The sequence below is a fragment of the Cannabis sativa genome, chromosome 4 (assembly GCF_029168945.1).
Source record: "Cannabis sativa cultivar Pink pepper isolate KNU-18-1 chromosome 4, ASM2916894v1, whole genome shotgun sequence".
Lineage (NCBI taxonomy): Eukaryota > Viridiplantae > Streptophyta > Magnoliopsida > Rosales > Cannabaceae > Cannabis > Cannabis sativa.
The window spans coordinates 18,727,059-18,799,147 of NC_083604.1; the positions used below are offsets into that span (position 1 = coordinate 18,727,059).

The 72,089-nt window shown below is 32.0% G+C and overlaps 3 protein-coding genes and 1 non-coding gene across 5 annotated transcripts in view; 2 read left to right on the forward strand and 2 right to left on the reverse strand.

Moving 5' to 3' along the window:
- Window positions 1-27,134: 27,134 nt before the first annotated feature.
- LOC133036840 (uncharacterized) lies at window positions 27,135-28,130 on the forward strand. Its single transcript, XM_061113601.1, has one exon. The coding sequence runs from the start codon at window positions 27,135-27,137 to the stop codon at window positions 28,128-28,130; it is 996 nt and encodes a 331-aa protein (XP_060969584.1).
- On the reverse strand, window positions 27,522-27,628 carry LOC133037538 (small nucleolar RNA R71). Its single transcript, XR_009687625.1, has one exon. It is a non-coding gene; the product is annotated as a small nucleolar RNA R71 (small nucleolar RNA).
- A 9,582-nt stretch (window positions 28,131-37,712) lies between the features above and the next one.
- On the reverse strand, window positions 37,713-39,189 carry LOC133036708 (uclacyanin 1-like). Its single transcript, XM_061113402.1, has 3 exons — window positions 38,925-39,189; window positions 38,645-38,838; window positions 37,713-38,421 (listed from the first exon to the last, which is right to left on the reverse strand). Exons 2-3 carry the CDS (start codon window positions 38,823-38,825, stop codon window positions 38,102-38,104), a joined length of 501 nt encoding a protein of 166 aa, XP_060969385.1. The 5' UTR covers window positions 38,826-38,838; window positions 38,925-39,189; the 3' UTR covers window positions 37,713-38,101.
- A 29,512-nt stretch (window positions 39,190-68,701) lies between these two features.
- LOC115714744 (kinase-interacting family protein) overlaps window positions 68,702-72,089 on the forward strand; it is a 5,133-nt gene continuing 1,745 nt past the window's right edge. The window contains exons 1-2 of one of the 2 annotated variants that reach the window (XM_030643500.2): window positions 68,702-68,846; window positions 69,609-69,730. In XM_030643500.2, the coding sequence (XP_030499360.2) occupies window positions 69,613-69,730 (118 nt within the window). In that variant the 5' untranslated portion in view covers window positions 68,702-68,846; window positions 69,609-69,612. Of the gene's footprint in view, window positions 68,847-69,594; window positions 69,731-72,089 lie in introns of both variants that reach the window. The other variant, XM_030643501.2, reaches the window with a different exon arrangement.

Here is a 72,089-nt window from a genome sequence, read left to right on the forward strand (position 1 = left end):
TGGGGACTTATGCCAGTCATGTCCTCCTGGCACCACTCAAAAACGTCAATGGCACCCTTCAATGTCTTTATTATTTTTTCCTTCTCCTCTGGGTCCAGGCTCTTTCCTAGCCGAAGTACTTTGGTGGAGTCGAGGTCACACACTGATATCTCCTCGACGTCCTCCATTGGTTCTACAATTTTTTCGGACCCCACGCGGGGATCCAACTCGTCTTTTTCAGCCATTTCTGGCTCAATAGTTTCTCGGACCATCATCACGGGTAGGTGGGTGGCAACATTATAGCATTGCCTCGCCTCCCCTTGATTTCCTCTCACCGTCCCTATCCCAGCTTCCTGGGTTGGGAACTTCAGGCACAAGTGTCGTATTGATGTGACTGCGCCAAAGTCTACCAAGGCCGGTCGGCCGAGGATTGCGTTGTATGCCGTCGGGCAGTCCACCACCACAAAAGTACAGTACTTGAAAGTGCTCTGGGGTGTGTCCGGGCACAAGGTGACCGGAAGCCTCACTTTCCCCATTGGGATAAGTGTTGTTCCATTAAACCCCTTGAGTTGAGAACCACTCGGTGAGAGGTCTCGGTCCGTCAGGCCTATTGCAGTAAAGGCCTCTTTGAAAAGAAAATTCACGGAACTCCCGTTGTTGATCAGGACTCTGGCCACCACTTTATTGGCAATGGGGGTCTCTATGACCAACGGGTCATGGTGGGGAAAACGCACCGTCTTAGCGTCTTCTTCCGTGAATGTGATGGGTTGATCCATCAGCCGGGGCCTTTGAGCTGGGAGTTGAGTAACTTCCCAAACCTCATTGTGTTTCATGGCCCCTGCATACCGCTTCAGTTCCTTGCGGGTAGTTCCTCCGATATGGGGTCCTCCCGAGATCATGGCCACTCTCCCGTTAGGTCTGGGTGGCAGGCCGGGGATATGCTGGGCATCTCCGGGGGGAACAACTGGAGCCAATACTCATGTCGCACCCCTTGGTGTTCCCTGTGGCAAAGCTCCAGCTGCCTGACCCGGGTTGAGATGAGGCAACCAATTCTTGATCCATTCGTAGAGGTGTCCCAATCCGATTAAGTTTTTGATCTCGTCTTTGAGATTTTTGCATTCATTGGTGCTGTGCCCAATGTCGTTATGGTACTCGCATCTCTTGTTGGAGTCCCTCCGGGAACTGTCTTTGTACAAAGGAGGTGGTCTCCAGTAGTGTGTATTTTTCCTAGTAGCACAGTACACACGTTCTTGGGAGTCCGTTAACTCCGTGTACTGGGTATATTGGGGAGTGTACCCCCTTTTCTGTCGCTTTTCCTCCGTCCGGGTGCTGCCTTTGGAGGACCTTTTACTCCTCGAGCCCTGGGAAGGACCGGCTAGGCTGGCAGTTGGAGCGGAGTGCGAGGGGGCTTGTCCATTTATCCCCGAGGGATTTCCAAAATGGGATGATGCGGGGGCCAAGGCCTGGCCCTGGCTATATCCGGGAGTAGCAGAGAACTGTATGCCGCTCATCGGTGGAGCTGCTGCTGGCACAGTGCCCGAGGGCTGGGCTCCGGGCACATATCCCGCTATCCCGGTGGGATAATATCCTCCATAGGCCACTATTTGGGCCTCTTCAAGGTTAATGTATTTTTGGACTCTCTTCTGGAAATCCTGAAGGTTTGCAGCTCCTTCCTGTTGTAGTTCGTTCCAGAATGGAGTCCCTGTACGGATGCCTGCCTGGAGAAGGGCAAGCTGTTGTCTGTCATCAACTTTCTTGGTTTTTGAGGCTTCCTCCCGGAACCTCTTTATGTAGTTCTTTAGGGTCTCCGTAGGCAGCTGCTTGATGTTAGGTAAGGTGCTGACCTCTAGATTAACCTTTCTTGCGGTGACAAACTATCTTCGGAAGTTGGTCTGTAACTTATTCCAGCAGCCCACGGATCCTGGCTCCAATTTCTTGAACCACTCCTCTGCGGACCCGCTTAGAGTAAGCGAAAAGCACATACATTTAGCGTCATTGCTGACTCTCGTGACCATCATAACCCGGTTGAACCGTGACAGATGATCGCTTGGATCAGAGTTCCCTGTATGAGCTGCCATTTCGGGCATCTTAAAGTTCTTGGGGAGCTCTGCTTCCAGGATGTGCTTGGCACACGGCTCCCGGTCCTCACAGTTTGAGTCGGAGTCGTCGTCTTTCTATCTCCGGGAGACTCGGGCGATATCTTTTCGAAGTATGGCGAGTTCTGCCATGATTCCTTCGTTTAATGTTCTCGTGGAGACCGCGGGTCCGTATTTCTTTTGGTCAAGGTGATCTCAGAGGTCACCTTGGTTCCCATTGATCTAATTCCTCAAATCAACGGGAGGACATTTTGTCCACTTCTTCCTCTTCCTCCGGGCTCCTGGTGCACGGAAACGCTTTTTCGATCCTCTCGATTCTAAGGGCCAAGACTCCCTTTTTGGAGTTTGCCCCTTTGCGGACCTTTCCCTTTTGGGAAATCTGAGCGGACCTTTTGCGGATCCTGCACCTTTTTCTTTTTCCTAGGGGTAGAAGTAGGGTTTTTCTTTTGGTTCCCTTCAGCGGGATACCTTATAGGGCTTGGTTCCCTATTCTTGTGACTGTCTCTAAGGTTTCTATGTTCTATAAATAGAGCCTAGAGAGCAGCCATTCGAAGTATCTCTTCCATTATTCATTTTTTGCATTTATCTTTTGAGAGAAGAGAGTGTTTCTTTGTTTTGTGAGAGCCTAGTTGTTCATCTAGGTTCTAGTTTTCTATTTCTGTTCTTACTCTGTTATGAAGAACTACTTGACTGAACAAGAGATTGGTCTTCGGGAGAAGACTTGATAAAGCCTTACTTCGGGAGGAAGTAAGCACTTGGTCTTTGGGAGAAGACTTGTTGAAGCCTTACTTCGAGAGGAAGTAAGCACTCACACTTCAAAGACGAAGGGAGTTCAGGCTTGAAGGTGTTTCAAGAAGTCAGATTCATAAAGTGGATTACAAAGGATTGCGGCAATACTTTAGAGGGAGTCTAAACTTGTTTAAGTCAATTGTCTTTGTAATTTTGATACTTTATTAATTGATTTCATTCTCTGGGCGTGACCCCGTGGACTAATAGTGTTCGGGAGAACACTGATACCACGTATAAATCTCTTGTGTCAAGTTATTTATTTTTCTGCAAATATTTTATATTCTGCCTGTTCTGTTTTGTCACTGCAAAACGAGTTTCTACAGTAGCAGAATTACTTTCTGCTTCTACAGACGCATACATATTTATATTTTATTATATATAATTGACATTTTTAAAAACACGGTTTTTTATTTGGTATCAGAGCGGGACACTAAACTCTTAGTGTGGTCCTATAACGTTTTTGTGTTAAAATGTCATTTTTTGCAGAAGGAAGTTCTATTTCTAGACCACCGTTGCTTAATGATTCTAACTATCCTTATTTAAAAGTTAGAATGAGGGCCTTCATCAAATCTCAAGATGAGAAAGCTTGGAGGATGGTTCTTTCAGGTTGGTCTCTTCCAATTGAGACAAATTCTTCAGGTAATACTACTATAAAATCTGAACTGGAATGGTCTATTGAAGATGATAAACTTTCTGCCTACAATAGCAAAGTTTTGCATGCTATATTTAATTGTGTAGGTGAAGGTTATATCAAACTTATATCATCTTGTGTTTCTGCCAAGGAAGCTTGGGAGATCCTTCAAACTCAGTTTGAGGGAACTTCTGATGTTAAGCGATCTAGATTTATTATGCTTCAAACGAAATTTGATGAGCTTAGAATGTCAGATAATGAAACTTTAACTGAATTCTATGAAAAATTATCTGATATTGCTAACGAATATTTTGCTCTTGGTGAAAAACTTGATGATTCTGTTCTTGTGAGAAAAATTGTTAGAGTTCTTCCAGAGAGGTTCGATACTAAGATTTTGGCAATGGAGAAAGCTAAGGATTTTAGCACAATGAAGGTAGAAGAATTAATGGGTTCCTTGCGTACTTTTGAACTAAATCAACAAATTAAATAAAAGGACAAACCCAAATCCATTATTGATAAAGGTAAAAGTATCGCTTTGAAAGTTGCTGATAATGAAAATTCTGATAGTGAACGTGATGATGAGATTGTTTTATAACAAAAAATTTTTAGAAATATATGAAAAATATGGGAAATAAAAAGAATATTTCGAAATTTTCAAAGGGTAATACTCTTATTAAACCATCTGTTTCTAACAAAAAGGGAATTCAGTGCAGGAAATGTGAAGGTTTTGGGCATATTCAATCTGAGTGTGCAAACACTTTGAAAAAGAATAAGAAAAGTTTTAATGTCACTTGGAGTGATGATGAAACCGAGAGTGATGAAGATAATTCTGAGAATGTTGCCTTAACTTCTATTATGACTAATGTGTTGTGTGATTCACAGGTGAAAGCTAGATTAGTATGTTTGAATAATACCATTAAACAAGAGGAATCAGATTCAGATGAGTCTGAGATCTGTGAAGAGTCTCTTGCTAAATCATACAAAGTCATGTATGAAAAATGGATTCAGGTTACTTCTGAAAATAGAGAGTTGAATAAATTGAATAAAAAATTGTCTCATCAAATTGAAATGTGTGAACTAAAAATAAAAGAGTATGAGACAGATTTTTGTGCTAAAGATGAAAAAATCACTCTCTTAAAGAAGGAACTTGAAAATTTTAAGAAAAATGTTCAAATGCTTAATCCTGGATCTTCTATTTTTGAAAAACCTCAGAATGCAGGTCAAAGAGGTTTTGCTGGCATTGGATCGAATGGTATGGAAAGTTTTGGAATCACGAAGTTTGTAAAATCTAGTGTACCAACGAATCTTCCTGAGGCTACAAATGTGAAGTCTGCTGCAACAGTCTCACAGCCTGTCGTAGCAGAAGCTGTTTCTGCTGCCGCAAAATCTCCAGAATTCACGAAAAGAGTAAGATCTCAGGTAAAAAGATTTGTTCCTACTTGTCATTTTTGTGGTAGAAAAGGACATATCAGACCTAAATGTTTCACGTTGAAAAATTTGTTTAAAACAAATTATTTTGCTAATTCGGAAAAATCTCAAAAGAAACATAAAGGTTTGAAACAAATATGGGTTAAGAAAAATTGTCTAGCTAGTTTTTCTAATAAAAGTGCCGCATCTCAAATGTGGTATTTTGACAGCGGTTGCTCTAGACATATGACAGGTGACAAGGACTTTTTGACTAACATTCGGCCTATGCAATGTGGAGAAGTCACTTTTGGCAATGGCTTAGCTGGAAAAGTCGTTGGTATGGGAACTCTAAATTTTGAAGGGTTACCTAGACTGAAAAATGTGATGTTAGTTGAAGGACTAAGGGCTAATTTACTTAGCATTAGTCAAATTTGTGATCAAGGGTATACTGTCTCTTTTGACAGTGACCATTGTTATGTACTTAATGATGATAATGAATGTATTTTGCAAGGATTTCGATCCAATGATAACTGTTATACCCTAACTCCTGTGTTTACTTGTCATTCAGCTATCAACAACACCACGGATTTGTGGCATGCCAAGCTTGGGCATATTAATTATAAAAACCTGAAAAAATTGTCAAATGCAGGTATTGTTCGAGGTCTAACCAAGCTTGGTAAAGAAAGTGGTGGTAAGTGTGAACCATGTCAACTTGGAAAGCAATTAAAAATCACTCACAAACCTGTGTCTAATATCAATACCTCAAAAGTATTAGAATTGCTTCACATGGATCTTATGGGTCCAATTCAAGTTAAAAGTTTAAATGGTAAACGATATATCTTTGTTTGTGTTAATAATTTCTCTCGTTTCACTTGGGTAGATTTTTTAAGAGAAAAGTCTAACACTTTTGATGCCTTTAAAACTCTTTGCTTGAGATTAAGAGTTGAAAAAGGTTGTAATATTGGAAAAATTGTTCGAATTCGGAGTGATCATGGTAAGGAGTTTGAAAATTCTGTGTATGATGATTTTTGTAAGTCTACAGGTATAACTCATGAATTTTCAGCTCCCAAAACTCCTCAACAAAATGGGATTGTTGAGAGGAAGAATCGAACATTGCAGGAAATGGCAAGGGTGATGTTAAATAGCAAGAAGTTGACAAAGCGTTTATGGGCTGAAGCTATTAACACAACTTGCTATGTAATAAACAGAGTGTTTATTCGTCTAGGTACCTCAAAAACATCTTATGAAATTTGGAAAGGTAAACGCCCCAATGTAAGTCATTTTCATGTTTTTGGATGTGTGTGTTATGTTTATAGAGATCGTGAGAATATTGGTAAATTTGATGCTAAAAGTGATGTTGGTGTTTTTATTGGATATTCCTTAAACAATAGAGCTTATCGTGTTTATACACGAGAACTCAAATTGTTTTGGAATCAGCTAATGTGGTTGTTGATGATTTTAAAGATTTTTCAGAGTTTTCCATAGAAGCCAAGATAGATAGCTTTATGGATACTCCTCCAGAAGTAGCAAAAGTAGATCCTGATGTAGCAGAACCCAACTCTAATGCTGCAAATGACGAATCTGCTGCTGCAACTGAGACTGGTGAACCAGAATTGTCTATCTTGACTCATCCAAACATCATCACTGATTCTATCCAGAAGGAACCAAGCACCAGAGTCAAATTGAATCATCCAAAAGATCTCATTCTTGGAAATCCTGAAGAAAGCATGGTAACTCGAAGAAGGTATGTTAATTTGATTAGCTTTCTTTGTTTTGTTTCTCAATATGAACCGAAAAATGTGAAGGAAGCCATGACTTTTGAAGAATGGCTTAATGCAATGCAAGAGGAACTCAACCAATTTGTTCGCAACAAGGTTTGGATTTTGGTCCGAAGACCAAAAGGTATCAATATAATTGGAACAAAGTGGATTTTTAAAAATAAAAGTGATGAGTTCGGTACAATTGTGAGAAATAAAGCCAGATTGGTGGCACAAGGATACACACAGGTAGAAGGTATTGATTTTGATGAAACTTTTGCTCCTGTTGCAAGATTAGAATCAATTCGTTTACTTTTGTGCATTGCTTGTATTTTGGATATTAAATTGTTTCAAATGGATGTAAAATCTGCCTTCCTAAATGGTATTTTGAGTGAGGAAGTTTATGTTGAGCAACCAAAAGGATTCGAAGATCCTCAATTTCCAGACCATGTGTACAAGCTTGAAAAAGCTTTGTATGGTCTGAAACAAGCTCCACGAGCTTGGTATGAAAGGTTAACTCAATTTTTACTTTCTCATGACTATCAAAGAGGTAGTGTGGATAAAACTCTTTTCATCAAGCATATAAAATCTGATTTTATTATTGCTCAAATTTATGTTGATGATATAGTTTTTGGTTCTACATCTAACCATGAAGTGCAGGTTTTTGTTGATCAAATGAAAAATGAATTTGAAATGAGCATGGTTGGTGAGCTTACTTTCTTTTTGGGTCTTCAAGTTAGACAAATGGAAGGAGGTACATTTGTATCTCAAAGTAAGTATGCTAAGAACCTTGTCAAGAAGTTTGGTCTTGAATCGGCTAAGCAGGTAAGTACTCCAATGAGCACCACATTGAAATTGACAAAAGATGAGAATGGAGTAAAGGTAGACACTACACTTTATCGTAGTATGTTTCGAAGTCTATTGTATTTAACTGCTAGTCATCCAGATATTTGTTACAGTGTGGGTGTGTGTGCTACATATCAAAGTAATCCTATGGAATCTCATGTATATGCTGTAAAAAGGATTATTCGATATGTTAATAGTACTCTTGATTATGGAATTTGGTATTCTAAAGATACTAACTCTAACCTTGCATGTTTTAGTGATGCAGATTGGGCAGGCAATGCTGATGATCGAAAGAGCACAAGTGGAGGTTGTTTCTTTCTTGGAAATAATCTAGTATCTTGGCATAGCAAGAAACAAAATTCCATTTCTTTGTCCACAGCCGAAGCTGAGTACATAGCTGCTGAGAGTTGTTGTACTCAACTGTTATGGTTAAAACAAATGTTGATTGATTATGGATTTGAATTGGGTGTCTTAACTATCTTTTGTGATAACACTAGTGCCATAAATATTTTCAAAAATCCTGTTCAACATTCTAGAACAAAGCACATTGATATAAGGCATCACTTTATCAGGGAACTTGTTGAAAATAAATCTTTGTAATTAGAATATGTTGATACTGAAAAAAAATTAGCTGATATTTTCACCAAGGCCCTAGATTCAAGTCGCTTTGACTCCCTCAGAAAGTCTTTGGGAGTTTGCATTGTCTAAATCTCTCTTGTTCATATTTTTGTACAATATTATTAAAATTTTCTTTTCTAGCATTTAATCTTCTTTCATTTTAATTTGACAAATCATGTTTATGCTTTTGGATTATAATTAGTTAGGATCTTACTCTTATCATACTTTGTGATGTTGTGTTAAAAGGTTCATGTTACTCTTTATTTGTGTCTAGGATTAAATAATGTACTTATACAGAGTTGAGAAATTTTTGTTTCAGTTACTTGTCAGGCCCCTTGCTGGAATAGAGCTACCCATACTAAGGTGTGAAAGCCATCTTTTGAGTAAGCTGGAACATTGTAATTAACAACTATGATGAGGATGCACTACCATAGAAAAGGGCTACCCTCAGTATGGTGTGATAGCATCCAGTTGCGGGATCAAATTGAAAAAGGCAAAAATGAAAAATCTTGCCAAGGACAATGATCCTATTTTCACTGCACACACTTATGTCTGACAAGTGTGTTCAAATTTGTAAGTCTCCTCTACTAAATTAAATTGATAATCCTGGTTCACAATTTTTAGTAACATGCATATCTTTTTCCTCAACATCAATTAAGTATGATTTGTTCCTGAGATACTAATTAGTTATTTTCTTTTAAAAGCATAACATGTATTTTGTCAAATTTTTTTAATGATATTTGATAAAATTGCTTGGTTAGAATCTCTTATATTTATTGTACATATTTTATTTTATTTTCGTTTCCTTAAAAAATACAAAAAAAAAATAAGAAAATAAAAAAAAAGGAAGGCGTGGTGACTTGATTCATGGGCTAAGGAAATTTTGTGCTTAATTGGTAAGTATCAATATTCATTCTTCCTTGATTTATTTTGATATGTTTCCATTTAAAGATTGATTTTTTATATGGTAATGTATTTTTAATCTTGAAAGATTGTCTTATTTTTGGAAATAATGTTGGTAATTCTAGTTTCCTTTTTTGTTTTTTTTTTTTTAAAAAGAAAAGAGGAGTGGCAAGAGAGTGGGCGGTTTCCTTTTTGTTCATGGGCTGGCGGTTATTTTTCAAATTTTCAAAATTAGTTTCCTTTTCTCTTTTAGCTTCCATATCTATTTAAACCAATCTTTGTCATTTATCTTACCACCTACCCGAACCTAGTTTCTTGTTTCTCTTGTTGTTACTATTCATCTTCCCTTTCAGATCGAAAATGGTGAGAACTAAGAACCTAGGGCATACCAAAAAGTTCATGGAAACCGATGCAACCCCTTCCAATGCACCCCTTGCTGCTTCATCCATGCCTCCTGCTGCTGCAAAATCAGGAGATTCATCGCTTCCCCAGCATGAATCTCAACCCGAGAAGCCAAAACACATCCCTAAGCAAGTGGCTCAAAAATCTGTGCGCCCTTATCGAACCTGGTCTTCTTCGTCTTCATCTTCGAAGGAATCTCCTCCACATTTAGCAGTCCCTCCTCCTGCTGCATCAGTTCCTGCTACCACTCCAATCGGTCCTTCTACTCGAACCCGAGATCAGCAAGCATCTGTCGAGAAAGAACTTCGTGCATCTCGAAGTCTTGATAAGGCAGTGACTCCAGCCAAGAAGAAGCTTAAAGCCAATCCTCCTTCGGTTTCTTCTTCTTCAGAAGAAGAAGAACCAACGGAAGTCTCCTCTGACAAATCCGTGTCTCTGCATTCCGAGAAGGAGCTTCCAGAGGAGATGGGAGTTTCCTCAGACAGTGAGGACACTGAACTCGAGCCAGAGCCTCCATTGACAAAATCTGCTCCAACTCCTGCTCGTTCTTCTTCAGTAGCAAAGGCTTCTGCTGCTGCCAAAGGCAAGCAGCCAATGAAGGGGTCTTCTCCTGGTAACGTTCCTTCAACTCTTTCTCACTGTCCTCGATTTTATTATTGTGATAATGAGCGTGATTGGAATTTGTATGCTACCCGTAAGTTTGAAAGTGAGAGGAGTTATGATTTGCATGCTCATCGGGTCTATGGAATTGTTAAATTTATTCAATTCCATCAATGGGAAAACACTCTCGCTGGTTTCAATGGGTACATTGCACACATTGTTAAGGATTTCTATGCTAATCTCACTGATGATTTTCTTGATGAGAATTCTAGACTTTTTCGAAGAGTTTATGTTAGGGGACATTGGTTTTCATTTTCTAAAAAAGACATTGCTCAAGCCTTGCAACTTCCAGATAATGTCTCCAATGCAGTCATGTCTATGGATCGTGAATTTATGCTCTCTGAACTCACGGGTGCACGATCTGAATTGAAATCAGGAGAGAGTTTTCGGATTACACATCTCACATTTGCTCATGCATCTCTTATGCGGTTTGCTCTTAGCAATTGGGTTCCAAACTCCAACAAGACCTTGGTGTCTCAAGATGTGGCCTCGTTCCTATATCGCATCACCTCTGGAGCTTTAATTGACTTGGCCTCCCACATTTTGAACCAAATCGTTTCATTTCGAAGAGGTAAAAAGCCAACCTTTAAGCTTGTTTTTCCAAATCTAATCTTTAAGGTTTTATCCTCTCAGAAAAATGTGGCCCAATCTCATGAAACACTTGAGCCTTCGATCACTGGACCAACATTTCAACCCTTGGAGTACTTTGATGGTGTGTTTCAAAAGAGGCCTAAAGCTGGAGCTGCTGCTGCTGCAAGTTCAAGTTCTGCTGCTGCAGAAATCCAGGAAGTCAAGAATGAAGTTCAGCTGGTGAACAATCGTCTTGCTGCCATGGAGGAACTTCAGCAAGAGATGTCCAAGCAGTTGACCTCCTTGGTCAAACTCTACCGAGACTAAGTTTTTTATTCTTTGCTTTTGATTGGACAGATTCTTTTTTCTTTCTTTGTTTACTTTGGCCCTCTGTTAAACAAAAAGGGGGAGTAATATTGATTTTTAAACTGTTTGTTTAGACCAACTCTGGACTTTTTTTCCAGGGGGAGTTGTGTTTAGTACTTGTGAACATCTTTGGTTTAAAAGTTAGCTTGATTATTTTGTTATTTGTGGTTTTCGATTGTATTACTCAGGGGGAGTAGTTATTTGCTCTTGCTAACTTTAACTTGTAGGTACTTTGTGTTAAAAATTATTTTGTTCATCTAAAGTGCCAAAGGGGGAGATTGTAAAATCCTTTTTTGGCAAGTTAGTTGACAAAATATTTTTTCTTTTATGGTAAGATTCTTGTGCATTCATAACCGATTTCTTACCTTGTTTATTTGGTTTGTAGTTGCTCTTTTCCTTGTTAAGAAAGTTGCACTTTTCAGCTGAACCTTCCTTTGTTTGGAAACTTCTTAAAAGAGAAGCAATTCTCTTTTGGAAAGTTGTCTTTTTTAGGGAAACTTTGATTATTGCCTTTTCCTTATTGATTTCGATTGTATCTTGATACAATCAGAATATCTAATCTGTTTTTGGCAGGAATCAAGCATTAATAGAGGATCGGACCCGATTATAGCAAGTTTCCCGTTTCTGGTCTGATCTGCTGCGTCAGCATCCGAATCTGATGCTGCAGATCGTGTTTTCTTAGGAAAGTTTTTGTACAGCTGTAGATTCAATCTTGTGACTGTCTCTAAGGTTTCTATGTTCTATAAATAGAGCCTAGAGAGCAGCCATTCGAATTATCTCTTCCATTATTCATTTTTTGCATTTATCTTTTGAGAGAAGAGAGTGTTTCTTTGTTTTGTGAGAGCCTAGTTGTTCATCTAGGTTCTAGTTGTCTATTTCTGTTCTTACTCTGTTGTGAAGAACTACTTGACTGAATAAGAGATTGGTCTTCGGGAGAAGACTTGATAAAGCCATACTTCGGGAGGAAGTAAGCACTTGGTCTTCGGGAGAAGACTTGTTGAAGCCTTACTTCGGGAGGAAGTAAGCACTCACACTTCAAAGATGAAGGGAGTTCGGGCTTGAAGGGGTTTCAAGAAGTCAGATTCATAAAGTGGATTACAAAGGATTACGATAATACTTTAGAGGGAGTCTAAACTTGTTTAAGTTAATTGTCTTTGTAATTTTGATACTTTATTAATTAGTTTCATTCTCTAGGCGTGGCCCCGTGGACTAGTAGTGTTCGGAAGAACACTGATACCACGTATAAATCTCTTGTGTCAAGTTATTTATTTTTCTGCAAATATTTTATATTCTGCCTGTTCTGTTTTGTCACTGCAAAACGGGTTTCTGCAGTAGCAGAATTACTTTCTGCTTCTGCAGACGCATACAGTTTTATATTTTCTTATATATAATTGACATTTCCAAAAACACGGTTTTTCAAATACTATTGGTTTCATAATAAGATAACAACCCTCTCCCACTCACCATTTTAAAAGCATGTGTTTTTCTTATTAAAATTATTTTGAAAAAGATTTTAATTTTTAATTTAACCTTTTGTAACTTATTAATTAAATTCTATATTATAGGTCTAAAAATAATTTAATTAATACCATATTACAAAAAAAAAATTAAAAACTATTTAAGAAAATAAAGTTCTGTTAAAAATGTGACTAAATAGTCACTTGGTGTGATTTATCAAATTATTTAAACTATTTTAAATGAACATACCATTTTATGTTTATCCATTTCACTAAATGCAATATACATAAAATATATAGGACAATCTTAAATAATAATGTTTTTATAATGAGATGCATGATTATCATAAATACAAACTATGGGGGATTATACTATTTTTTTTTTATTATTTTAGGAAATATTTGACCAATATTGAGAAAATCTCTTTGTTTCCTTTTCTAGGCTCACATGAAGATCAATGTAAGAAGAAAATAGTTTCTTTTATTCTTTTTATTTTGTTTTGAAGGGTTTTTTTTTAAAGGAAACCGATACAGGTTAAAATAACAAAGGTAACAAAGTTACGCAAGCAGAGGAGGATTTTCTTCCATCTATAACAGTTCATTGTCTATCCTAAGGGCATGCAGAGATACCCCAAGAGAACTAGACAATAAAACCATAATATCAGAAAAGAAAACCTCAAAACTGAGAGTTGTCACTTCTGATCCACCAGTAGAACACCTACAAAATAAAGAGAAAAAATTAATATATAATAAATATTTAATTAAAAAAATGAAATTTCCCTTACAAAAAAATAAAATAAAATATGAAATTTTATGTCAATAGTCACAGAATTCTCTAATGTAAATACTAGAACTTATCTATTGATGACGGTGACTACCCTACATTTGATGTGTTATTATTAGACTAAACTAACCTTACAAAATTAAAACTAGTCATATAATAACTTTACAAAAACTAAAAACTAGCCATATGTTAGCCTTACAAAACTAAAACTAGTTATACTGGCCTTACAAAATTTAAATTAACCATACTGGCCTTACAAAACTAAAAACTAGCCATACTAGCCTTACAACACCCAAAACTAGCCATACTGGCTTTACAAAACCAAAAACTAGCCACATTGGCCGTACAAAAGAAAACTAGCCACATTGGCCTAACAAAAAAACTAGCCACATTGGTTTTACAAAATTAAAAAACAAGCCACTTACAAAACTAGACATATTGCCTTACAAAACCAAAAGACACATTAACCATAAAAACTAAAAAGTCATATTAGTCATAATTAAAATAACAAAGATGATAAAAAGGTAGGTTATCTTAATTTTTATTTTTATAAAATAAAGTAATAATTCTTACTTTATCTATACTTTACTTATGAAAAGTAATTTAAAAAATTACCATTAAATAATTTTTCTATATATATATAAATATACAAAAGGAAAACTCAATAAATAAAATGTATATCAAAAGATATAAAATGAAATAATCAAAACAATTAGAATTCTATTAAAGATAGACTACACAAAATTAAGAAGGTTAAAAAATAAATAATTAAAAATACACTAAATAACTCCCAAATTTATAATTATGGTTATATAATGTTATAAAATTCACAATTAAAGACATTTAAAATACAAAATTCTATAAGTTGAAAATATATAAAGTCAAAATTGATTAATGTGAAAATTAAAATATTAAAATATATATAATAACTTAATATAATTAAGAAAATTTATTAAAATGACTGGCAAGATTAAGTAATAAATCCCAAAGAATTTCTCTCCATTAATAGGGAATTACATTTATTACCCTTGCCAACCTGACCATCACTTTCGCAAGCCGCAAAACCACCCCGGACACTGGTCCGTGAATGATAGTCAATTCCTGCATAAGAGCTAAGGCATAAAGCAAAACAATACATGCATATCTGTATATAATATATACATATATACATAAAACAAAATAAACAGTATGAATACATATGACAAAAGTATATTTAATTACTTTTCATCCACACTCTTTTAAATCTAAATATGAAAAAGTGAGAACAAAAAAATATTATTACGAGATGAATTAAGAAATAGGAAACGTTACTAGAAATTAGAAGCAAAAATAATAGAAAATTCTCATCACCCAAACAACGAACACAATTGATATAAAATCTAATCTTGAATAGCAACAAAAGTAAATTTATATACACAGAGTCATACCATGAATTAAATTTCTCTACCATTTACCTCATCTGATGAGCTCCGTTTGAAGAAGGCTTGCACGACTCGGCAAGGAAGACAGCGTCGTCATCTCCATTTGTCTAGATCTAGGGTTTCCATTCCCTCCCATAAGGACATACCGTAAGAAACGAATCGTGGGAGACCCAATTCGGATGCCGAATCTAAGGTCCACCATAGGAACCCATCGGAGACGATGAAGCTCAGAGAAGGATCCAGATTCCTCAAAGCTCGGTCGAAATCGACCACTATATTTTCTTGTCATTTACAGTTATATTTCGGATGTGAGCAATTATTGGCCAGTCCTCCCCTGTCTCCCTCTGGACTCGTGGTCTTAGCAATGGACAATCGAAAATGACTAGCTCAGAAAGAGAAGTTTAACGATGTTTTCACTTTTAGTATTCTTTATATTTTGTTTTTAAGGGTTTTGATTTTTATTCTTTGCTATAAATATCTAAATACCCAATCCCTTCTTTACCCACAATCAACATTATCTTCTTCTCTCCTTCTTTATTTTACCTAAAGGTTTAATGTTTATCGGTTGAGAGAAAAATTTCTAGGGTTCTCAAGCATCAATGGTCAAAACCAAGAATGCCCAATCCTTAAAGAAGATTGCTCGTGAGTCCTCCTTAGCCTCACCGTCGTCCTCTTGCTTCGTTTACTCTAGCGATCGAAGCTCCACCCTGTCTGCTGCTCTAACGTCTCTGCCTTCTGTTCCTGATAAATATGTTTATTACATTTACACACAAAATCAGTTAAATCCAGATCATATGTTTATTCACAATTACAGTATCGTCAACACAGTGGAATGTGATTGTGATCATATGAATCAAAAGACTTGGTCCCTATTTCATCAGTGTTATTGGGTTTACACTAATGTGATAATCAGCGATAATGTGTACTTACACTTGGAGTAAGTGTTATGTTCTTTCCAGGACATTAGTAAAGTATACTAGTTTCGAATGTATGGAGTATACATTAATTTGAGGCCAGATATTGCAACTAAGTTAAGATATTACAAACTTACCGTTACACATATCTTTCCAAGTCAATATCAGTAATTGATCTTAAGATTAAAAGAATCTAAATCCTGATATGCTTGGGCTCAACTCAGGAGTGTTATTAATGTTCTGTGATTTATTAGTTAAGCCTACTTTTGGGTCAGGGTGATACGTATATTTTGGGAACATGATAGTATGATTGAGTGGGAGTGTTGAACATAAATATGGAATCTATAGCTTCTACTGGTGTATAGAAGTCAAGTGATGATTCCCTTCGAGCTTAGCAAATAGAAGTAAATGGATGAGCTCTTGTTTAACTGACTAATTATTAGATCACTAAACACCATTTACAGGTAGCTAAGTGTTTTAAGGGACAAAATACATTGAGGGGTGAGAACGGTAAAGAAATCCCATCTCGATGTAGATCATCTATATAGAGGATCTTTAAATCACAATAAGATTATAACAATGGTTAAATGAGATAGCATATTGATATCGTGGAACATACAATATGCTCTATATAAGTCTGAGAGTGCAATTCTAAGTTCTAAGAGTGGATTCAACGAAGAATTAATAAGTAGGAATTTACTTGGTAAATTTGGTTCACTTATTGGAATCTCAGCATATAGATCCATGGTCCCCATTCTAGTTGAGAATATTCTGCTTGTAAGACTCATTAATTGATTCGTGATTGATCAATTATAATTCTAAAGTTAGACTATGTCTAATTTTATGAATTTTCACTAAGCAGGGGTGAAATTGTAAAGAAAAGAGTTTCTAGGTTTATTTATTTATTAATGGACTTTATATGTCTAATTAATAATTAAATTAAATGACAATATTATTTAATAATCTATTTTAGTTATTAAATAATTAGTTTTGGCATTTAAAAGGTTAGAATTTGAAAAATTGGCGTTTTTGAGAAAATAGAGATAAAATTTGATAAAACTGCAAAATCAAGTGGGGCCCACTATAACACCATGGCCGGCCACTTATCAAGGGTTTTTCAAATTAATATTTTCATTATTTTAATGCCAAATAATTCCTAACCTAAACCTAGTAGTTGCCTATAAATAGAAAGTGATGGCTCAGTCAAATACACATCTTTAAAAATTAGCTTTCTGACAGAAATTTCTCTCTTCAGAAAAACTGAGCCTTCCCCACTTTCTATACCTGGCCGAAATCCCTATTCTCTTTTCTCCTTCATCAATTCCGTGACCCTAGTGAGAGAGTAAGTGCCCACACACAGCAAGCAGTAACTCAATCATAGATTGGAAGACTGTGAAGGATCAAACTTGAAGAAGAAGGACATTCGGGCTCAGATCTTGATTATACTCTGCTACAGAAAGGATACAAGGGTTAGAGATCTGAGCGGAAGGAGACATTAATTCCGCTGCATCAATGTAAGGTTTTCTTAACTTTATATGTGTTTAATTTATCGTTTTAGAAAGTTCATATTTAGGGTGTTTAAACAACATACTTGTGAGTAGATCTAAGATCCTGGTAAAATAAATCTCCAACAACTGGCCTCAGAGCCATGGTAATTGATTTACTTACAAGAAATTTGGACTTTAAAACGATTGTTTGTTTGTTTTTGGATGGTATCATGTTGTATTGAGTGTTATTTGATGATTGATTGATGTTTGTGAATTTTCGTGAAAAATAATTACAATTTTGTTTCTGGAATTATTTTTATTGAATAGTATGGAAAAAATTAAGCAAGTTACCTTTTTATAGAACTCAATTTCGATTTAATTTGAATTAGTTATGATTTTTTGAAGATTCGAAAAAAAACGGAGTTGTGCTGAAATTTTCCTGCGATCGCGAAAACTGTCCGTACAACTCACAATTTTTTCGTTTTTCTTCGTTTTTTCATGCTTTTTCATGGAATTAACTTCTGATTTTTTGTGTAGTTTTGTATTTATAGATTTAGTATTCCTAATTCAATTCTAATTATCATTATGAATTAATTTAATATTTTTTAAATTTAATTCAAGATATTAGTGTAATTTGAATTTTAAAATAGTAAATATCTATCTTATTGCTTAATTATCTATCTTATTTTTAAATTTGATTATATCTTATCTTATTTTTAAATTTAAGGTTAGATTTTAAATATTTTTAAATTAAATCTTTTTTAAATAATTTGACCTTATTTAAATTTAAAATAAGATAACTATAATCATGTAATTTTAAATAGATGTAAGATATTTTGCTAACTTTTAAATTTTGTTATTTTATTTATTTAAATTAAATTTAAAATCTAAAAAAGATATTTAATTTATCTTTTCTAATTTTTATTTATAAAATAACATTTATTTTTTAAAAGTAGTTAGCAAATTTTGAAATGATATTTAGGTTGGTTGAAACCTAATTTTTCAAAATTGTAGGTTTAATTTTAAATATTTTTTTTAAATAGTTTCGAAATTTAAAATAAATAATTTTTTTTATTTTCGAAAATTAAATTATTTTTTTTAAAATTAAATATTTTTTTATTTAATTATTAATTTCGAAATTTATTTATTTAAAATTAAATAAATCCTATTTCCAACTATCCAGCTAACCTTGTTGCAGGAGTATGTGGTTTTAGCTTGTGTGTAAGTTTTCAAAACCTATTATTACTTGATTGCAAATAGCCAAGGTTACTTTTTGCCAGATCTAATGATCTGATGGCTCCCTTGATCAAGTTAATAATTTGTAACAGGTAAATTTTACAATCTTCTTTCATCTGTGTATGACGTAGCAACATGATAGGATCCATCCAAAGTGTGCCTGTGTGAGCCTATATGTTTATTTTGTTTTAATATAGATGCATATAGGTTGTTGCTAAATAAAATGTCACACCATGATAGATTTTATTTAGGTCCATTTAGTTATTGGACCTATTCAATTAATAACAGTTATTCATTTTAAGGTTAAATTACTCTCTTTTGGGCCTTGTGTGAGAGTTGGGAGCCATAGAAGTGGGTACAACATACTGAACCCAGCACCCCCTCACATGAACTACCCCAATTGTGAAGGCCCATTTGCCTGATTTGAATAACTGTACTAGGTTAATTATATTAGTTTGACCTAATAAAATTGAATTAGCAACATAATTAACTTTTAAAATATATGAAATTTATTTTCATTTTAATATTTTAAAGTTAATTTTAAGAAAAACACTTTTAGTTTAGATATTAATTCTAGACAAACTATTTGTATTTTTCTTTTATTTAATTAAATATAGAATTTTAACTAACTAGATTCTTTCTGGAGCTTATTTAATTAAATATTCTTATTTAAGTTATAAATTAGTTGTAACAACTAATTTTTCTTATCTAACTTAAATTTGAATATTTGATTTAAATTTTAAATCAAGTTGAGGAATCCTAGGCATTAGTTATTAAAGATTCTTAAGATATTTTTTAAGTTAATATCTTTTCGAATATTAACTTAAAATGGAATATTTTAGATATTTTTTTTAGGTTAATATCTTTTCGAATATTAACTTAAAAAGATATCTTCAAATTAAGTGTTTATAACTTAATTTTTGATATTTAATTAAATCTAAATTTGAAATTATTTAAATTTTAGATTTTTTCTATATAACTTAAATTAGATATTTTTCAATTTTTTTTTTTTTTTTGAAAAGATACTTAGTCAAATAAGATATTTTCTAGATAGTAATTTCTAAACTACTTATTATTTCTAATAATTAAATAGGAAAATATTATACTTTGTGAAATTAATTATTTAAATAATTAATTTTGGTACAATTTTATTAAGTATATTTTTCCTAGTATTAAACTAGAAATAAATAATTAAGTCTTCTCTACACTTAATTATTATTTCTTGAATTTAATACATTTAATTAACTTGAAAAATCTAAATATCTAAGTTGATTTTCATCATGATACTTAAATATTTATTGATTTTTCATGACACTTAATTAAATAGAAAATTATTTTTTGGGTTGAAATTTATTTTTTCAACTTAAATTTAAATAATTTTCAATATATATTTTTTCTTTATTTTCTTAATCAATTTCGAAAATTGCATTTTATTTATACAATATTTTTCGAATTTTTAATTTTGAAAAATAGATTGAGTTGTAAATTAATTATTTATTTTAATTAATTCTTGGGCCAACTTCAATCAATGATTTTTTTTCATTTAATTGATTAATTTAAAATAAATGAATTTAAAAAATATATATATATAATATTAGAAATTGAATTAATTAGTCAAAAGAAAATCTAGATAGGTGATATTTTTTCTTGAAGTATTTCTTTTCTATTTTTATTATTTTCGAAAATTGTACTTTTTATATACTTTAAATTTTCGAACTCAATAAATATATTCTCAAAGGAAATTTTTAAGTTGCTAATTATTTAATTTAATTCAACTTAAATTAATTTCCTTAATATTTATATTTAAGATTATTACTAAGATGGAAATAATTAATTTTATTTCAATCACCAACTAAGTATAATTTTATAAATATTATATTAAATTCTTATTTTTGAATTTTAATTCTTAATTTTGAATTTAATGAGAATTTATTTATTAGAATAATAAAGAAAATACATTTTAAAGAATGAGTTTTATTATTATTAAGTTATTCGATCTCCATTGTGGGTTTTACACCGCGTTTGTTTTAGTGAGTAATCCTCCCTAATGGAGGAACGTTCATTAGCAATTTCGCACCGTTTAATCTCGCATGATAAGTGGTTTGTAAGTGTTTTGTATAGATCACCCTAATGGTGGCGACCATATTTGACTTGCAAATTGCGAAACAATGGTAGAAGCTCATGAGATAGAGTATCCTTGACTCTCGCCTATACGGGACAACGCTGGATTCTAATCTTGATCGAATAAAAGGTTGCTAGAATGTTTAACATTTTAGATGAGCTGACAACTCTATTCAATGGATGGTAGCTTTGACTCTCGCCTAAACGGGACACTGATATCAGTTTGTTGAAAAACCTTGGAAATTATTTAGGATTGAATTTTTAAGTATTTTCTCATATCATTCCTACTTGCTATGTGCTTATATTTCTGAATTGATTTTGTGTTAAACCATTATTAATTTCTATTTGTTGATTTCTATTATTTTGTAGTATCCTGTATTATCAAAATGAATCCCATGTTATCACTGTTGACTGAAAACAAGCTGAATGGATCTAACTTTAATAAGTGGAATGAGAACATTAATATTGCTCTCATAGGAGAAAGTGTCTTGTTTGTTTTAACTGAGCCGTCACCTGAAGTGCCTGGGGACAATGCTTCCAAAGCTGTGAAAGAAAAGTATGAGTGTTGGCAGAAAGCAAATGACAAAGCTCTATACTTTATGCTTTCTAGCATGGTTGACACCCTCAAAACTCGATTTTCTAAAACGGAAAAGGCTGCTGAAGTTATGACGAAGTTAAATGAGCTATTCGGTAAGGCATCACTTCAGTCACACTTTGACGCGACTAAGAAGTACATCAATGCACGGATGGAACCTCATCAAAACGTGCGTGACCATGTTCTCCTAATGTCAAGTTATTTCCAAGAATCCCATGATCATGGTGCTGAAATGGATAGTGCTACTCAAGTAAGTCTTATCTTGAATAGCCTAACTCCAGCATTTCTACCATACACATCAAATTATCTCATGAATAAGAAGGAAATTGACTTTCATGAATTAGTCAATGACCTTCAAACTTATGAAAATTTGATTGGAGGACCCAAGAAGAAAGGGAGTAAACCTCATAATCCTGGGAATGGTAATGGGACGATGAAACCTGAAGCAAATATTGCCTCTGCTTCAAAGCCCAAATCGAAGAAGAAGTGGAAGAACACCAAGAAGCGAACAAAAGCCATGAAGAATAAAAAGGCTGCTCCTTCTGGTGATGCTACACTTAAAGGAAAGTGTTTCTACTGCAATGAGAAAGGTCATTGGAAACCCCAATGTCCTAAACTTCTTGCAAAGAAACAAGGTATTTCCATTTATAAACTTTAAGAGTTTTAGTGAATTGTTATCCAATTGGATTTATTATTCTGGACTAACTTTGTTTATTTGTTTTCTTCTTCTTATAAGCCAAGCTACTTAAACTCAATTGAGTTAAATAAGAGGTGGACCAAGGGTGAAATCGTCCAGATGAAGATGAAGCTCTTCAATTTTTTGAATTAATTGTTTTAGTTTAAAGGCAATTTGGATTTCAAATTTTAGTAAGGGATATTTATCCCTGTTTTTCTCATATTGTTGCAATACTTTTTTTTATTTTATTATTAATAAAGTTTCTTTATTTTTCGAAATTCACTATTGCAATTTATGAGATTGAGCTTCATTTATTTTATCTTCATCAACTATTACCACATTATATTTGTATGTTTGTATGTGTAAGTGTTTTTATTATTGATGCAAATTCTATAATATTTACAACTCTTCATAGAGTTATATTAAATAAACACTAGAAATTATTTCTATGTTTATTAATAATTGTTCATTCTAATACAATTATTAAGAATTTGTTTAATAAAAGGATCTTTTGATCTGATAGGGGTGGAGAAAAGTTAAGAAAACTATGCAGTTCAACGATCTTTTATATCTAATGAACTCTAGATAGTATTCAACTCCACATAAACTCTATCACACTAAGAGAATCATGATCTTTACAACCTTTAGGGGTGGATCATAATCTCTATATACTTAGGGGTGGAGGTTATCCACAAGTACCCTATATGTATATTCTTAGGGGTGGAGTCTATTCCACAATTCCCTATGTAACACATATCTTATTTAAACATGGAAGTAATATGATGAGTTAGCTGTTGTCAATATAAATTCTTGATCTTGATTGTATGTTCCATTTCGATTTTACTGTTGTAAGTAAAAGTTTGATACCTATGAAAGTTCTTTGTTAAAGTCTCACACTACCTTAATTGAGTGGGAGAATTTTAAAGTTCTATACCCATCCTCATTAGGTTGATAATTGTGATAGGTACTTAAGAACACTACTGAAAAGCAAATCTAACCATTCACATGGATAGGTATAGCTTATCACAATTATGAGAATAAGATAAAGAACTCTAGTTCAGTCCATTCGAATGACTTGAACCTAGAATTCTTAATCCTCATAAAATTCTATGGTATCTTAATTTTTGATTACTTTATCTCTGGCATGTATTTTTCACTTCAAATACTGGTCTGCTATGTTGATGACTTAGTATTAACTTAAAGTTTTAGACTAATACAAAAGTCACAACTAGGTAACTCTCCAAACAATCAGAGGTTAAAAGTATTATTTAACCAGACATCTGCTATTGAGTGGGAGCAATCTGAGATGTAATCAAATAGGGAACATTAGAAGATATTCAAGAAAGGTTTATGAAAGTAATCTATATGTTAGATATTAAGGAACTGTGTATCAGTTGTCCTTGTATCTCACCATCAAATTTCGATTATTATGAGATGGTGTTTACTTTGGGGGTGGAGGAATTATTGTAAAATAATTCAAGCTCTACCAGAGAAGAATTGTAACTTGGTCTATTCGAAAATACCAGAAAGTTATATCAGTGAAGAAAAGTCTACACTGTATTATCTCAATTACATATTTTAAAATATGAGAGACATGTCTTCTGTTTATTCAGATGTATTTTTAAAACAGTAAAAAGATTTCAGTATCCCTTGATGAGTAAAGCATATAGTAAAGGATGTTTCATAAGAGTTTTTATGAACTAGTTTCCAGAAGTTTGGATGGATTCAAATATACTACACTTGATCTGAAGATCAAGATATCAGATTGAACTATTTGCACAGTTTGTTTTATATTAGTGCAAGTGGGAGTTTGTTGGATTTTATGCCCTAAATAAAACTCTTTACAATCTGATTAGTTATCAATATAAGAAATTTGAAGTGATTGATGTTTGCATGAAATTTACATGCTAATGGTTTAAATATGTTTATTATATTTACACACAAAATCAGTTAAATCCAGATCATATGTTTATTCACAACTACAGTATCGTCAACACAGTGGAATGTGATTGTGATCATATGAATCAAAAGACTTGGTCCCTGTTTCATCACTGTTACTGGGTTTACACTAATGTGATAATCGGCGATAATGTGTACTTACACTTGGAGTAAGTGTTATGTTCTTTCCAGGACATTAGTAAAGTATACTAGTTTCGAATGTATGGAGTATACATTGGACTGGACCGATATTGCAACTAAGTTAAGATATTACAAACTTACCGTTACACATATATTTCCAAGTCAATATCAGTAGTTGATCTTAAGATTAAAAGAATCTAAATCCTGATATGCTTGGGCTCAACTCAGGAGTGCTATTCATGTTCTGTGATTAATTAGTTGAGCCTAATTTTGGGTCAGGGTGATACGTATATTTTGGGAACATGATAGTGTGATTGAGTGGGAGTGCTGAACATAAATATGGAATCTATAGCTTCTACTGGTGTATAGAAGTCAAGTGGTGATTCCCTTCGAGCTTAGCAAATAGAAGTAAATGGATGAGCTCTTGTTTAACTGACTAATTATTAGATCACTAAACACCATTTACAGGTAGCTAAGTGTTTTGAGGGACAAAATACATTGAGGGGTGAGAACGGTAAAGAAATCCCATCTCGATGTAGATCATCTATATAGAGGATCTTTAAATCACAATAAGATTATAACAATGGTTAAATGAGATAGCATATTGATATCGTGGAACATACAATATGCTCTATATAAGTCTGAGAGTGCAATTCTAAGTTCTAAGAGTGGATTCAACGAAGAATTAATAAGTAGGAATTTACTTGGTAAATTTGGTTCACTTATTGGAAGCTCAGCATATAGATCCATGGTCCCCATTCTAGTTGAGAATATTCTGCTTGTAAGACTCATTAATTGATTCGTGATTGATCAATTATAATTCTAAAGTTAGACTATGTCTAATTTTATGAATTTTCACTAAGCAGGGGTGAAATTGTAAAGAAAAGAGTTTCTAGGTTTATTTATTTATTAATGGACTTTATATGTCTAATTAATAATTAAATTAAATGACAATATTATTTAATAATCTATTTTAGTTATTAAATAATTAGTTTTGGCATTTAAAAGGTTAGAATTTGAAAAATTGGCGTTTTTGAGAAAATAGAGATAAAATTTGATAAAACTGCAAAATTAAGTGGGGCCCACTATAACACCATGGCCGGCCACTTATCAAGGGTTTTTGTTAAATGCCAAAATATTACATATTTTATAGTGTAAAAATACAAAATAAAATTAATTCTTTATAATATATTCAAGAAATTAATGCAATATATTATTATATTGAAAATATTTTATTTAAGATTAATTTTATCTTTGTTTATAAATAATAATAGTATTTATGGCATAATAGAGAAAAAGAAATAAAAAGTTAAAAAAATGCATTGTTTTTATTTAAAGAAATACAAATTAATTAGATTTTTAAATAAATATTTTCATTAAAATTATTGTGATATATTTTATGTTGAAAATATTTTGTTTGGATTTAATTTTGTTTGTGTTTGAAGAAGAAAATAGCATTTATGAAAATGAAAAGAAAGAAATAAAAATGGTGAAAATATGGCCCAAAGAAGAAAAAAAATGGCATTTTGGAAACCCAACATTTGAGCCAAAAATCCCAAAGAATCGGCCCAAATTCCTCACCAGCAGACAGCCCCGCCACGTGGCGGTCTCCCATTCGTGCGCGAAGCCCGGCGGGCCGACCCCGGCCGCCTCTCTGCGCCCACGCGCGCGTGACGCGAACGGCTTCTCCTTGGCCGTGTGTGGGCGCCACTTCCCAGACGCGCGAGTGGTTCTCCTCTGGTCCGATTCTCTTCAGCCCAAAGTAGCTTCAGCCACTTTCCACGTGGCATTCTCTCGTCTCTCCACGTGTCCACATGCATCCAATCCGACAGTGACACGTGGCACTCCGAAATTAACTTTTTGTATTTATATTTTTACCCACATGCAATTTGTAATAAGTTTAATTGCGTATTAGTCCTTTTACCCTTCTATAAATAGAAGCTTAGGTTTTTAGAATTCAGTTACAGTTTCAGAGTTTCAAACAGAAAAATCCAGAGAAAACGCTCAGTTAGTTTACCGCTTTCTTAGTTAATTTTCTTATGGGTTTCTAAGTTCCCTTATTATTAAGGAGGACGATGAAACCTAGTGTATTTAATTAAGTATTTATTTTTATTTTGATTCTCAGTACAATATATGCTTATGATTTTCGCTTCTTAAAATAATTTCTTTCATCTTTAATATCAAGTATTTTTGATAGTTAGAAATTATTTATGCTTGGTTCCATATTTTATTAAAAATAATATTCTTTGATTTTTTTGTATTTACATTAAATTGTTTCACATTTAATGCTTAGAAGTTATAATTTTAAAGCGAAGGAAAATCTATTTTTTATTAGAAAATAATTGGTTTGATTACTGATTAAATTATGAGAATCAATATAAACATAAATATTTTTATATACACTTAAGTGGATTCTGAACCCTTAATAATATCCCAAAATATTTCTGAAAATATCTGTTACTGTCATTTTTATCATTTAAAAACTTTATTTTATTTTGTTACCAAAAACCTCACCATTTTCGGAACTAGGTTAGAGTTTTATTAGCTTAGATTAAATAAGTATTTTCTTCGATTTCACGCAATTCCCATGGGTTCGACCTCGTTCTTCACAATCTCCATACTACAATAAAGATTCGTGCGCTTGCGAGTTGATAAATGTAAAACGTACCATTTTGGTATACAACAAGTTTTTGGCGCCGTTGCCGGGGAACTGTAAGAAGAAAAACTACTTTAATTCAGGTTGGTATAATTCTTCTACTAGTTATTATATTATATATATTATATATTACGTTTCTTAATAGTGAAGTAAGATTTATATATATAATTATATATTATTATTATTATTAATAATAATATTATTATTATTATTATTATATATTACAGTAAGTAACTTACGTTACTTACTGTTAATTATTTTTATATATATAAATTTATATTATATTATTATTATATATACATTACTTAACTATTAAGAAAAGCATATTATTAATATAATTATATATTATAAATTATAATTAATATTAATATTTATATTTCTGTCAAATATATATCTATATTATTTATTTCCCGCTATATTTTAAATTCAGTCTTTATTTCTGCACATATATTAATATTAGTATTTATATTTCTGTCAAAGATACATATTATTTATTTCCCGCTATATTTTAAATTCAGTCTTTATTTACGCAATTATATGGTAGGCACCGCCTCCTAATTTTTTTCATGTTATTTTAATTTTTGTGATACTTAGTGTATGATTCGCTGGGAACGAAATTCTAAAAATCGTTTGGTAAAAAGAAAATTATTGTGGATTGAAATTAAAAGTGAAAATTCTGACATCATGGAACCAAATCAAGTAAATGTGGAAGAAAAAACTCTTATTGATCATTTTTCTCCCATTTCTGCTAATCCACCATCATGCATTATTTTTCCTGAAACAAATGCTACACATTTTGAGCTGAAACCTTCCATAATTCAACTTTTGCCATCTTTTTATGGGTTAGGTAAAGAGGATCCATACATGCATGTAAAAGATTTTTTAGAAATTTGCTCTACTTTTAGATTTCAAAATTTTTCTCATGAATCTGTTAGGCTTAGACTTTTTCCATTCTCATTAAAAGATAAGTCTAAAGCCTGGTTAAATTCACTCCCAGTCCGATCTATTTCTACTTGGGATGAATTAGTTAATAAATTTTTGTCCAAATTTTTTCCAATGTCTAAAACGGATAATATTAGGAGAGAAATCTCCGAATTTTATCAGAAAGATCACGAAGAATTTTATGAATGTTGGGAAAGATTTAAAGATTTATTGCTAAAATGTCCACACCATGGTTTTGAGAAATGGAGATTGGTAAAATACTTTTATGATGGATTATCTCCTTCAAACCGACAAATGGTACAATCAATGCACACTGGAAAATTTTTGCAATTTAGAGGGGATGAGGCTTGGGAGTCTCTTGAGAATCTTTCTGTAAATTCTCAACAGTGGAATTGCCAAGATCCTAGATCGAAAGCTTCCAACACACCTAAGAGAGGTGGAATTTACGATGTCAAAGACGACGTAGATATCAAAACATCATTAGCAAATCTAACTAGGAGAGTTGAAGCTATGTCATTAAGTCAATCCATGAATACTCCTACCCATAGGAATGAATTTTGTTCTCTATGTTATAGTACAAGTCATACTACCCAGTCTTGTCCATCATTGCCTATCTACCAAGAGGCATTTTTTGAAGATGTTAATGCTCTTCAAACTTATGGGAATTCATTTGATAGCCCATTTGCTCAGTCTGACAATCCAAATTGGAGAAATCATCCAAATTTTTTTTGGAGATAGAACCAGCCTCCAATGAACCAAGGGCACCAATACAACTCACCCAATCAGAGCCATGCCCAACATAATATGCCATATCCTCAACAACAAAGAAAACCATCTTTAGAGGATACCCTACAACAGTTCATGCAAACCACCCAACAAGATTTACACACAAGTTCTCAATCCATGTTAAGGCTTGAGACACAAATTGGTCAACTTGCTACTGTTGTAGCTGAAAGGGAAAAGGGAACACTTCCCAGTCAACCCATTGCTAATCTGAAGAGTCAGTACGATGTAAGTACATCTAGACCTATTGAAGAAGCTAATTCAATTTCTATCCTTAGGTCTGGAAAAATTATTGAAAAACTTGATTACATATCTCAACCTGATGCTAAAATGAACACTGACTCGTTAAAAGAAAATGAAAAGAGTCAGCCTGAAAGCTCACATTCCAAAGACTCGGTTGAAAAAATGAGTCAAACTTTGTCGTTCATTCCAAAAGCTCCATTCCCACAGAGATTGGTCCCAATCAAAAGAGGTAGTCAGTATGGTGACATCTTAGAGGTATTCAAGCAAGTAAATATAAATATCCCTTTCTTAGATGTCATTAAGCAAATACCTGCGTACTCAAATTTTTTAAAAGATCTGTGTACTGCAAAAAGAAACACCAATGTTCCAAAAAAGTTAGCAGATCGATCTGTGAAAATTCCTAGAGAATCACAATCACTCCCTAGACCACAAAAGTTATTTCGACCTCCTGATTGGGACATTCCTTTTGATCCCGGTAAGTTACGTTCTAAATGGATTGGTCTATTTTCTGTTCGTACTGTTTTACGGAGCTGTTGAAATTGAAAATTCTAAATCTGGTAATGTATTCAAAGTCAATGGTCAACGGTTGAAACCATTTTTAGAATTAACACCACCTTAAGTGGAGGAAACGCTCTTTCATGACCCGATTTACCAAGGTTAGTGAATTCTTTCACTACTGGTCCTATCTTTAATTGCTTTCTTTATTTTTCGTATTTTAGTTTATTTTCTGTCATTTGTTTTTATTAGAACATCAACATCTATCACTGTGCATATTCTCTGTTTTTTCGGTTCTCATCTCATGTTCTTATCATATACATATTTAGACATTGAGGACACTGTCTCATTTTAGTTGGGGGTATTGAGTATATTCTTGCATTAAGTTCGATAAATTTCTTACCTTATTGAAAATTTTGAGTCAAATTCTGCTGCTAATTATGTGAATAAATAAATATTGTGTTAGACTAGTTTATACTATATTTAGTTACTTAGATAGTAATTCCAGTAAAAATTGCACAAACCAAACATATGATTTGATTGTTTTTAACACATTTAATTGAGAAAAATCTTAAGTTAAAAGCTTTCATTTTTTGTGAGAAGTGAGAATTGAGAAAACGACTTTTTGAACACATATTGATCTTCTGAATTGGTAAAATCAAAATTTTTTTGAAATTTGAAAATATGACAATTACTAGAGGGATGTTTTTTTTAGAATTGAGCCTAATTGTAAATTTATTATCTTTATATTTTCTTATCACATGTTGCCTCTTGTTAAAAAAAAAAAAAAAAAAGAGTAAAGATATATATTGTGGATATTGCCCTTAAAAAAAAAAATACATATATATCATATAAAGAGCAATATCTTACATACTATATATATATATATATATAAAAAAAAAAAATCAAACAAGAGCAACATTTCTCTATCAGCGTAGCTTGGTCAAAATTCAAAAGATACCAAAGAAAATTTTGCTACGGTAAATAGTTATTGTGGATATTGCCCTTAAAAAAAAATACATATATATCATATAAAGAGCAATATCTTAGTTTTAATCATTTAGCAAAGTAAAATATATATATATATATATATCGGTAAAAATATATATACATATATAATATATATATATATAGAAAAAAAATAATATATCATCATCAATCAAAAGAGACTTTGCTATAGTTTACTTTTCATAAATATTAGTTACCAAATAAAAAAAAAAATCGTTGTTTATTTCTTTATTTTGCTCTAGGTACTGTAATAAAATCCCGAAAGTTAACTTGTCATTTGAATTTTAAAATATTTTTGGTTAGCCTATCTATGGGTCAATAGTTGTTTACATTGTTCGTCCTAAAAATCTTTATCCATTTGAGCGTAAATTAATATACCTTTCCAACTCCAAGAGTGACAACTCTTCCTCTTTTCAAATATTTCAATACCTGTGAGGATTTGGAGTTGAGACTTTTTACTTTAAAGATTTTTCAATATTATCTGTGTTATGGATTAAAGCAAAGAATATGATTTGAAACACACACACACAAAATCTGGAATTATATCTATTGTAATTTTTTTTTTATATATATATAGTATTTTCTAGAGTTTACACTAATATTTTATTTTGTTTCGATTAGTCAGAGTTTGTTTGATTTGTTCATTTTGGTAATATTTTGTTATCCGCTTGAATTGCTAGGGACTAGCAATAAGCTAGTTGGGGGTTGTGTTAAATGCCAAAATATTACATATTTTATAGTGTAAAAATACAAAATAAAATTAATTCTTTATAATATTTTCAAGAAATTAATGCAATATATTATTATATTGAAAATATTTTATTTAAGATTAATTTTATCTTTGTTTATGAATAATAATAGTATTTATGGCATAATAGAGAAAAAGAAATAAAAAGTTAAAAAAATGCATTGTTTTTATTTAAAGAAATACAAATTAATTAGATTTTTAAATAAATATTTTCATTAAAATTATTGTGATATATTTTATGTTGAAAATATTTTGTTTGGATTTAATTTTGTTTGTGTTTGAAGAAGAAAATAGCATTTATGAAAATGAAAAGAAAGAAATAAAAATGGTGAAAATATGGCCCAAAGAAGAAAAAAAATGGCATTTTGGAAACCCAACATTTGAGCCAAAAAGCCCAAAGAATCGGCCCAAATTCCTCACCAGCAGACAGCCCCGCCACGTGGCGGTCTCCCATTCGTGCGCAGAAGCCCAGCAGGAGCCTGACCCCAGCCGCCTCTCTCTGCTCCCACGCGCGCGTGACGCGCACGGCTTCTCCTTAGCCGTGCGTGCGCGCCACTTCCCAGGCGCGCGAGTGGTTCTCCTCTGGTCCGATTCCCTTCAGCCCAAAGTAGCTTCAGCCACTTTCCACGTGGCATTCTCTCGTCTCTCCACGTGTCCACATGCATCCAATCCGACAGTGACACGTGGCACTCCGAAATTAACTTTTTGTATTTACATTTTTACCCACATGCAATTTGTAATAAGTTTAATTGCGTATTAGTCCTTTTACCCTATTATAAATAGAAGCTTAGGTTTTTAGAATTCAGTTACAGTTTCAGAGTTTCAAACAGAAAAATCCAGAGAAAACGCTCAGTTAGTTTACCGCTTTCTTAGTTAATTTTCTTATGGGTTTCTAAGTTCCCTTATTATTAAGGAGGACGATGAAACCTAGTGTATTTAATTAAGTATTTATTTTTATTTTGATTCTCAGTACAATATATGCTTATGATTTTCGCTTCTTAAAATAATTTCTTTCATCTTTAATATCAAGTATTTTTGATAGTTAGAAATTATTTATGCTTGGTTCCATATTTTATTAAAAATAATATTCTTTGATTTTTTTGTATTTACATTAAATTGTTTCACATTTAATGCTTAGAAGTTATAATTTTAAAGCGAATGAAAATCTATTTTTTATTAGAAAATAATTGGTTTGATTACTGATTAAATTATGAGAATCAATATAAACATAAATATTTTTATATACACTTAAGTGGATTCTGAACCCTTAATAATATCCCAAAATATTTCTGAAAATATCTGTTACTGTCATTTTTATCATTTAAAAACTTTATTTTATTTTGTTACCAAAAACCTCACCATTTTCGGAACTAGGTTAGAGTTTTATTAGCTTAGATTAAATAAGTATTTTCTTCGATTTCACGCAATTCCCATGGGTTCGACCTCGTTCTTCACAATCTCCATACTACAATAAAGATTCGTGCGCTTGCGAGTTGATAAATGTAAAACGTACCATTTTGGTATACAACAGTTTTTCAAATTAATATTTTCATTATTTTAATGCCAAATAATTCCTAACCTAAACCTAGTAGTTGCCTATAAATAGAAAGTGATGGCTCAGTCAAATACACATCTTTGAAAATTGGCTTTCTGATAGAAATTTCTCTCTTCAGAAAAGCTGAGCCTTCCCCACTTTCTATACCTGGCCGAAATCCCTATTCTCTTTTCTCCTTCATCAATTTCGTGACCCTAGTGAGAGAGTAAGTGCCCACACACAGCAAGCAGTAACTCAATCATAGATTGGAAGACTGTGAAGGATCAAACTTGAAGAAGAAGGACATTCGGGCTCAGATCTTGATTATACTCTGCTACAGAAAGGATACAAGGGTTAGAGATCTGAGCAGAAGGAGACATTAATTCCGCTGCATCAATGTAAGGTTTTCTTAACTTTATATGTGTTTAATTTATCGTTTTAGAAAGTTCATATTTAGGGTGTTTAAACAACATACTTGTGAGTAGATCTAAGATTCTGGTAAAATAAATCTCCAACACTATGCACTTATTTTATTAGTTCCCCTATAAAATTAAGAGAAATGTTAAGAAACACATTAGAGCATCTCTAATGGTGATGTTTAGAGAGAATTCCTAGTGATGTGGAAGAATACTTAGAAGGACGTAACTATTAGAGATGTTTGGATACCAAATCAAAAACTAATATAGCCAAAACTTGGCATTGATACCATATAGATGTGTGAGATATGGTAGCAAATTTGAAAAATGCTTACTGATACTTTTAGAAGTAAGAATGTCAAATGTAATGTAAATGATAAATAAAATAAAATATTATATTTTTTCTTTTGAATAATGTAAAGATTTTTTACACAATTAAAAAGTGCCTACTATTGAAAAATGCTCTTATGGTGACAATCATCAAAAGAGATAGTGTATTAATATATTACTATTATGTTTCACACATTTTAATTAAACTAGGTGGATATTACGTGTTGAGGCACGTAAATGTTAGTTTTATTTAAGTTTTAATATTTTTTTAGATTTTGGTAACTATTTTTGATTGACTATTTGAATTATTTGTTTTATCAAAGTAAACTGTGTCAGTGTATTTAGTAAGTAAATCATAATTGTATCTATAAACTTATAATATGTACATTGTTATTAATAATTAATAGTATGTTAATCTCAATATATTCATATTCATGTAGTAATTATTCTTAATGTGATGAAATAATTTATGATAAATCATAACAACATATGACTTTAACATTTATTCTTTGTTTCTGGCAAAATTCAAAGTATCAATATATGTGTTTTGCAAAATTTAACGAAAACATTATGTACCAAAAATTAATGAAAAAGTGTCATCTTAAAATAGAGGAAAATGTATTAAAAAAGAAAACCCTATAACAAATAAAACTAAGCATAGTGAAACTTTATCTTAATCTTCTATCGGTTCAGCAGTTTGAATGGTGAATTGATTGTACTTTGGACTCATTTCTCGTTTTCGATCTACATATAACTGGATTCTCCATTTATTGATTGATAATTTCTCTGTAGTTTTTTGGAGAAAGAATCGATCTCTAAGATTTATTTATATAGTTTAATCATCTTGAATTGAAAGAAAAAAAAAGGAAGAAAAAAAAAGAGTGGACCCTCTAATCAATATATAATTTATTAAAGCTTAACCAACATATTTAAAAAGAGACCACAATAAAATTGGTCACTTACTTATAAAGTCTTTATTTGAGCTTATAAATAGAAAGTGGTCTATTTTAGGTTGGTTGTGACTTTTTTTTTCTTTTTCACTCTGTTTTTGCTAAAATTGCATACATTTCTTATAAGGGTCTTTCAATACATGAGTCTTTTGGGGCCTGTCTCACTATCAATATAAGATACTTGATTCAAATCAAAAATGGTCTTTGATAAGGAACAAACATATATAAATATAAGAGACTTAATTCCATAGAATGATATATGCTTCATCTCAATTGAATAAAATACCTCTTTAGAGCCCTGATTATATATGCTCCATCTCTATTGACAAAAGACGATTGAGACGGCTAGATGCTCCAAAGCCAGACAATACCACCATGCCCGTAAGACCATTGATCCCAATTCTACTAACCAATTGAGGAATTGTAAAGAAAAATCATGCACAAATAAATTGAGTTAGAAGATAATGTCACTGATTTAGTTCTGCTCTTTGGTATGGCTTCAAAATAAATAAGGTTGAAGAATAGTAAATTTATACTTGTCATCATGCCAAAATGAGTTTGCATCCAACTCTAGTAGCACGAGCAGAGTTGAATTCATTTGTGTAACTAAACCGAATTACAAATCTATAGTATCTAAGATAACAATTGAGAAGAAATATCAGTTAGTAAGAGCAGAAGTGCAACTTGAAAATAATCTTTACTAATTTAAAATAAAAATAAAATAAGAGAAAGCTACAAACTGCAGTTTGTTGCTGATTGAGGACACCATTACATCGCACTCATAGGTAACCACCATTGCTTCCAATTGACGGTGCTCTCACAAAGTGAAGAAATAAATTAAATTAAATTCTACGTCTCATTACTTCAGTACAATATTTTTCAAAAAAATAAAATGAGCATACAAAGGCATTCAGTCTCCAACCAGTAGAATCAGCAATTTCACAAGATTCTTCTACATTTAGCTGCACACACAAGGTAAGAGCTTGAACAAAAAAATTTAAACTGAACTTACACAGGTTAATAAAACATAAATACAGTTGTTGTATGTATTATTCACTAAAGAGAAAGATTATAATAATAACATTGACAATGTAATACGATCAGAACCTTCTTTGACAATGACCACAATCATGGTCACAATTGTTCTTTTTATTAATTGAACCCCATTAGTCATATTGAATGTGAATGATCCAAAACTTCAGTAGTACGCTAACTATGTACAACAATTCCTCCCAAAAGACTCAAATTTTGAAGCATTAAACATGAATCATTCATCCTAATCCACCAATTTTTAAGTTTTCTAAACAATCAAATAGTAACCCACATTTCCCAAGTAGCGATAACATACCTAAATCTACAACACAAATTGAAAAATTCAAAAACATGAAGTTTGAACTAACCTGTGAATGGGGATATTGTCTACAATGCGATATAACCACATTGCTGGTAAATTTAACCAAGAAAGCGAAACCCACCTTATTTAGTGTCAACTGTGAAACGATACCCACTGATACATTGTTGATTCACTTAATAATGAAAATTAGAAGTTGGCACTGCAATAATCCATTTTAAAAAGACGTAGAAGAGAAAGTGAACAAAAATAAAAGAACTATCAAAAATGAAACAAACCACATTCTTTGATGAACCAAATTCTTCTTGGCATCGATTCTTTCACGAAGGTCTGAAGCATGAAAATAAATTGGATCAGAACCCTCCCATATATATGTATGAATTATCATATATATGTATTAAATTAGAAACGAAATATCAAAAATTAAGAGCGAGTAAAAAGAGAAACAAACGACATTCTTCTTGGCCTCAATTCTTCTTGGCCTCTGAGCTGGTATCCAAGCTACGAGGGCAACTATTGGGGAATGAAGGAGCTACATCTGAATCATTGTATGTGAGAATTGGATCTGCTGCAATATTTGATCGATTAACTTTTTGGGCGACATCGATTTGGATCTCTTCTTCCAATAAAATCTAGCGACATCGATTAGGATTTCTTCAAAAGAAGAGAGGATCAATCGATTAGGATTTTGAATTTGTGATGAACGTTTCAGATTTCTTTGAATTCATGAGGCCATTGTTGTTGCAGTCGTTCTCCGATTTCGATTTCTTTAAAAGAAGAGAGGATTGATAGATTGGAATTTTGAATTCGTGTTCGATTTTGATTTCTAGGATCGATCGATTGGGATTTTGAATTCAGTTTTTTTTTTTTTAATTTTTGTTAGTTTTTTTTAAGAATAATAGGTTAACGGCGTTAATGAAATCGTTAAAAAAAAATAAAAAAATCGTTAAACCAAAAATTATGGTGACATAACACTTTTAATATATAAAGATAAATACTATAAAAAATTATTAATCATTTATCTTTCATAAACGTCACACCAACTTGCCTAAAAATACTAAACAAAAATAACCAATATTAATTGGTACTTCTTTAAAAATACACCAATATATTATAAATATTTTTTTATTACCTAGCGTTGCCTTTTTATTTCATTACTATTTCCTACTCACTCAAATGTCATATCAAGGATTATAAAAAAAAAAGCTAATTAGTAATTTTTTTCCCCAAATTTTGACATGTAGTAAATCGTACCTCCCGAACTTTTTTGGTCATTAAAAATTCTCCCGAACTATTGAAATTGTTAAATTTAAGGACTTTTGTCTAATTTCATTCAATTTTACTGTTTCAGTGATTGTTTATGTACTAAAACATGCTCCCAGATTTTGATATCTACCAAATCATGCCCCTCAAACTTTGATATGTACTAAACAGGACCGTCTCAAGGTGAGAAGAGGCCTGGGGCAAAATTTAAAAATAGGCCTTTTTTTATATAAAAATTAAAGATAAATATTAATTAAATTTTTGACACAATATCAATTTTAATTATTTTATGTAATAAATAAATTTTGGCACATAAGCTAACTCGATAAAGTAATATTTAATTAATTATTACAAACATCTCTATTGAAGTGTTATATATTTTGTCATATTTTTTTTTTTAAAAAAAATAATATGTTAAAAATTATATAACTTTTTTACATATTTATAATTTTTTTAAAAAATACATAATAAATATACATTAGTAAATATCTTAAAAATAAAAGAACTACAGTATAATTTTTTTAAAAACATTAATATTATTTAGTTATTTATTATTATCTTTATAGTTTTTTCTTGGTTATGACTTTGACATGAAAACATATATAACTTTTTAAAATATAAAAATGAAGGTGGAAAGGTTCGAACCTACAATCTCTCCATTCGTACAACACCTCAATTACCAGCTGTGCCATAAGATTTTCATTCAACTTATAGAATTAAACATTTATATATTCTAAGTTTTTATATATGTATATATATTATTTAAATTTTTTCGGGGCCTCAAAAATTATGGGGCCTGGGATGTACGCCCCAGCTGCCCCACCCTCTGGCCGGCCCTGGTACTAAATCATGCTCCTTGAACTTTCATCCATAGTAGAAGTTTTTTACTAAAATTAGACAAAAGTCCTTAAATTTAACAATCTCAATAGTTCGGGGGAATTTTTAACGGCCAAAAAAATTCAAGAGACACGATTTAATACATGTCAAAGTTCGAGGGAAAAATTACTAATTAGCCTAAAAAAACAAATGTCATATCGGAGTTCTTCACAACAACACTTAAATGATAGTTGTAATTATGATCACCATTGATATTTTATAAAAGGAGCCCGAATGCTATTTTCTTCCAAATACTTTCGAGATATTTTGTGTAAATAATTAAAAAGACAATTTTAATTAAAATTAAATTCGAGAGCAATCCCTGTACAAAATATTCAGACATTTTCATACACGCCCATTAAAAAAGGGAAATATCTTTTTACAAAGTGAGAACACATGACGATCTCATCAGTTATATAATGAAAGACAAGTAATACGATCACTGATCATATAATAGCACGCATTATTAGCACATATAGTAGTGTTTAGTCACAAAATTACAAAAACAAACGATATATCAACACTAAGACATTTACACATATATCTAGTATTCATGTATATAGGCAGTACGGTTATATGTTTTCATATATCACAATGCATGATCCATATGCAAAGATACCAACAAAACCAACCAGTAGATCGGTTAGAATCAATAGTACTATATATGGTAACCAATGCACATACCAAGAGATAAGAATGGAAGCCATATTAATCAGAACAGAGATAGCATAAAGATGATGAGTATGGTGGTGATAACCAACCAAAACACACTGATGAAGAAAGCCTCCGGAGCAGCACATGGGTGGGGAGTTGAACGAGGGTCTGCGCCACGGGGGTGGACTACGACATGGAGCTTCAGGCCCATTCGGCAGTGTCCTTGGCGGCCACACACGAAGTACCTCCTTCCTTGTTGGTTGAGCTTCACCACTGTGTTCCCATCGTTGTGGGTTTTGATTGGGTGTGAGATCACACATGCATCGTAATCCTCTCGCTTCACTTCCACCACGTCGTGGACCGGAGTGTACGAGAATACTACCCCATACATTATATAAATATGTGTATATATATATATAAATGGTAACAATTCAGAACTCACTAAGATATTAATTGGACGATATTTTCATCGGTTAAATTTTCTCACAAGCAGGTGATGAAGTATAATTTGAAGACTTCATCTAAAAATTTCTCGAGAACCAAACACTAGGCATAAGTTCATAAAGCGCTATGAATATTACAATAATATATATACGCGTACCTAGAGAATCGCCGACGTGAAATATAGTGTTGGCAGTCCAAGCTTCGAGGTTTGAGTTAAGGTCCCAATCGATGGAGTGATTTGCAGTTGCAGCAGCCGATACACAACGGAACAGAATCGATCCGAGTAGTATGAAGACAATCGCCGCCTTCACAGTCGATTGCGGTCTCAATCCCTCCATTCTATGTATTGATCTGTATATATACATTATATTAACCAATTATCAATTGAATAATTAAAGTAACTTTCTGTCACATTCTCAAGAAAAATTAAGTATCACCTGATTGAAGACTAAGGTGGCTGAACCCAATTAGCAGTCTAGCAGAGTAACACTTGAAATTAGAAGAAGCTAGAATATTTGTATACATAAGAAGAGAGGAGAGAGAGAGACCATCAATGCGCATGAGACGCGTGCTTTTCACAATCCGAGTTCATCTCAGCGTTGCCTATTTCGTTCGCGCGCACTCCTCTTAGTAACGGGCTAGTGCCAGCTCAACTTAAATCAACTAAATGTTATGGGTCACCTTCAAAAACTACTCCATGTATTGCCATTGGCTTAATTCAATAATAAGTCCTATACATTTTCGTTTAATAAATAACTTAAAAATAATAAATATTAATTAAATAATAAATTAGTATCAAATAATTTTAAATTTATTTTTATGTATATTTTTTTTAATTTATTTAAAAAATATACACTTATTGAGAAAATGATAAATTTGTATAAAACACTTTATTAAAAAAAATATATATCATACAACTTCTTATATAAATAAAAAATCACCTTTGGTCAAAAAGTTTATTAGAAAAAGCAAGGATGAGGTAGATTTAATGTCCCTAAATATAGCTTCATCTTTGGGTTAGCTATCCAAGATAAGCTAAAAAAAAAAAGATTGCATCGTTTTAATGTAATTGATGACCCACATTATGTTTTCTGTAAGGTGCAAATTGAAAATTTGGAACATTTGTTCTTTACTTGTTCGTTAGCCAACATTGCCTATAGGAATTGAAGTCTTGGCTCGACTGGAAAGCCAACTCTCAATCGTTACAAAATCTTATTCGATAGATTGACAGAGCTAAATTTTCTAAGTTTAAGAAATGGGTTTCCTCAGCTGCCTTAGCATCTTTGGTATATCATATTTGGCGAGTTAGAAATGAGAAAATTTGGTTTGATGTTTCATTATATATAGAAGGAATCAATCATAGAATAAAGTCGGATGTTAAAACTAAAATTTGTTGCATTTGGCCTAGGAAGGTTGGGCATAGTGATACAAAATGGTATTCTTTTTTGTAAATGGTGAATGTTTATGTATAGAGAAAGTGATATTTAGATCTTCTTGTGAAGATGCTATTAGGTTGTAATGTATATGCTTTGGAGTAATAAATATACTGCTGATTCATAAAAAAAAAATAAAAATAAAAAATTATGCATTTTTTTTTAAAAAAATGTACATTATAGTGAAGAAAATTAAGAACTGACTATTTTTTTTTTACACAAAATAGAGATCTAAAACAGAAAGAGGACAATAAATCTATAAAATACTCATCATATAATTTCAAAACAACTATCATCACTGTATTTGATCATTTGTAGTCACCATTATATTTAAAGTTAATTTCATCACTGTATTCCACTTGTAATCATCATTAATATTATTTGTAATAGGTTTACTTTGTACATAAAATAAATTAAATAATAATCGATAAGTATTTAGTTTTATTATGTGAGGGAAGAGGGGTGATTAACATAATAAGTTTAAAATTTTAATCTTTTTGGTATATTAATTAATAATTTCATTTGATAAGGTAGATTAATTTTGTAATATATAAATGTATAGTTATTTTTTCTTAATTTTTAATTAATTAGTGATCTCTAATTAAATAAAGATGAATAAAAAAATTAGAAAAATGAGAGAATTAAAGAGAAAATTTAAAATTAAACAGAAAAATAAGAGAATAAAGGAGATAATAGATATTTAAAATTTTTAATTATTTTAATTATTAATTAATTATCATAAATTTAAAAATTATAAATAGATAGTTTGACTTTGCTTTATTAGACATGGGGCGGTGTTGTCGCTTCATCAATACTTTCTGGATATCGCAACTTACTTTGGGATGTGCCCGACATAGCTCATGCCGAATAGCATTAAATATCTGTCGGCGATGTTTGTCTTGTAAAGGGAGCTTGGTTGGCCTCCGCCTACGTACCCCTTACGAGATTTGGTACTATTTTAAGTTGAAGTTTAGGCCGAAGCAGAGTAGAACCGACTATTTTTATTTCAGCCAGCTTGGTCACCAATGGCTGGGCGATACCAACTACAAGGCCATGTCAAAAGTTGGTAGGTATGCTAAAAAATATTTTATGGCATAAGGTCTTCGTTGAATTGTGTGTTGGGTTTTATGCCCTAAATAAAACTCATTTCAATATAATCAGATTTACTTATTAATATAGATCAGAAATAACATTTAATGTTGCATGGTTCACATGATTTATTTCATGATTATATATACATAATGTATAAATTCATCTGAAACCCTTTTCACATACTTGATCCTGTTTATTGTGCCGTCAACACATTGGAAAGTAAACATGACTATGTGAATAAAGTTTCTTAGATTTATCAGACACAGGGTTTTACTGATATGATAATCTACAACAGAGTTTACTTGCATTTGGAGAAGTGCTATGTTCTTTCCAGAGCATTGGTTAAAGTAAAGCTCAGGTTGGATGCATGGAGTATGCATCGGAAGGGACCGATATTGAACTTTGACTTAGATTTAATTAAACTTACCGTAAAATCTATTCAAGTCAATATCGTCTAGTTGATCCTAGATCAAATGATCTTAATCCTGTTATGATTAGGCTCAATCTTGAAAGGCTATTCGTGTTCCTTGAATTGTTAGTTAAGCCTACCTTTTGGTCAGGGTGATACGTACTTTTTGGGAACACGGTAGTGCAATTGAGTGGGAGCGCTAGCATAAACATGGAATCTATAGCTTCTATCTGGCGAATAGTAAGCAAAGGATGATCTCCTTCGAGCTTGACCAAACGAACATAAATGGTGGAGTACTCATTTCACATAAGCTGAAATATCATTTATACGGGGTCAAGTGTTTTAAGGAATAAATACATTGTAGGGTGTAACGGTAATTTAATCCCTTTACAGTGTAGATCATTCATATAGAGGATCATTGATCACATTAGGATTATAACAATGGATAACTAATGATGTGTCTATATGGTGGAACATATAGAGCATTCTATATAACTGAGAGTGCAATTCTAAGTTCTATGCGTGGATTCAACGAAGAATTAATAAGTTAATGAATTTTAGTGCTAAATTCTTGATCTACTTATTGGAAGCTCGGTTATATAGACCCATGGTCCCCCCACTAGTTGAGATAATATTGCTTGTAAGACTCATGTAATTGGTTTTGATTAATCAATTATAATTCTCAAATTAGACTATGTCTATTTGTGAATTTTTCACTAAGTAAGGGCGAAATTGTAAAGAAAGAGTTTATAGGGGCATATTTGTTAATTATGATACTTTGTATGGTTCAATTAATAAATATGATAAATGACAATATTATTTAATAATTATTTATAGTTATTAAATAGTTGGAATTGGCATTTAAATGTTTGAATTAGGAAATTGGCATTTTTGAGAAAATCAGATACAAAAGGTGTTAAAATTGCAAAATTGCAAAGCCCAAGGCCCAATCCATCAAAAGCATGGCCGACCACCTATTGTAGCATTTTAAATTGATTTTTTCATTATTTTAATGCCATATAATTCAAATCTAACCCTAGTGGAATGCTATAAATAGATAGTGAAGGCTTCAGAAAAACACACTTTTATTCTGACTTCTTCTGATTCAGAAAAACTGAGCCTTCTCTCTCCCTATCTTTAGCTGACCACTCTCTCTCTTCTTCCTTAGAATTTCGAAATCCTTAGTGTATGAGTAGTGCCCACACACATCAAGTGATACCTCAATCATAGTGAGGAAGATCGTGAAGAAAGATCATCAGCAAAGGAGTTTCAGCATCAAAGATTCAGAGAAAGAGATCCAGGTTCAGATATTGATAATGCTCTGCTATAGAAAGGAATCAAGGGCTAGATATCTGAACGGAAGGAGTCATATTATTCCGCTGCAACCAATGTAAGGTTTCTTAAACTTTATATGTGTTTATTTTATCGTTTTAGAAAGTTCTTATTTAGGATGTTAATAAACATACTTGTGAGTAGATCTAAGATCCTGGTAAAATAAATTCCAACAACTCGCCTCAGAGCCATGGTAATTGATTTACTTGCAAGAAATTTGGACTTTAAAACGATTGTTTGTATGTTCTTTGGATGGTATCATGTTGTATTGAGTGTTATTTAATGATTGATTGATGTTTGTGAAATTTTCGTGAAAAATAATTGCGATTTTATCTCTGGAATTATTTTTATTGGATAGTATGGAAAAAATTAAGCAAGTTAGCCTTTTACAGAACTTAATTTGGATTTTATTTGAATTAGTTATGATTTTTTGAAGATTTGAAAAATCGGAAATGTGTCTTTGATATTTTCCTGCGATCGCAAATCTGTCCGTACAGTTTCAAATTTTTTTGTTTTTCTTCAATTTTTCATGCTTTTTCATGGAATTAACTTCCAATTTTTTTGTATAGTTTTGTATTTATACTATTACTATTCCTAATTCAATTCTAATTATCATTTTGAATTAATTTAATATTTTTTAAATTTAATTCAAGATATTAGTGTAATTTGAATTTGAATAGAATTAGTATCTATCTTCTTGCTTAAAAATCTATCTTATTTTTAAATTTGATTATATCTTTTTTTTTTAAAAATTTAAGGTCAGATTTTATAAGATATTTATAAAATCTTTTAAGATATTTTTAAGATATCTTATCTTTTAAGATATTTTTTAATTATATCTTATCTTTTAAGATTTTTTTTTAAAATTAAATCTTTTTAGATATTTTGACCTTATTTAAATTTAAAATAAGATATTTATAATCATGTAATTTTAAATAGATGTAAGATATTTTGCTAACTTTTAAATTTTGTTATTTTATTTATTTAAATTAAATTTAAAATCTGAAAAGATATTTCATTTATCTTTTCTAATTTTTATTTAATTTTTATTTTTAAAATAACATTTAAAATTTAAAAGTAGTTAGCAAATTTTTGAAATGTGTAAAGTCTTTTTTTGGCAAGTTAGGTGTCAAAATAATTTTTCCTTTTTATGGTAAGATTGCTTTGCTTTCATTTTCGAAATCTTACCTCTTTTATTCGGTTATTAGTTGCCATTTTCCTTGTTTGGAAAGTTGCACTTTCAGCTGAACTTTCCTTTGTTGAAAACTTCTCAAAAGAGAAGGAATTCTCTTTTGGAAAGTTGTCTTTTTTAGGGAAACCTTGATTATTGCCTTTTCCTTATTAATTTCGATTGTATCTTGATACAATCAGAATATCTAATCTGTTTTTGGCAGGAATCAAGCTTTGAAAGAAGATCGGACCCGATTTGAGTAAGTTTCCCGTTTCTGGGCAGGTCTGCTTCGTCAGCATCCGAATCTGTTGTAGCAGATCGTGTTTGTTTTTGGAAAGTTTTTGTACAGCTGCTAATTCGAAATTGTGGTTGCCTCTTTGGTTTCTATGATCTATAAATAGAGCCTAGAGAGCAACCATTCGAATTAACCTCTTCCATTATTCATTTTTTGCATTTATCTTTTGTGAGAAGAAAGTGTTTCTTTGTTTTGTGAGAGCCTAGTTGTTCACCTAGGTTCTAGTTGTTCTATTTCTGTTCTTACTCTATCCTAGAGGTTGTGAAGAACTACTTGACTGAACAAGAGATTGGTCTTCGGGAGAAGACTTGATTAAGCCTTACTTCGGGAGGAAGTAAGCACTTGGTCTTCGAGAGAAGACTTGCTAAAGCCTTACTTCGGGAGGAAGTAAGCACTCACACTTCAAAGACGAAGGGAGTTCGGGCTTGAAGGTGTTTCAAGAAGTCAGATTCATAAAGTGGATTACAAAGGATTGCGGCAATACTTTAGAGGGAGTCTAAACTTGTTTAAGTCAATTGTCTTTGTAATTTTGATACTTTATTAATTGATTTCATTCTCTGGGCGTGGCCCCGTGGACTAGGAGTGTTCGTGAGAACACTGATACCACGTATAAATCTCTTGTGTCAAGTTATTTATTTTTCTGCAAATATTTTATATTACTTTGTTCGGTTCTTTGTAAACGTAAATTACTTTCTATTTCTTTACGCAAACGCTTACAGCTTTTATATTTTCTTATATACAACTGACATTTGCAAAAACACGGTTTTTCAAAATGATATTTAGGTTGGTTGAAACCTAATTTTTCAAAATTGTAGGTTTAATTTCAAATTTTTTTTAAAATTTTCGATTTTTTTTTTATTTAATTAATTATTTTCGAAATTAATTATTTAATTTAAAATTAAATAAATCATACATCCAACTATCCAGCTAACCTTGTTGCAGGAGTATGTGTTTTAGCTTGTTTGTAAGTTTTCAAAACCTATTATTACTTGATTGCAAATAGCCATGGTTACTTTTTGCCAGATCTAATGATCTGATGGCTCCCTTGGTCAAGATAATAATTTGTAACAGGTAAATTTACAATCTTCTTTCATCTGTGTATGACCTAGCAACATGATAGGACCCATCCAAAGTGTGCCTGTGTGAGCCTATATGTTTAATTTTATTATAGATGCATATAGGTTGTTGTTGCTAAAATAAATTATCATAGTTCTTGATAGAATTTATTTAGGCCCATTTAGTTTTTGGGCCTATTCAATTAATAACAGTTGCTCTTATTAAGGTTAAATTCCTCTCTTTTGGGCATTGTGTGAGAGTGGGGAGCCATAGTAGTGGGTACGACATACTGAACCCAGCACCCCCTCACATGAACCACCCTAATTGTGAAGGCCCATTTGCCTGATTTGAATAACTGTACTAGGTTAATTAAACTAGTTTAACCTAATAAAAGTGATTAGCAACATAATTAATTTCATTTATTTTGAAATTAATTTAAGAAAATTATAGTTTAAAGAATTTTTTATTCTAAGTTAAACTATATGTATTTTCTTGTATTTAATTAAATATAGAATTATAACCATCTAGATTCTTTCTGGAGCTTAATTTAAATTTTTCATTAAATATTCCTATTTAAGTTGAAATTTAGTTATCTACAACTAACCAACTTAAATCTGAATATCTTTTGAATTTCAAATTTCAAAATTAAGTTGAGGAATTTTAGGCATTGGTTATTAAGATTCTTTAGATATTTTTTTAAGTTAATATCTTTTCAAATATTAACTTAAAATGGAATATTTTCAAATTAAGTGGTTACAACTTAATTTTTGATATTTAATTAAATTTAAATTTGAAAATATTTAAGTTCTAGATTTTTTCTAATACAACTTAAATTAGATATTTTTTCAAATTTTGTGGAAAAGATACTTAGTCAAATAAGATATTTTCTAGATAGTTATTTCTAGACTACTTATTATTTCTAATATTAAATAGGAAATATTATACATTGTGAAATTAATTTTTTATTAATTAATTTTGGTACAATTTATTTTAAGTATATTTTTCCTGGTATTAAACTAGAGATTAATAATTAAGCCTTCTCTACACTTAATTATTTATTTCTTGAATTTAATACATTTAATTAATTTGAAAATTAAATATCTAAGTTGATTTTTATCATCATACTTAAATATTTCTTTTTCATGACATTTAATTAAATAAAAAATTATTTTTAGTTGAAATTTATTTTTTCAACTAAATTTAAATAATTTTCAAAATATATTTTTCCTTTATTTTATTAATCAATTTTCGAAATTGCATTTCTTAAATGCTAGAATTTCAAATTTTATCTTGAAAAATAGATTAAGTTGTAAATTAATTATTTATTTTAATTAATTCTTGGATCAACTTAAATCAATGATTTTTTCATTTATTGATTAATTTAAAATAAATTGAATTAAAGTATATTATTATAAATTGAATTAATTAGTCAAAGGAAAATCTAGATAGGTGATATTTTTGCTTGAAGTATTTTTCTAGTGTATTTAATTAAATAGAAAATTAATATTTAAGTTGATTTTCATCATCATACTTAAATATTTGAAATTTTTCTTATATATATTTAATTAAATAGGAAAATTATATTTTTTGTTGTAAATTAATTTTATTAATTAATTTTGGGCCAACATTAAAGTAGAATAATTTTTCCAGGATTTATTTTTTATTTTAACATGCATTTTTTGAAAATTGTATTCTTAAATACTTTAATTTTTTCGAAATGCAATATATATATTTATAGAAAATAAAATTTGAGTTGTAAATTAATTTAAATTAATTTTGTAACAACTTAAATTGAATATTTTTCTAAATATTTATTGGAAATTATTACTAAGATGGAAATAATTCATGTTATTTTCATAACCATCTAAGTAAAATTTATAAATATTAAATTAAAATTTATATTTAGAATTTTTCATTCTAAATTGGAAATTTTAATTAAATAAATATATATTTAAAATAAATAGAATAAATAAAGAGAATCAAAGAAAATACAACTCTCTTTAAATAATGAGCTTTATTATTAAGACATTCGATCTCCATTGTGGGTTTTACACCGCGTTTGTTTTAGTGAGTAATCCTCCCTAATGGAGGAACGTTCATTAGCAATTTCGCACCGTTTAACCTCGCATGATAAGTAGTTTGTAAGTGTTTTGTATGGTATGGATCACCCTAATGGTGGCGACCATACTTGACTTGCAAATTATGAAACAATGGTGGAAGCTCATAAGATAGAATTGCCTTGACTCTCGCCTAAACGGGACAACGCTGAATTCCAATCTTGATCGAATAAAAGGTTGCTAGAATGTTTAACATTTTAGATGAGCTGACAACTCTATTCAATGAATGGTAGCTTTGACTCTCGCCTAAACGGGACACTGATATCAGTTTGTTGAAAACCTTGGAAATTATTTAGGATTGTATGTTTTAGTATTTTCACTTGTCATTCCTACTTGCTATATGCTTATAATTTCTGAATTGTGTATGAATTTATATTGAACCATGTTATTTTCTGTTATTAAGTTGTAGTTTAATTTCGAATCTTCATTGTTGGTCTAACATGTTTGTTTTTCTAATGAGATAAATCCCTAGTGGATTTTCACCATTAGACATACATAATAGTGTTAGATCTCGAAAGATAAATATTGTATATGCGACATCTAGCTGTTCATCAATTGATGACGCCTTAGACTAGTATTTTTACGATATGAAACAAGAAGATTGTATAAATAAGATTACTTTGACTTTCGCTAATCGAAGCATCGTTGGATTCTTATTTATAAACGAAATTATCCTAATTCCTCTTAGCTTATTCATTTCGAATTAGCTCAATTATATATCATTGGATGAATGGTCAATATCATTTCATGTCATTATATTTTCTCTTAAGAAATTAAATGATGCATATGATTATAATCCCGAAATTCTATTCCCAATTGATATAAATCCTCAATCTTAGAAATCTCCTACTTGTATGGGCAAATCTGACTTAGAGTTTGTATTAGTAGTGGTGGTCCAAGAAAGAATTACTCATTATATTTGGTATAAATTTAAGTCTTTGACTTTAATTTTAGATTCCAAATAGAAATTTTCTTAAATTTCTAATTCCAGAATACAATACAGTTACACTTTCTCAAGTGTTTAATATCCATCTTCTATTAATGGATTAAAACTGTATGGAATATGAGTTAGGTATTCTGTGACCAGGATCAACTTGCAGTATTCTAAGAACTCTTTGATGTAACTAAACCTATGTCATCAATAGACACTACCACATTTTTTTTAATCTATGGCATTTGTATCTTGTTCATAGTGGATTTGACAAGATCAATCTCTGCAAAGAGTTAATATGCCTATATCCACTGAAAGTAGTTCATCTCATTCGCAGATGGATGTACATTCAGGGGTGGATATGAGTTTTTCGTTGTATTCTTAAGCGATTGCTCTAGATTATACCTTTTAGCAAAGAAATTTGAAATGTTTGAAAAATTTCATTAATTTCTAGCAATGGTTAAAACCATTAAGGTAAGTGGTTAAAGATCTTGCGAACTGATAGGGGTGGAGAAATAGTTAGTAGATATGCAGTTCAAAGATCATTAAATTGATTTTTGAATTATATCCAAACTTACCTCCCCAGAAATTTCGAGTTGCATATTGATGATTAGTAGTCGTTGCCTAAATCCTTCTATGGTAATACAATTTCAGAATGATGTAATGGTTGGGTACTTAATGTAAATCATTACTAGATTCATGGATGACCTAATCAAAATCTTAAGAAAAGCTAGAACTGTTAACCATGGTTTGTTAGCTATTCTAAGTGATTAGGGGTGGACCATCCCATAGTCAATAGATAAGAAAGTGTTTGTTCAAACAGATACTACTTTTCTAAGAAAATGACTAAGTCTGAAAAACAAGTAGCAAATAAAGGAGATATTTAATTCTTGATTCCAAAAGTGTTCTATCATCTTATTTGATATATGATGATCCCACTGCCTCTGTTGTCTTGTCACAACTGAAGAGATCAATACCATTTAGTTTTCTTCGACATAATTCACGGTACCTTGTTGTAGTGGGAGAGTTTCTAGGAACTCACCTTCTTATGACTTGGGAGACACTAGTGATTAAAATCCATTGTGAGTTTAAACAAGTAATGGATTGTCAAGATAAGAAACTAAGAAGAAAGCCAATAGAACTATGGTTTAATCCATTCACATAGAGTAACCTAAAGTTTTCTATTACAAGGACATAAAAGGAAATTTTCGTTTATAAGTCTATTCAATGGACTTAACAAACTTCCTGTTCCTAGTATTATAGGTTTGAGTTTATCTAAACCTATGGCTTGTGGTATACACAGTAATTACTTACTCTAATGCAAGCAACTTACTTTAGTAAGATCTTTAGAAGCATTTTCTTTCTAATGGCAATCTATAGAAGCTTCACAACTTCTTAGACATAGATTTTATTTATCTAAGGAAAAGTCTCAACTATTCCAGAAAAGATAAAGCCATGAAAGAATTTCTTAAATCAACAGTGAGAGGTCTTAGATATGCTTTTGCATGCCTTAGACCAGACACCTGCTGTTGAGTGGGAGTAATGAGTAGGTATCAGATTAATCCAAGAGAAGAACATTGGAAGACAATCAAGTAAATCTTAAGATAAAGAAGAGGAACTATATGTTAGTCTATAAGGGTGTGTTTAAAACTCTTAGACTACACCATATCAGATTTCAAAATTTGCCTTTGTGCTAGTAAATCTTTCTGATAAGATGGTGATTACTCTGGGGGTGGAATAGTGATTTTGGAGAAGTGTAAAAACCTATCTGAAGTCTCTAGGTCTACCAGAGAGGGACTGAATGTTAAAGCTGTAGGAAAGGTACTTATTCAGTCTAAGGAAAGTTCTATACATCTTTGGCACCATTCCAAATTGCCTTAAACTACTAGTGTTAATTTCCTGATTAACCAAAAGTAGTTGTCAAAGGTATAGAATCCAGTATCCCAAGAGAGTAAACATATAGAGAGGAATTTCACATTATCAATGATTTTGTGATTAAGGAAGAGTAATGGTGGACAAAAGGTTGTGGTTAATTCAACCTTTCAGATCCTATTACGAGGAGTTTACTACTACTACACTTAATTTGTATATCAAGGTGTTGAGATTATTTGAAACACACTTTTTGTTTTATATTAGTGCAAGTGGGAGTTTGTTGGGTTTTATGCCCTAAATAAAACTCATTTCAATATAATCAGATTTACTTATTAATATAGATCAGAAATAACATTTAATGTTGCATGGTTCACATGATTTATTTCATGATTATATATACATAATGTATAAATTCATCTGAAACCCTTTTCACATACTTGATCCTGTTGATTGTGCCGTCAACACATTGGAAAGTAAACATGACTATGTGAATAAAGTTTCCTAGATTTATCAGACACAGGGTTTTACTGATATGATAATCTACAACAGAGTTTACTTGCATTTGGAGAAGTGCTATGTTCTTTCCAGAGCATTGGTTAAAGTAAAGCTCAGGTTGGATGCATGGAGTATGCATCGGAAGGGACCGATATTGAACTTTGACTTAGATTTAATTAAACTTACCGTAAAATCTATTCAAGTCAATATCGTCTAGTTGATCCTAGATCAAATGATCTTAATCCTGTTATGATTAGGCTCAATCTTGAAAGGCTATTCGTGTTCCTTGAATTGTTAGTTAAGCCTACCTTTTGGTCAGGGTGATACGTACTTTTTGGGAACACGGTAGTGCAATTGAGTGGGAGCGCTAGCATAAACATGGAATCTATAGCTTCTATCTGGCGAATAGTAAGCAAAGGATGATCTCCTTCGAGCTTGACCAAACGAACATAAATGGTGGAGTACTCATTTCACATAAGCTGAAATATCATTTATACGGGGTCAAGTGTTTTAAGGAATAAATACATTGTAGGGTGTAACGGTAATTTAATCCCTTTACAGTGTAGATCATTCATATAGAGGATCATTGATCACATTAGGATTATAACAATGGATAACTAATGATGTGTCTATATGGTGGAACATATAGAGCATTCTATATAACTGAGAGTGCAATTCTAAGTTCTATGCGTGGATTCAACGAAGAATTAATAAGTTAATGAATTTTAGTGCTAAATTCTTGATCTACTTATTGGAAGCTCGGTTATATAGACCCATGGTCCCCCCACTAGTTGAGATAATATTGCTTGTAAGACTCATGTAATTGGTTTTGATTAATCAATTATAATTCTCAAATTAGACTATGTCTATTTGTGAATTTTTCACTAAGTAAGGGCGAAATTGTAAAGAAAGAGTTTATAGGGGCATATTTGTTAATTATGATACTTTGTATGGTTCAATTAATAAATATGATAAATGACAATATTATTTAATAATTATTTATAGTTATTAAATAGTTGGAATTGGCATTTAAATGTTTGAATTAGGAAATTGGCATTTTTGAGAAAATCAGATACAAAAGGTGTTAAAATTGCAAAATTGCAAAGCCCAAGGCCCAATCCATTAAAAGCATGGCCGGCCACCTATTGTAGCATTTTAAATTGATTTTTTCATTATTTTAATGCCATATAATTCAAATCTAACCCTAGTGGAATGCTATAAATAGATAGTGAAGGCTTCAGAAAAACTCACTTTTATTCTGACTTCTTCTGATTCAGAAAAACTGAGCCTTCTCTCTCCCTATCTTTAGTTGACCACTCTCTCTCTTCTTCCTTAGAATTTCGAAATCTTTAGTGTATGAGTAGTGCCCACACACATCAAGTGATACCTCAATCATAGTGAGGAAGATCGTGAAGAAAGATCATCAGCAAAGGAGTTTCAGCATCAAAGATTCAGAGAAAGAGATCCAGGTTCAGATATTGATAATGCTCTGCTACAGAAAGGAATCAAGGGCTAGATATCTGAACGGAAGGAGTCATATTATTCCGCTGCAACCAATGTAAGGTTTCTTAAACTTTATATGTGTTTATTTTATCGTTTTAGAACGTTCTTATTTAGGATGTTAATAAACATACTTGTGAGTAGATCTAAGATCTTGGTAAAATAAATTCCAACATTGTGCACCATGAATTTCAGTTGGTGCCGCTCTTCAGACGTTCCGTCCCTAGTTTAGAAATAAGGGAAAGAGCGAATCACATCCTTTCTTTGTAAGCTAAATAGATAAATATTATCCGGTTAACCAGTGTGGACAACTTCTGGATGCATGGCTTGTACCCCCTGCTCCTGGGGTTGTGAGAGTGCTAACAACTGGTGTGGCCTACCCTAGAGATGGGCAAGGCCCTAACTTGGATGATGAAGAAGCACCTTTGTCTAGTATTGTACAGAATCTGGAGAGGAGAGAGAGGGCTCTCCATAGGCGCTTGGCCCGTGGGGGTCAAGTTGGTGATGCCTCTCTTCATATCGGGCCTTGAGACCCGGCTTCAGATAGACTTACACACCCTATGCCTACATCTAGGGGCAAGGGCAAAGCTGTAGTTATGAGCTTTGACAGCTCTTCTTTAGATGATGATGGTATTTAATAGTTATAACACCATGCTTTTATTATTGTGCTGAATATTTTGAATGCATTCTGACTTTGCTACTTTTTTTTTTCTGCAGAGATGTCTTCCAAGTTGAGAGGCCTTATAGGTGGGCTTCGGATGAGCCTACTGGATGAGTGAGGGCCAAGGTGGCCATGACCTCTTGTGGTGCAGATGCTAGTGGACCATCACTGCCTCCCCTTGCACCTGGGCCTGCACCCGCCGAGCAGCCTATGGTTCAGCCTGCCAGCCATAGTACGAGGAGGCCCAGTAGAGGAGCAGGGTCAGCTGCTAGTAGGAAGGCTTCTCAGTCAGCAACTCGGCATATAGAGAGGACTATCCCTTTCTTGGATGAGGCTTTGCAGGAGTTGGGTGACGGTGTGCCTTGCAGGCTGTACTCTGCCGGACTTTAGGACCTTTCCCTAGTGAGTTATACTTTCAGCTTTATTTATCTTATTAGCACTGTATAAGCTGGCCGACCATGGTGTTACTTGCATGTGGTTGGTCGGACTTGGGCATCCATACAGGGTTCTGCCCGGCCATAGCAGTCCAATGAGAGGACTGGCCGGCTAGAGTTGACTTGTTTGACACTGATATTGTTTTGCTTTGTTTTCAGGCCCTGATGAAGCTGAGTTTGGCTCGTGACAGCTCTAAGGGGTCTTCAAACGCTTTTTAGGAGCGTGTGAAGGTCTTGGAGGCATCCTTTGCCCAAAAGACAGAGCCAATTTCGAGCTGGAGTTCCTTCTTGCAAAGAAGCAGAGAATGGTCTCTGACTAGAGATTATGTTGAGTGCCAGGAACACCGAGAACACCAACCAAGTTGCTCTCATCTCTGGGTTGTAGACTGATCTTGAGGAACATAAGAAGAAGTTACATGAGGCTCTCGATGGCCAGCAGGCCATTAAAGAATATTACCTCGACCTGTCCTTCGAAATTACTTACGAGTTCTTCTTGCACAATCCTCAGCCAATTTGTCATACATGGGCAGTCTGGCCTTTGCGGAGAGAACACTGGCCCGTGGAAAGACATTGATCGAAAGTCAGATTGAGATAGAATAGACTGCTGCTTATTGACAGGGGTCATCATCAGGTACCCGTGACGAGGTGTTGGTCAACCCACCAGTGGAGGAGGTGGCCGGCCAGGATGTTGTCCACTAGGCCGGCCAACATAGTGATGATGGGGCCAGCCTAGACTCTGCAGATCTTGACTTGGCAGCTCCAAATTCCTGCTGCCCCTGCACACATGTAGATGTAATTTTTATTAGTATTCAACATCATGTTATGCATAGCCTATGACTTTTTATGGCCTGTGGCATTTTAGCTTAGGAACATTACTCACTTTGCGTTCCATGTGGCCTATGGCCTATGGCCTTTTTGAAACTTTATGTCCTATGTGGCTTTGTGCCTTTTTAGAACATTGTTTTCATGTCTTATGTGGCCTGAGGCCTGTTTAGAACATTACTTTATTTTCAACCTCATGATCTTCGTGTTCATATATTTGGCCATAAGCCCTCTATTTTTGAACAATACTAGTATTTGATCATGTTGCTTTTTTTATCATGGATTGTGTGACCGACCAGGTAGTCTTTAATCCTGGCTTTCTTCTTAGGGCCTTGACAAGTAAGGGTCTGGATTTACTTTGCCAAGCTGAAGTATGCCCGCACGACCTACAGGCAGGTTTAGTAGCCTATACTAAGCGTTAAAATTTCTCTGCATAAGTTCTTTGTGCTAGTTCGATACGTTGTACAGTATGGGTGCCCCCAAGTGACCATGCAGACTAGTCTCTTGGTCACTTGCTATTCACTAAGTTTTACAGACTTTGCATAGGTACCGTCTTGCGAGGGTACCATAGTACGCATGTGGAACCAAGAGATAACTTTGAAAAGTTAATTTGTGAGTAAATGGTTCATAGTAGGGCAACACACAGGTTGGATTTTCAGGTTTTCAGATGGTCGAGTTCGGATTTTTGAATTTTGGGTGTTTAAAATGTGCAATCGAACCTGTTTTTTGGGTGGTCGGGTCTGGCAAGTTTTGGGTCGGATTTGCGCGGGTATGTTGTGGTCGGGTTTGGGTTTTATTGGACTTAGTCCGAATGAATCAATTTTGGACCAAATGAAATTTTATTTTTTAAAATGCCATTAGATTTTAGGCTATCATTATTCATAAAAATTATTATTTTATTCTTGTTCTTTGTAATATTAAAACGTGATGAATTAGTATATATATCAATGTACTGTTACACTATGTATACTGTTTGAGCAATAAAATAAGTGGGCAATGTTTCTAGGCATATAAAGATATAAGTTCAAAAATTGAGAGAAAATAATGCAAATAAAGGCTTAAGATTCATACCATGGAAAAGCTAAAATGACAGCAGTGTACTACCTTTAGAAGACCTCTTACTTCAGGAACTTTGTTGCGCTCCTGCCATGTTGGTGGTGTTGGAAATTATTTTACCAGGATCTTAGATCTACTCACAAGTATGTTTATTAACATCCTAAATATGAACTTTCTAAAACGATGAAATAAACACATATAAAGTTTAAGAAACCTTACATTGGGTGCAGCGGAATATAATGACTCCTTCCGTTCAGATATCTAGCCCTTGATTCCTTTCTGTAGCAGAGCATTATCAATATCTGAACCTGGATCTCTTTCTCTGAATCTTTGATGCTGAAGCTCCTTTGCTGATGATCTTTCTTCACGATCTTCCTCACTATGATTGAGGTATCACTTGATGTGTGTGGGCACTACTCAAATCACTAAGGATTTCGAAATTCTAAGGAAGAAGAGAGAGAGTGGTCAGCTAAAGATAGGGAGAGAGAAGGCTCAGTTTTTCTGAATAGAAAAAGTCAGAAGAAAAGTGTAATTTTCCTGAAGCCTTCACTATCTATTTATAGCATTCCTACTAGGGTTAGATTTGAATTATATGGCATTAAAATAATGAAAAAATCAGTTTAAATTTCCTACAAAAGTGGCTGGCCCTAAACTTAGTGGATTGGGCCTTGCTTTTTGCAATTTTGCAATTTTAACACCTTTTGTATCTGATTTTCTCAAAAATGCCAATTTCCTAATTCAACCATTTAAATGCCAATTCTAACTATTTAATAACTATAAATAATTATTAAATAATATTGTCATTTATCATATTTATTAATTGAACTATACAAAGTATCATAATTAACAAATATGCCCCTATAAACTCTTTCTTTACAATTTCGCCCTTACTTAGTGAAAAATTCACAAATAGACATAGTCTAATTTGAGAATTATAATTGATTAATCAAAACCAATTACATGAGTCTTACAAGCAATATTATCTCAACTAGTGGGGGGACCATGGGTCTATATAACCGAGCTTCCAATAAGTAGATCAAGAATTTAGCACTAAAATTCACTAACTTATTAATTCTTCGTTGAATCCACGCATAGAACTTAGAATTGCACTCTCAGTATATAGAATGCTCTATATGTTCCACCATATAGACACATCATTAGTTATCCATTGTTATAATCCTAATGTGATCAATGATCCTCTATATGAATGATCTACACTGTAAAGGGATTAAATTACCGTTACACCCTACAATGTATTTATTCCTTAAAACACTTGACCCCGTATAAATGATATTTCAGCTAATGTGAAATGAGTACTCCACCATTTATGTTCGTTTGGTCAAGCTCGAAGGAGATCATCCTTTGCTTACTATTCGCCAGATAGAAGCTATAGATTCCATGTTTATGCTAGCGCTCCCACTCAATTGCACTACCGTGTTCCCAAAATGTACGTATCACCCTGACCTAAAAGTAGGCTTAACTAACAAATCAAAGAACACGAATAGCCTTTCAAGATTGAGCCTAATCATAACAGGATTAAGATCATTTGATCTAGGATCAACTAGACGATATTGACTTGAATAGATATTACGGTAAGTTTAATAAATCTAAGTCAAAGTTCAATATCGGTCCCTTCCGATGCATACTCCATGCATCCAACTCCGAGCTTTACTTTAACCAATGCTCGGAAAGAACATAGCACTTCTCCAAATGCAAGTAAACTCTTGTTGTAGATTATCATATCGGTAAAACCACCGTGTCCGATAAATCTAGGAAACTTTATTCACATAGTCATGTTTACTTTCCAATGTGTTGACGGCACAATAAACAGGATCAAGTATGTGAAAAGGGTTTCAGATGAATTTATACATTATGTACATATAATCATGAAATAAATCATGTGAACCATGCAACATTAAATGTTATTTCTGATCTATATTAATAAGTAAATCTGATTATATTGAAATGAGTTTTATTTAGGGCATAAAACCCAACAAACTCCCACTTGCACTAATATAAAACAAAAAGTGCGTTTCAAATAATCTCAACACCTTGATATACAAATCAAGTGTAGTAGTAGTAAACTCCTCATAATAGGATCTGAAAGGTTGAATTAACCACAACCTTTTCTCCACCATTACTCTTCCTTAATCACAAAATCATTGATAATGTGAAATTCCTCTCTATATGTCTACTCTCTTGGGATACTGGATTCTATACCTTTGGCAACTACTTTTGGTTAATCAGGAAATTAACACTAGTAGTTTAAGGCAATTTGGAATGGTGCCAAAGATGTATAGAACTTTCCTTAGACTGAATAAGTACCTTTCCTGCGACTTTAACATTCGGTCTCTGGTAGACCTAGAGACTTCAGATAGGTTTTTAAACTTCTCCAAAATCACTATTCCACCCCCAGAGTAACCACCATCTTATCAGAAAGATTTTCTAGCACTAAGGCAAATTTCGAAATCTGATATGGTGTAGTCTAAGAGTTTTTAAACACACTCTTATAGACTAACATATAGTTCCTCTTCTTTATCTTAAGATTTACTTGATTGTCTTCCAATGTTCTTCTCCTGGATTAATCTGATACCTACTCATTACTCCCACTCAACAGCAGGTGTCTGGTCTAAGGCATACAAAAGCATATCTAAGACCTCTCACTGTTGATGTAAGAAATTCTTTCATGGCTTTATCTTTTCTGGAATAGTTAAGACTTTTCCTTAGATAAATAAAATCTATACCTTAGAAGTTGTGAAGCTTCTATAGATTGCCATTAGAAAGAAAATGCTTCAGCATCTTACTAAAGTAAGTTGCTTGCATTAGAGTAAATAATTACCAGGTATACCACAAGCCATAGGTTTAGATAAACTCAAACCTATAATAGTAGGAACAGGAAGTTTGTTAAGTCCATTGAATAGACTTATAAACAAAATTTCCTTTTATGTCCTTGTAATAGAAAACTTTAGGTTATTCCATGTGAATGGATTAAACCATAGTTCTATTGGCTTTCTTCTTATTTTCTTATCTTGACAATCCATTACTTGTTTAAACTCACAATGGATTTTAATCACTAGTGTCTCCCAAGTCATAAGAAGGTGAGTTCCTAGAAACTCTCCCACTACGACAAGGTACCGTGAATTATGTCGAAGAAAACTAAATGGTATTAACCTCTTTGGTTGTGACAAGACAACAGAGGCAGTGGGATCATCATATATTATATAAGATGATAGAACACTTTTGGAATCAAGAATTAAATATCTCCTTTATTTGCTACTTGTTTTCAGACTTAGTCATTTTCTTAGAAAAGTAGTATTTGTTTGAACAAACACTTTCTTATCTATTGACAATGGGATGGTCCACCCCTAATCATTTAGAATAGCTAACAAACCATGGTTAACGATTCTAGCTTTTCTTAAGATTTTGATTAGGTCATCCATGAATCTGGTAATGATTTACGTTAAGTATACAACCATTACATCATTCTGAAATTGTATTACCATAGAAGGAATTAGGCAACGACTAGTAACTAATCATCAATATGCAACTCGAAATTTCTGGGGAGGTAAGTTTGGATATAATTCAAAAATCAATTTAATGATCTTTGAACTGCATATCTACTAACTATTTCTCCACCCCTATCAGTTCGCAAGATCTTTAACCACATACCTTAATGGTGTTTAACCATTGCTAGAAATTAATGAAATTTTTCAAACATTTCAAATTTCTTTGCATAAGGTATAATCTAGAGTTATCGTTTTAAGAATACAACGAAAAACTCATATCCACCCCTGAATGTACATCCATCTGCGAATGAGATGAACTACTTTTAGTGGATATAGGCATATTAACTCTTTGCAGAGATTGATCTTGTCAAATCCATTATGAACAAGATACAAATGCCATAGATTAAAAAAAATGTGGTAGTGTCTATTGATGACATAGGTTTAGTTACATCAAAGAGTTCTTAGAATAGTGCAAGTGGATCCTGATCACAGAATACCTAACTCATATTCCATACAGTTTGAATCCATTAATAAAAGATGGACATTTAAACACTTGAGAAAGTGTAACTGTATTGTATCTGGAATTAGAAATATAAGAAAATTTCTATTTGGAATCTAAAATTAAAGTCAAAGACTTAAATTTATACCAAATATAATGAGTAATTCTATCTTGGACCAGCACTACTAATATAACTCTAAGTCTGATTTGCCCATACAAGTAGGAGATTTCTAAGATTGAGGATTTATATCAATTGGGAATAGAATTTCGGGATTATAATCATAAGCGTCATTTAATTTCTTAAGAGAAAATATAGAATGACATGAAATGATTTATAGACCATTCATCCAATGATATGTTTTGAAGCTAATTCAAAATGAATAAGCTAAGAGGAATTAGGATAATTTCGTTTATAAATAAGAATCCAACGATGCTTCGATTAGCGAAAGTCAAAGTAATCTTATTTATACAATCTTCTTGTTTCATATCGTAAAAATACTAGTCTAAGGTGTCATCAATTGATGAACAGCTAGATGTCGCATATACAATATTTATCTTTCGAGATCTAACACTATTATGAATGTCTAATGGTGAAAATCCACTAGGGATTTATCTCATTAGATAAACAAGCCAAGTTAGACCAACAATGAAGATTCGAAATTAAACTACAACTTAATAACAGAAAATAACATGGTTCAATATAAATTCATACACAATTCGAAATTATAAACATATAGCAAGTAGGAATGACAAGTGAAAATACTAAAGCTTACAATCCTAAATAATTTCCAAGGTTTTCAACAAAATGATATCAGTGTCCCGTTTAGGCGAGAGTCAAAGCTACCATTCATTGAATAGAGTTGTCAGCTCGTCTAAAATGTTAAACATTCTAGCAACCTTTTATTCGATCAAGATTGGAATTCAGCGTTGTCCCGTTTAGGCGAGAGTCAAGGCAATTCTATCTTATGAGCTTCCACCATTGTTTCATAATTTGCAAGTCAAGTATGGTCGCCACCATTAGGGTGATCCATACCATACAAAACACTTACAAACTACTTATCATGCGAGGTTAAACGGTGCGAAATTGCTAATGAACGTTCCTCCATTAGGGAGGATTACTCACTAAAACAAACGCGGTGTAAAACCCACAATGGAGATCGAATGTCTTAATAATAAAGCTCATTATTTAAAAAAAGTTGTATTTTCTTTTATTCTCTTTATTTATTCTATTTATTTTAAATATATATTTATTTAATTAAAATTTTCAATTTAGAATGAAAAATTCTAAATATAAATTTTAATTTAATATTTATAAATTTTACTTAGATGGATATGAAATAATATGAATTATTTCCATCTTAGTAATAATTTCCAATAAATATTTAGAAAAATATTCAATTTAAGTTGTTACAAAATTAATTTAAATTAATTTACAACTCAAATTTAATTTTCTATAAATATATATTGCATTTCGAAAAATTAAAGTATATAAGAATACAATTTTCAAAAAATGCATATTAAAATAAAAAAAAATCTGGAAAAATTATTCTAATTTAATGTTGGCCCAAAATTAATTAATAAAATTAATTTACAACAAAAAATATAATTTTCCTATTTAATTAAATATATAAGAAAAATTTCAAATATTTAAGTATGATGATGAAAATCAACTTAAATATTAATTTTCTATTTAATTAAATACACTAGAAAAATACTTCAAGCAAAAATATCACCTATCTAGATTTTCCTTTGACTAATTAATTCAATTTCTAATAATATACTTTAATTCAATTTATTTTAAATTAATCAATAAATGAAAAAATCATTGATTTAAGTTGATCCAAGAATTAATTAAAATAAATAATTAATTTACAACTTAATCTATTTTTCAAAATAAAATTCGAAATTCTAGCATTTAAGAAATGCAATTTCAAAAATTGATTAATAAAATAAAGAAACAATATATTTTGAAAATTATTTAAATTTAGTTGAAAAATTAAATTTCAACTAAAAATAATTTTCTATTTAATTAAATGTCATGAAAAAGAAATATTTAAGTATGATGATAAAATCAACTTAAATATTTAATTTTCAAATTAATTAAATATATTAAATTCAAGAAATAAATAATTAAGTGTAGAGAATGCTTAATTATTAATTTCTAGTTTAATACTAGGAAAAATATACTTAAAATAAATTGTACCAAAATTAATTATTTAAATAATTAATTTCACAATGTATAATATTTTCCTATTTAATATTAGAAATAATAAGTAGTCTAGAAATAACTATCTAGAAAATATCTTATTTGACTAAGTATCTTTTCTACAAAATTTGAAAAAATATCTAATTTAAGTTGTATTAGAAAAAATCTAGAACTTAAATATTTTTCAAATTTAAATTTAATTAAATATCAAAAATTAAGTTGTAACCACTTAATTTGAAAATATTCCATTTTAAGTTAATATTCGAAAAGATATTAACTTAAAAAATATCTAAAGAATCTTAATAACCAATGCCTAAAATTCCTCAACTTAATTTTGAAATTTGAAATTCAAAAGATATTCAGATTTAAGTTGATTAGTTGTAGATAACTAAATATCAACTTAAATAGGAATATTTAATGAAAAATTTAAATTAAGCTCCAGAAAGAATCTAGATGGTTATAATTCTATATTTAATTAAATACAAGAAAATACATATAGTTTAGCTTAGAATAAAAAATTCTTTAAACTATATTTTTCTTAAATTAATTTCAAAATAAATGAAATTAATTATGTTGCTAATTCAATTTTAATTAGGTTAAACTAGTTTAATTAACCTAGTACAGTCATTCAAATCAGGCAAATGGGCCTTCACAATTGGGGTAGTTTGTGTGAGGGGGTGCTGGGTTCAGTATGTTGTACCCACTTCTATGGCTCCCAACTCTCACACAAGGCCCAAAAGAGAGGAATTTAACCTTAATAAGAACAACTGTTATTAATTGAATAGGCCCAAAAACTAAATGGGCCTAAATAAATCCTATCAAGAACTATGATAATTTATTTTAGCAACATTAACCTATATGCATCTATAATAAAATTAAACACATAGACTCACACAGGCACACTTTGGATGGGTCCTATCATGTTGCTAGGTCATACACAGATGAAAGAAGATTGTAAATTATACCTGTTACAAATTATTATCTTGACCAAGGGAGCCATCAGATCATTAGATCTGGCAAAAGGTAACCATGGCTATTTGCAATCAAGTAATAATAGGTTTTGAAAAACTTACACATAAGTTAAAACACATACTCCTGCAACAGGGTTAGCTGGATAGTTGGAAGTAGGATTTATTTAATTTTAAATAAATAATTTCGAATAAATAAATAATTAAATTAAAAAAAAATTAATATTCGAAAAATAATTTAAAAAAAAAATTAATTTCGGAATTTAAAATTAAATTTCGAAAATAAAAAAAATTTAAAATTAAACCTACTTTTTATCTTATATCTATTTAAAATTACATGATTATAAATATCTATTTTAAATTTAAATAAGGTCAAAATATCTTAAAAAGATTTAAAAAAAAATCTTAAAAGATAAGATATTTTAAAATATCTTAAAAGATTTTATAAATATCTTAAAAGATATTTTTAAAATATCTTAAATATCTTAAAAGATATTATAAATATCTTAAAAGATATTATAAATATCTAAAAAATCTGACCTTAAATTTTAAAAAAAAATATAATCAAATTTAAAAATAAGATAGATTTTTAAGCAAAAAGATAAATACTAATTCTATTCGAATTCAAATTACACTAATATCTTGAATTAATTTAAAAAAAATAAATTAATTCAAAATGATAATTAGAATTGAATTAGGAATAGTAATAGTATATATACAAAACCATACAAAAAATTGGAAGTTAATTCCATGAAAAAGTATGAAAAATTGAAGAAAAAGGAAAAAATCCGAAACTGTACGGACAGTTCTGCGATTGCAGAAAAATATCAGCAGAGCCCCGATTTTGTCAAATCTTCAAAAAATCATAACTAATTCAAATAAAATCCAAATTGAGTTCTGTAAAAGGCTAACTTGCTTAATTTTTTCCATACTATCCAATAAAAATAATTCCAGAATCGAAATCACAATTATTGTTTACGAAAATTTCACAAACATCAATCATTCATCAAATAACACTCAATACAACATGATACCATCCAAAGAACATACAAACAATCGTTTTAAAGACTAAATTTCTTGCAAGTAAATCAATTACCATGGCTCTGAGGCCAGTTGTTGGAAATTATTTTACCAGGATCTTAGATCTACTCACAAGTATGTTTATTAACATCCTAAATATGAACTTTCTAAAACGATGAAATAAACACATATAAAGTTTAAGAAACCTTACATTGGGTGCAGCGGAATATAATGACTCCTTCCGTTCAGATATCTAGCCCTTGATTCCTTTCTGTAGCAGAGCATTATCAATATCTGAACCTGGATCTCTTTCTCTGAATCTTTGATGCTGAAGCTCCTTTGCTGATGATCTTTCTTCACGATCTTCCTCACTATGATTGAGGTATCACTTGATGTGTGTGGGCACTACTCAAATCACTAAGGATTTCGAAATTCTAAGGAAGAAGAGAGAGAGTGGTCAGCTAAAGATAGGGAGAGAGAAGGCTCAGTTTTTCTGAATAGAAAAAGTCAGAAGAAAAGTGTAATTTTCCTGAAGCCTTCACTATCTATTTATAGCATTCCTACTAGGGTTAGATTTGAATTATATGGCATTAAAATAATGAAAAAATCAGTTTAAATTTCCTACAAAAGTGGCTGGCCCTAAACTTAGTGGATTGGGCCTTGCTTTTTGCAATTTTGCAATTTTAACACCTTTTGTATCTGATTTTCTCAAAAATGCCAATTTCCTAATTCAACCATTTAAATGCCAATTCTAACTATTTAATAACTATAAATAATTATTAAATAATATTGTCATTTATCATATTTATTAATTGAACCATACAAAGTATCATAATTAACAAATATGCCCATATAAACTCTTTCTTTACAATTTCGCCCTTACTTAGTGAAAAATTCACAAATAGACATAGTCTAATTTGAGAATTATAATTGATTAATCAAAACCAATTACATGAGTCTTACAAGCAATATTATCTCAACTAGTGGGGGGACCATGGGTCTATATAACCGAGCTTCCAATAAGTAGATCAAGAATTTAGCACTAAAATTCACTAACTTATTAATTCTTCGTTGAATCCACGCATAGAACTTAGAATTGCACTCTCAGTATATAGAATGCTCTATATGTTCCACCATATAGACACATCATTAGTTATCCATTGTTATAATCCTAATGTGATCAATGATCCTCTATATGAATGATCTACACTGTAAAGGGATTAAATTACCGTTACACCCTACAATGTATTTATTCCTTAAAACACTTGACCCCGTATAAATGATATTTCAGCTAATGTGAAATGAGTACTCCACCATTTATGTTCGTTTGGTCAAGCTCGAAGGAGATCATCCTTTGCTTACTATTCGCCAGATAGAAGCTATAGATTCCATGTTTATGCTAGCGCTCCCACTCAATTGCACTACCGTGTTCCTAAAATGTACGTATCACCCTGACCTAAAAGTAGGCTTAACTAACAAATCAAAGAACACGAATAGCCTTTCAAGATTGAGCCTAATCATAACAGGATTAAGATCATTTGATCTAGGATCAACTAGGCGATATTGACTTGAATAGATATTACGGTAAGTTTAATAAATCTAAGTCAAAGTTCAATATCGGTCCCTTCCGATGCATACTCCATGCATCCAACCTGAGCTTTACTTTAACCAATGCTCTGGAAAGAACATAGCACTTCTCCAAATGCAAGTAAACTCTTGTTGTAGATTATCATATCAGTAAAACCCTGTGTCTGATAAATCTAGGAAACTTTATTCACATAGTCATGTTTACTTTCCAATGTGTTGACGGCACAATAAACAGGATCAAGTATGTGAAAAGGGTTTCAGATGAATTTATACATTATGTACATATAATCATGAAATAAATCATGTGAACCATGCAACATTAAATGTTATTTCTGATCTATATTAATAAGTAAATCTGATTATATTGAAATGAGTTTTATTTAGGGCATAAAACCCAACAGGTGGCTGGTGCGGATTGAGTTGGAAGTTGAATGCTCATCCCAGAGGGATTGCTCACGGGGGGCCCTAAGTGTGACAGTGTCGGAGCCAAGGTAAGATTTTGGTTATATATATCCTGGAGTCGTGGAGAACTGTATTCTGCTTGTTTAAGGGGCAGTAGGGAGTGCAGCTCCAAGAAGTTGTGCTCCTGTCGCATATCCTGACACTCCCGTCGGGTAATATCCTCCGTAAGCTACTATTTGTGCCTCGTCCAGGTTAATGTATTTCTGGACTCTCTTTTGAAATTCTTGGAGGCTAGCTTCTCCTTCCTGTTGTAACTCGTCCCATAAGGGAGTTCCAGTACGGATCCCAGCTTGGAGTAGGGCTAAATGTTGTCCATCGTCAACCTTTTTGGTTATTGAAGACTCCTCTTTGAATCTCTTTATGAAATTCTTCAAGGTCTCTGTTGGTAATTATTTTATATTGGTAAGGGCACTCATTTCAAGGTTTATCTTCCTCATTGCCACAAACTGCCGCTGAAAACTGACTTGTAACTTGTTCCAAGAGTCTACAAATCATGGCTCCAACTTCTTGAACCAATCTTCGACGGACCCACCTAGCGTCAGTGGAAACCATAGACACTTTGCATCAATTCTGACTCTCATGACGGTCATTACTCTGTTGAATCGGGATAGATGGTCATTGGGGTCTGAATCCCCCGTGTACATTGCCATTTTGGGCATTTTGAAATTCTTGGGGAGTTCTGCCTCCAAGATGTTCTTGGCGCAAGGCTCTCGGTCTTCGCGGTCGGACTCTGAGTCATCTCCCTTCTGTCTCCGCGAGACTCTAGCGATGTCTTTGCAGAGGATCGCCAACTCAGCTAAGATTCCCTCATTCAAGGCATCTTCCGACACCGGTATCGCCTGCTTCTTCCTTTTCAGGTGCTTTCTCAAGTCACCGTGCTTATCATTAAGTTTTTGTCTTAAGTCAGTTGGGGGATGCTTCCTACTTTTCCTCCCACTTTCCCCAGGTTCTTGATGCACTGATACGCTCTTTCGGTCCCCTCGGTCCTGAGGGCGAATACTCTCTCGAGGGAGCTTGCCCCTCTGCGGACCTTTCGCTGATCTTGGGCTTTTTTGTTCTTTTTTTTTTCAGGGAATGAGGTAGGATTTTTCTTAGGGTTCCCCTCAGAAGGATACCATATGGGGCTTGGCTCCCTACACTTGGGCTTTTGGGTGCTTGGTGAGGACTCTTCTTGTGTTTCCTCTGGTCCTTGAGGCACAACCTTAGGATGCACGTGGATTCCAGTTGTCTCCATGGCCTTTTGCATGGCGACTATTATTTCTTGCATCCTTCTATTTTGCTCCTTTTGTGCGGCCAATTCAGCCTCATGATCAACTGCTTTCTGCCTTAGGGCCAGTAACTCGGTATAGCTACCATCATCATAAGCGTCGTACCCTTCTGGGCTTTCTTCGTATTCCTCATCGTTTGATTCGTCTCGTTCTTCAGAACCGACATTTACTCGTGAGGTTGCTTCTTCGCCCTCTAGGTTCTAAGGATCTTGGTGGGGACGAAGTTGGCGTGTGTGGTTTCGAGTTTCCACCATCGTAGCTTAGATCTTCTATTGTCGTTTTTCGGACAATGCTTCCCATAGCTCTCAATGAGAGTTTATGGATAATTAATGCAGGTAGTTTTTACGTGGTTCAGGCATTAATAAGCCGTAGTCCACGAGTCTCTGTTATTAATGAGAAAATATTTCTTACAGAGGATGTTTTTATCAGGGGTATTTATAGAGATTGGTGGGAAGAAGAAAATGAGTAACTTGTCTTTAAGTGCCAACTATGGGCATGCACAAGTTCCCAGAAGGTACAAAATAAGGCATGCACAACCTACGTAGTAGGCTGCGTTGGTGTTAGGTGAGATTAGTCTTCATCCCTTCTTAATTGATGTGATTCTTCATGATGGAGTCGTCACGAGCTCCCTTGATTATCGTGTAATCGCCCTAAATCAGGTTTATGATGTTTGACACGTCATCTTATGGGTGTTCCCAGACGTTTTCTCCATGCCGCATTAAATGTGAAATGACTGTTCAACTCCAGCCTTTTTGGCCTGAAGACGCCTATCCGTCCCTTGACTCTCGAAAGAGAAGATGGGTTACTTGCTCATGTCCGGAAGTTAGCATCATGAACTATACTTATTGTTCCTTAAGGTGGTTTAGTTAAATCTTCAACTCATCTTCGGGTGACGTGCCCATATCATCCACATGTCACACAACAGCTGCCACGTATATTGAGAATAAACCCCAACAATAAATATTAAAAAAATAATTGTACAACAAAAAAAAAAATAAATAAATAAAATATAAAAATTAATAATATAACTTACTTAATATATATAGATTATTGAATATAAAAATTAGAGGTATTAAAAAACCTTATCTGGCTGTAAAATCAAATTACCATATTAATTTTTGTTTAATTATTTTAAAAAGGAAAATAAGCTGACGGTGAACGTGTAAGAGCTTCTCCAAGGAAGCGGCATTTTATATAAATGCCGATCCTTTATGTTCCAAGAAGGTACCATATTCAACACAGCATTTTGAGGTTAATACTATAGTATATGTCGTGCACTGTAAATCACGGTATATGTTTTGTTCTTTTTTTTTAAAAATAATATTTATATATATTTATATTATTTGATTTATTTATTAAATTAAAAATTTAATTTTGAGAAATTTTACAATACACCTTTTTAAATGTAATGTATTATTTCAGTATCTCACAAATTTTTTTAGTCTAACATTTTTATAGTTGTGCATATTATAATTATTTAAGACATTTTGTAAAATTTTGAAAAATTTAAAAAAATTTAACACGCCAAAAATAATGTATCTTTTTAAAAGTGGTGCACTGATATACTCCTATCTATTTTAGCATTCAAGACACTTTTTTAGTGTATTATTATTTCATAGTCGTGTACATTATAGTTATTAAATATAGCTTGCAAAATTTCAAAAAATCAGAGAAATTTAACACGCCGAAAATAAAATTTAAACTGTGTGTTGTATGCATCACTTTTTCATTTAGAGGGGTACATTGTTGTGATTTTAGTTAATTAATATGATATTAATTTTTTTAATTTTATTAAAAAAATAATATAATAATAAGGAATATTTTTTTAGTGTAATTTTTGGTGTTGTGGTTGGAGTGGTAATACTTTTTGACACTAAATTTAGTGATAGTGTAACACCAAATTTAGTGTGCCTCTAAAAAGGTAATATATCCAAAAATAAATAAATAAATAAATAAATAAATAAAAAGCCGAGTAGTCAACCTCAAAAGGTCCCACATCGGGTGCGGATTTGAGCGAAATTTCAGACTATAAATACTGAGCCCGAGAGAGAAAGAGAGAGAGAGAGAAAGCGAGAGTATCCTATACAACTATACAAGTATACAGGATTCGTTCCCTCACTCACCTCTCTTCTATTTTCCTTCCCACCCGGCTCTGCCGGTGCTCCTGGTAAGCTTTTATTAGGTTAACCAACGAATTTTCTCGAGAAACTTTTGTTTCTTTGATCTCCTATAAACTAGTATCCACTCTTTCTGTGACTTTGGAATTTAGAAAATAATGGATTGTTTTACTCTGGTCGAGTGAGGTCAGTTGGCTTAGTTTTTAGGGATATTCATATTTGCAAGTTATATTTTCTAGCGTTTTCTCGGCAACCAAACAAGAGTTTTTTAAAACTATTTATGTTGTTTTTGTTCTAGAGTGACTAAAAAGAGTATATGTATGTGTATGCATGGGGATTTGGGTCCACCACAGTTTTGAATGTTCAGATTGACAATATATGTATTAATTTTTCGTCTCTGACATATTTGAATTTGAGTTTTTATTTTTCTTCAATGGTTGCTTAAAATATTAATTGTTATTACCTCGAGATCTACGATTATCTGTTTTCTTTTCTACAAATTTAATAAAAAGCTTGTCTTTATGGGTTGCTTCTTCTAATGTTTATACGAAGGATTATATGGTACTTGTACGGCTTCTTCTTTTATTAATGCAATTCAGATTTTGTACCAATTTCTACCCATCACCAATTTTTTATATTATTTATGTCACGTTTCAATGTTTCTTTGATGTGATCTATATCTAACTGTTCTCATTTATTTATTTATTATTATTGAACAGTACTTATTTTTGAGCCCTAAAGTTCATCTGCATTTAAAACTAGAAAACAGCAACACAAGACCAATTAATTGACTAGAAGTGTTTGGATTGCAGGAAAATGATGATGGAAAAAGCAACATTAATGGCGTCAAATGGATCGCCTCCCATGAAAAACTTGTGCTCCAACAGCAACACATACCCAAACAAACCAAGCTGGCTTCTTTCCACGCTTTCTGGTATCTTTCTTTTTGAACCACACTATTAATCTCTTTAACTTTTATGATTAGTTATTTTTTATCTTTATTGTATTTGGTGGTTAGGCATCATCATCACATAAAAATCCTAACTAAGTTTACACTTTTTTTTTTCTCTTCTGTCTTTGTCTTTAATTTATCTTTGGTTAATGCTATTTTCTAAATATATATATGATATATATATATCTATGTCGACTTGCCGACTTGGTATATCACTGTAAATTATCACAGTGAAAGGAGAGACATTGGTTTATGGTTGCATAGTTTGAGGGGAACATTCATTTATTTAGAAATACAGTAAAAGAAAAGTCAAAGATAAGACTTGTCCACCTTGCACCCAATGTGTTTTACAGTTTTCTATTAGATTTAGATTCAATAGTTATATGCAAATATTATACCCATAGTAAAATGTGTTTTCATTCTATGACCCAATGAAATGTGAAGAGAACACAAATTATTGGAATAGGTGGTCCTAGCTCCCTAAGTAGTCCCCATTCATGAAATTAAAATAAAGTTTGTGACCTATATAGCTGATCTATTTATTTTTGAATATTATTCCACTTTATTGTCATATTTATTCATATAGTTTCCGTTTATGATATTTGAAGTCTGTTATAGTATTCAAAATTTAAAATTTGGATGTGAACAAGTATTCCATGAACATAACTCTATGTCGCTTTTTAGCCGTATAAAATTATAAAATTATATATAATTGTTTTTGTTGGTATACGTGACAATGACCTTTCTGTCTGAGCTTTTATGTATATTTATTCCTCGAGTCGACACCCTCTTTCTGTTCACGTATACAAATAATACATTTTAAAAAAGTTGCCCATTACTTGTTCTCATTTTGAAATTGAAATTTATTTGCTCGTTTTTTATTGTTGGGAACCCAGTCTTTTTTTACTACTTTAATGAAATAGTTCCTTCTGCTTCTTCTTCTTCTTTTTTTTTTCTTTTTCGAAAAGACTTCTTATTAACTTAAATAACTTCATGGCATTTGAATTCGAGGATGAGCGAACCTGCTAAAGATGACTACTTTTTTTTTTGTCTTTGTAGTAAAAAAGTGCCTGTTTTTTTTTTTTTTGAGAGAAGAATGAATGATAGCCAGTTTTGTTACTTTTCACCACTAGTCACGCCTTTTGTTACTAGAATTAATTTGTTGTTCACCAAAAAGTGAAATTAGTTGGGGGAAAGTTACATTAAGTTATTAACATGACATTATTAAATTCAGTTTGAAATTATGGGCAAAAAATATTCATAATTATGACACTTTTATCCCCAAATTATCGTGTGTCTATATTATTGTTCTCTTGTTACGAAAACAATAATATGTATAACTCTATTTTGTATGCACGTAAAAGAGTTTCTTCTTTTTTTTTAATGGGCACATAAAAGAGTTTATTGGTAGTGTATTATTCTTCCTAGTCGTCAAATATTTTTGAATTTGAAAAAAATACGAATCTTGTTTTGAAAAGGACACTTCGTGTTCCTATTCTGATCAGTACTAAAAAGCCGATTGGTCCTTCTGGGTAGAGTAATATATACGTAATATCATCAACAATGTGACAAGCCAAGTCTGCATACTAAAGATTCATGTTTTTTTTATTTTTTTTATTTTCAATTATCATTATTATATTATTATTTTAGTGATGGAGACCTTTCATCAGTGACGTCTCCGTTGAATAACAACACAGTAGCTACTAGCTAATATTAAAACCAGCTCTAATTAAAGTGAAATGCTAAGTAGACATAATTAAAGTATCGGACCATATTAAATATTTGATCTGAAATATTGTTAATCAATGGAAGCAGACACTAATAGTGTCTTATAGCAATAATCCCTATCATGTACGAAGCCACATGCAAACCAGGAAAGGTAGCTGCCTCACCTCAAAATACTATCTTTTGCCAAGAAACAATTGATTGATAAATAAACATGTAGAATGCTATATTAACACACCATATCATATACACTATCATCATATACTACCTAGAAATTAAATATATATGTACATATACCCCCCACCTAATTTTATTATATATACGTATTTGCATTCAACTTTGAGTTAATACTCTATTAATAGTGAAAAAAATAAAACTAATAATTCTCTTTTAACTTTTTTTTTCCTCTTTTTGCTTCAGCACCCATGAGTCTACAGATATTATTTCATTAAAATTTATTTCAGTTATATGAAGTATATAAGTATATTAGTGAAAGTATTTTAGCAATTAATTCCTTTAAAACTGAAAATTTAGTAAATTTGTAGTAAATCCGTCTCATGTAAAATAATTTCTAGCTTTGTCACAACTACTTTTAAACTCATCGTTACCCATTTGA

Bases quoted from the DNA above. Each gene is read 5' to 3' on its own strand.
- LOC133036840 (XM_061113601.1), top strand. From the start codon at position 27,135: ATGGAACCAAATCAAGTAAATGTGGAAGAAAAAACTCTTATTGATCAT.
- LOC133036708 (XM_061113402.1), bottom strand. From the start codon at position 38,825: ATGGAGGGATTGAGACCGCAATCGACTGTGAAGGCGGCGATTGTCTTC. The intron at 38,422-38,644 runs GTACGCGTATAT...TGTATGGGGTAG, and splicing joins TCACGTCGGCGATTCTCTAG to TATTCTCGTACACTCCGGTC.